Source organism: Lactuca sativa, chromosome 7, assembly GCF_002870075.4.
Source record: "Lactuca sativa cultivar Salinas chromosome 7, Lsat_Salinas_v11, whole genome shotgun sequence".
NCBI classification, from domain to species: Eukaryota; Viridiplantae; Streptophyta; class Magnoliopsida; order Asterales; family Asteraceae; genus Lactuca; species Lactuca sativa.
The window spans coordinates 95,550,890-95,622,978 of record NC_056629.2 but is presented as its reverse complement, the minus strand read 5'-3'; the positions used below and the strand labels follow the sequence as shown (position 1 = coordinate 95,622,978).

Below are 72,089 nucleotides of genomic sequence, written 5' to 3'. Positions count from 1 at the left end.
ACAAATATACGTCGACGACATCATCTTTGGATCAACCAGTCAACAACTTTGCAAGGAGTTTGAAAGTGTAATGAAGAAACGATTCGAAATGAGTTCTTTGGGAGAAATGACCATGTTTTTGGGGCTTCAGGTTAAACAGAATTCAACCGGAATCTTGCTACATCAAGCCAAGTATGTGGAGGATATTCTAGAGAAGTTCGCGCTTCACGATGCTAAATCTGCGTCTACACCGATGGCTGAACGACCTCTTCTGACTCCAGATCCTGAGGGCGAGTCCGTAGATCAAACTCTTTATCGATCGATGATCGGATCGCTGATGTATCTTACTGCAAGTCGACCTGACATTATGTTTGCAGTTTGTCAATGCGCACGCTATCAGGCTAATCCTAAACTTTCTCATCTTATTGCTGTCAAAAGAATTTTTCGGTATATCAAAGGAAGCCCTAAATTGGGTCTTTGGTATCCGAAGAATTCTGAATTTGATCTTTATGCTTTTACTGATAGTAATTATGGAGGCTGTGAGCTTGACAGGAAATCAGCTTTAGGAGGATGTCAATACCTAGGTGACAGATTAGTTTCATGGCAATGCAAGAAGCAGCACACTGTCTCGACTTCAACAGCATAGGCGGAATATGTTGCTGCATCAGCTTGCTGCTCTCAAGTTATCTGGATCCAACATCAATTGTTGGACTACGGTTTGAATTACTTTGAAACCCCTATCTATTGTGACAATGAAGCGGCAATTCAAATTGCTAAAAACCCAGTCCAACACTCTAAAACCAAGCACATCGACATTAAAATTCACTTTATCAGAGACTGTTATGAACGATCTTTAATCCGGCTAGAACAGGTCCACACTGATAATAATGTGGCAGATTTGTTCACAAAGCCATTTAACAAAGCTCGCTTCGATGTGCTTGTGGGATTTCTGAAAATGATACGTTTTGAGGATTAAGTTTTTTTATGTTTCTTTTCTTAATTTGTTTTATTCTTAATTTTTATTTATTTTCATTTTGATTTCTTGTTTTAGGATGGTTTAAATTTGCGCATTTTTTATTTTTTTTATTTCGTATTCTCACCCATGCACAAATTTAGGGGGATAAATATAATAATCCAAAAACAACAAAAAAAATCCAAAAATTAAAAATCCAAAAATAGTGTCATTTCTGTTCAGAAAATTGAAAAATTATTGTTGACAGCTTCGGTTGTAGGTATTGTGATAGGAAATGAAATCAGCAAGTGATAACGGGCAATCTGAATCGGCATAACGTAGCTAAGTTGAATCGTCTACGCTCTGTACTCGATGTGCTGGTAGGCACGAAAGATTTTAAATGGACTTGACTAGGAAAAGTTGAACCTAATGAATTTAAGGACTTAACAAACTTTGACCTAGTTAGATTCGTTTAACCTGACGTCACGACGCTCGGATAGGTTGAGCAGGGAGATATACATGGGAATCTACCGGTCACATTAAATAACCCGTATCTGGAACCGTGGAGTCACTTTTTCTCGATGTGCGGATTCTGTCCTTAATTCTGGTTGGATGGGGCGACTGTTAAATTCCGATAAATTAGGTCTGTAGAATATCATTTTCTTTCTCTCCTACTTTTAGTCATATGCTGCACCCATTGCGTGATTGGAAGAGATCCGACCTGGATTACAACATATGCAACTCTATCTCTCTGCATGTGATATCTATGAAATTCCTCCTATCTGTTAGCCATATGCTGTCTCCTTTGCGTGACTTCAAATCCGACCTGGTACACAGCATATGCAACTTTCTACTTCTCAACCCCTCTAAAGTGATAAGTTATTGAATTCTGAATCTATCTTCTCTATGAATGGTTGTCTGCTCACCTGGTGTAAGGAGTACTCTGGAAGTTCTTGATGGCTGGGGCATATCAGGAAATGGAAAACACGTTCTGGTACACTTAAAAATTGAACACATACAGGTTGTCTGTAGATCTCGCTGCTCGATTTAGGTGGACAACAATATCCCTGGTTGTAGTCAGTTAAATGGTCATAAGGTAAATTTAGTTAAGATTTAGGATTTATCATAATAACAGAAATTTACAATTAGATATATGCCTGAATCTTGTCATTGGTAAAATGTCCAAAACTGTCAAAAATTTTTGTGTTTAAGTGGACCACAATACTGGCAATCGATCAGACGAAGATGTGAAGATAAGGGTACCGACAAGTGGAATAAGTTTGTCCAACAACTTTGATCCAAGCATCACAAAAGTTATAGTGGTTAATTTTTGTTTTGTCAAATTATTTTATTTGAATTTTATTTTTACTTTTAAAATCTTAATTTTAATTTTTAATTTTTTTAATTTTTAATTTTTATTTTTAAATTTTATTTTATTTTTGTTTTACTTTTATTTTTATTATTTTTACTGTTTTAGTTTTATTTTTAATTTCGTTTTATTTTTTTCTAGCAATCAAATTTTGTTTCGTTAGTTTTAATTTTTATTTTTATTTTGTTTTATTTATTTTCTAAATTATTTTCAAATTAATTCTCAAAGTTTTTTTTTTTTTTTTTTTTTTGTGTTGGAAGTTGAAAATACTGGGTAGTTATCAGGTAAGAGGGTAAGTGAGGGTGAAATGGGTAAAAGGGAGTTCACTGCCGGAATCTCCTCGTTCACGAGACTCCGGCCGCAAATTCCGTCTAAACCCTCTCAAAAGCTCAAAAAAAATTTCTTTGATTTTCGAAAAACCGCTTATACCATCTCAAAGGTAATCACTTCTAGATCACAAATATGTGTTTTGTTTTGATTTTCACCGAGCCATTTAATCGGAAAATGCAAAAAAAGTCTTCGACGGAGCTTACGGCCGTAAACTCCGTTTGACCTCTGTTTGGACTTGTTTTGAATTTATTTTGATGCGACTAATCCCTACATTTGCATATATCTAAGTGTTATACATCAATTCGTCGTGTAGGTATGTGTTTCGTGGTTTTTTTCGATTAAATGTTCATCGGCCGTAAACTCGGTGTTTACGACCTAGGAACAATCTGTTTACTGCCTCGAAAATGAATTAAAAAAATAAGGAATTTCGATGTGATGAGTTTGCTAAAAGGTCCTTAGGCCGTAAACTTCGAGTTTACGGCCCAAGAACTAAGAGTTTGCTGTCGTTCGTTTTAAAAAACAAAATTCTAGATTTATTGTTATTTCGGCCGTAAACCTGTTTTTTCAACTCATTTTTTTTAATAAAATTTTTTTGATCATATTTTTAATTAAAATAATTTTTGGGTCAAAATAAAATTTTGTTTAAGTTTTCTTACGGTTCGTGTTTGAGTGCAGAAAATGACGAATTTGAAATTTGCAGACATGCACAACCTTGCAATCGTGCTTGCAGACCCTCCAACAATTCACTCTGATATGCGCTCGATGATCCATCGGTTGCGGGAATGTTGTTTAGCATCTGCGATCACGGTCAATCCAGTCGTGTATCAAAATCTGATTCGCGAGTTTTGGGCGACTGCTAAAACGAACATGGATGATGATGGCAACTTTACTGTGAAGGCCAAAGTTCAGGGACAAGAGATTGTGATTGATGAAGGCTTCATTCGCGAGGCATTGCTCATTGACGATCAACCCAATTTCCCAACGGAAATTGAAATCGAAGACGCTCAACGAATTCTACGCAGAATGAGCTATGAGGGAACTTTTCCGCCGACACTGAAGAAGTTACTGCATCCATACTGGAGGTTCTTAGCACACGTTTTTGTTAGCTGCATTTCGGACAAAAGTATGGAGCCGATGAAATTTCTCAGCGCACAACTGGTGCACTGGTATCTGTTGTTGCTGGCGTAAGATTCAACTTCTCAAAGTTCATCTTGGATGAATTTGTTATTAACATCAGAGCCTCTACCCGGGATACTTTTCTGCTGTATCCTCGCTTTATTCAAATGTTCATCAACATTCAGTTTCCTAATGTAAGGAAGGAGGGAGAGACACTTGATATGAAGTCCTTGGGTCCCCACACGGTGGGACTCATCAAACAAAATCGTAAAGGCAAGGTTATCTTTCAAGGACTGTATCCTTTAGAGAAGTTTGGCAAGTTTACAGAATTGGATGAACCGACGGAGTCATACGATTCGTCTGAACAAACCTCGTCAGAGCAAGCATCTGTTGAAAAATCGACTCCGAATAACATTGTTATTGACATATGAGAGGATGAAGGAACCGAAAAGGATGACACACCAACTCCTAACGCTCAAATCGCCTCAAAACATGAAAAGGAGTTGAGCCATGATCAAGATGGTGCGGAGATGCATGTCGGTGAAGAAAGAAATGATTCGTTCAGTGATCTTGATTTAACAGGTTTTGATCGTGATGACATTGCGGCTTCCTTGGCCAGCAGTGTAAACATTGTGTCGCATGAAAACCTTGACACGATTTTCAACAATGTCGATGACGTTGTTCTGTAAACAACCGAGACTAGGAAGTCAAGCAAAATGTTTGAAACTCAAACTCCAACATCAAAGCAAATGGTGTCTGCTTCAATTCCCATGGAGATGGTTATAGGGTGTTCCCCTCCTGTATCCACTTCTCCTACATCTGAACCATTTATGAGTGTATTTACCCCAGATTCTGACCAACCTCAATCTAAAAGACAAAGACTAGATGTGAGGCAATTTGAGCTAATTGCAAGCTTGATTAGTGGTCTTCCTACCCCTCCTATCACTACTGCTACCACTAGACTCACAACCACCAAGATGTTTCCTACAGGTCCAAGGTCAACATTTAATGTTGCTGCTCCCTCTGCACCGCCTGGTTTCTCAGTTCCAAGGTATAATCGAGATGCTGCTTCTGAAAGGTTGGCGCTGCACATGGCTAAAGAACAACTTCTATCGCCAGACCCTCGAGGAAAAGGTGTTTCAATTGAAGAAGGTGGTGCTAGGGGTGAAAATCTCACTCTCTTTGGTTTGCAAAAGGAGATTTCAGTTCTAAGCCAGAAGAATATTGAGTTAGATATTCAGGTAGCGGAACTTCGTGCTGAGAATATTAACCTTAGTATTCAAGTCTCTAAGTTACAATCAGATAAATCTAATCTTGGAGTACAAGTGGCCAAGCTCAAAAATGATAAACACCTGAAGACTAAGCAGATTTCCGACTTGCAAGATCATTTTAATCTGCTAACTTTAAGCTACTTTGAACTGAAGAAGAAACTTGAAGTCGACCTTGGAGACAAATATCAAACGTCAGTTGAAGAACAAAGGATCAATCTTCACGTACAAGCTTTCCCAGTTGACCTACCAGTCGGTCAGTCTTCTGGTACTGCTGATCGTGGTGTTGATGAACCTCCTTTGGCTCCACATATTACAGATATCATTCGTCGTGGTCAAGAAGAAGAAGTGAAGAAAGGACAATTGTTGTTTAAGAGGAACTCTAATCTGAATGCTTCTCGAGGCAAACTGTTAATCACTGTTACTGATCTTGAATTGGTTAGGTTCCGAGATACGTTTGGAGACAAATCGGGAGTTGCCTCTTGGGGATTCGATGACCCCCTTAGGATGTGGATTGTCATTCGCAAGAGCGGTAATTCTGAGTTGTACAAAGACATTCATGCTTTTGGGTCATTTACAAGGATCGATCTGATAGAGTTATCTCAAGCTCCGTTCATTAATTTGATGAACAATTCACAGGTCACTAAGTTTAAACATTTCCTTGATGATCAAGTGAAGAAGGGATTTCCATCTATGCCAATAGCAGAATCTGTCATATTTGAACATTCAGATGTTTTGGAACCGTCCACTGACAAGCCGTTGCAGGTAGTGATGTGGCCCGCAACAAAACAAGTCAAGCAGTTTTCGGTGCTACAAGGCTATCCAGACGGGGCTCTTAGCTCATTGGAGTGCTGGGTTTTTGATGAAAATACTTCTGGTGCTGTCATAAAGCTTAAGAATGGGTGCATCAGGTTGTATGATCGCAGAGACTTGTTGTAGTTCAAGAAATGGGATATTCACTATCACAACAACTTTCAGATTAAAGTTGTTGAAGACATCTATGAAGAAGGTGCTAAAGTGTACATGACAATGGTGGCTGAAATTTTGAGCAAGCGTATGTGGAACGGAGCCATGGGACAAATGGACGTTATGATTGTCAACAAGGGGTGACCTTAGGCTAGTCCAAACCAAGGGGGAGATTGAAAGGCCATGTATAATGGTTTGGTCTAGGTATAATAGTTAGTGATAGGGGTTGTGTATGAAAAACATTTTTGTTTAAAGTTTGCGGTTGTACTAGAGTTTACGGCCGTAAACTCCTTACGGCCATAAACTCCTCACGGTCATAAGGCTATAAATAGGTAATTGTGTCAGATGTTTTAGGTTGTTGATGCCTTTCGTATTTTCGAGTTCTACCAAGTTGTATCAGACGTTTTAAGACTATGAAGCGTATGCAAGCTTGGTTTGTTCTTTCTTTGCTTATTATTTCGTATTGTGTGGTTGCTATTTGTCTTTGATCATTGGTAGATCCGATTTTTGGACTTTACAATATGTGATGAACACCTTAAAGATAACCTTCCTCATAGGGAAGTTCCTCATCCAAGCCAAGAGTTTAAGCTTGAGATCTTCACTCCATAACTCCAAACATCTCCTCAACCAACTCAAGGTGAGCTTCATACCCCACCTTTTTCAATATTTTAATGTTTTTGGAGGAGAGTACAAGTCAAATCTTGCCTAAATACTTGAATAATTACATGTATACGTATGTTTGTATGTGTGTGTGAAATGTTAATAAATTATATTTTTAATAATATCCTCATGAACGTAAGATTTCATGACTTCATAAGAAATAGAAGATACTTTGTGAACAAAAGAGCCTCCCAACTATTGGTTGTGTCAAACTTAACCCATTTATCTATGCTCTCATGTCTAGAGATAAAACTTATAAATAAGGATCTTGATAAGTTGACACTATTTCTAGTGACTTTTCGAAACTGGAAACTTTGTGACTATTTTTCAAACTATCAGGGAGTATCTTATAAATATTCAATATAAAAGTTTTGCGCCAAGAAAATACACAAATAGAGCCTTTATGATAGAAATATTTGCATGTCATAAACTGTTGTCGTAAAACCTCCAACAACATAAGTAATGTTTTATATGTCATGAAATAGAAAATGTGTGTCATAACCGGCAGTTATAAATTTATACAAATTATAACTTGACACTTTTTCTCTTTATTTAAAACGACTTGTTTTTCAATACACGAAAAAGAACGAACACGAGCACCTAGTTAACGAGCACAATCAATGATATGGAACGAGAACGATATTTCTATTCAATAAGTACGGATTTCATTATTTATCTAACAAATAATGGATCTCTAACGATTGCTTAAAGGGTTGTTAGTATTCTAGTCAGACAAATCTCAAAAGTACCTAAATATAAAAATATTAGTGTACGTCTAAGTCCTGTAAGGAGTTATAGCTAGAGTCTCCTAGAGGGGGAGTGGAAATTTGTGTATAGATATATATGGGGTTGACACCCCGCACCTTCGCTATTCGCTACAGCTAGACAGGCTAGTCTAGGGTGACAAATGTCTTTTCCGAACTGAGGGCGTCTGAGAAACGCCAAGACAGGAACTCCGTCAGATTAGTATAGTTATAACGACTCACTAGAATATGTTATAATAACTAGAAATTTATGTAAGGAGAACATCATAAATAAATTTTGGCATGTTGTGTCGACTATCCTACACGTGATAGGTGATGGTCCGCATTTTTTGTGTTGACTGTCCTTTTTTATTGCATAGAACGCCCACAATTGCCATGTTGACTCCTTCTCCTAACAAGTATTGGGTCGAAATACTGCTATTTTTACAAATTAAAAAGCATAGGACTCTATGGGAAACGTTTATAAACGATTTTGAAAACGATAAACCAACCTACACACATACATAGTTGGAACTAGAATTTCAAATATTTTATAACAGAAAATATAGGATTTTCTGGAGAAAACAAATTTTCTACGATTTCGATAACGATAAACTAGAACGCACACTCAATTTTACTCGATAGGAGGAACAAGATTCTCAATCATATTTTCCTTTTGAAAATTTGAGATTTTAAATTAAACGATTGACTATTACTATTCAAAAAGGACTATTTTCATACACACCTCACTTTTACAAATCACACTACTTTTCAAAATCACTCCTTACAAGGATTAACAAAAGCGATGACATACACACATATATCCATGATTTTCAAGGCAAGACTTCAAACGATTTCAAAGAAAATATCGGATTTCTGAAAGTGCAATGAGAACGATTCTAAACAAGTTTAAACGATTTTATACAAAAAATGCTTATGAACTCACCAACTTTTTAGTTGACGCTTTTCAAAACGACTTGTATTCTCAGGAATCCAGTAAGCACGTAACCAGGGGCGCAGATGCTGGACTCTTTAGCTGTAGTTTGGAATTTTTCTATTTATATATCTTTTGTGTAACTCGATGAACAAATACAATATGTAAACCATGTAAGTTTGTTATTTCAATGTATGATGTTTGGATTTCCCTGTTTCATTTATATTCAATTGTTATGATATTGGAAAATGAAGTCACCTGCCTTCGGACGTTTCCGCCGTCTAGCCCGGGGGTGTGACAGATTGGTATCAGAGCATTGTTTATAGTGAACTGGTATATCTAGCCATACAAGATATACAACTATAAATACAATGAGACTAAAACAAACTCTGCCTAAAAGTATACTTTAAGAAGATAAGTATTTTATAAAAGTATACATAATTACTAATCCAATATCATAACGAGAAGAAACCAAAAGTAACTAATGGTTGAGCACTACAGTCAAACTTGGCCAGTTATGTAATCATATCTGGGGTAATATGGCCTGATCAACTACATTTATTTGAGGTATGACCAACATGTGCTTGGGAGTGATGATGGTGTTGCGACAAACCTAAAACCTACCGACTATGCGTACAAGAGAATACTAGAATATGAACATCAAGTTTAAAATACTATAGGAGTATTTTAGGATACTATAAACCCCCCTCACGCCTAAACTACCCCCTGTATATCTCGTGCTGCAGATCTTGCACCAACGACGTAGTTGAAATCCCTTGCCAAGAATTCTACTACCATGTCCCGGTGATTGTGGATGGGGCAAGAAGAGACCAAAAGAAGTCCAAGAGGAAAATCCATAAGTGGATCCTAAGGAACTCTGAGAGATGAATTATGAAAGGAGGATTCCGACTAAGAACCTAGCAAGGATAAAAACGCCAAGGAAACCCTTGACGAAGCTCCACCTAATTGATAGTAGATCAGAGACCCTTTCACGATTCTCTTCCCAGATACATAAATACCCCATATAAGTACTCCTAGAGTGAACATACCTAAAAACAAAACGATACCCACGCAAAAACAAGGTGAGAAATTGGCTCCTATCCCATTTAGGGCGTATCTCCCCGAAAGACAATCTGATCCACAATTGATGTGCACCGAACTCCCATAGCCAACACCCTCACAAATCAGACATCACCTCTGTCTAGGCCACAAGTAACCCAAAGTGACTCCCGATTTCCAAGCCTCTGTCATAATGGAGACCATAAGCAAAGCCTGATATATGGGAATGTAAATCAGATCCCCAACGAATAACAAGAACACCATTCCAAATGCCTTACGAAACCCACCAGTAGGACCAGAAAACTATGTAGACCATGTGAACTCTTTAAAAGAGGAAATGGTCATTTGGAGACCAAGCACTTTGTGCGCCAAAAGAGAATCACCCCACTACTCGCCTTAGGTTCGTAATGCCCTTAATCGCAACCAGTAGTAGTAAAGCAAGAGGAGTACACCCTTCAAGAATCCATACAACCAAATCCGTTAACTATACCGCTAACTATGTGCTATTTTGGCGGACTTAACGCCATGCAATATATGTTTTCACTCAACACCATAATTGCATCATGGGGATGTAGGTTGACTCAATTAACACCAGTATGTTAAGATTATACGAGTAAACTTATTTAAAACTAATTGCGAGTACTTACGAGCTTACCTTTTGTGTGCAACAGAGTTATGTCTTCTCGTAAAGACAACCGGTACCCCAACTATGCACCGGTCCTATGAATAGACTCCGCCACTTTCCAAGCCACTGTAATAGCCGTTGTGATAGCCGCCATGGCATACTTCAATGCCAACAACACAAACAAAGTTGGAAGCAGTGTCAGTAATTTCAACCATAACAACAACCACGAAAACCAACGAAGAACAACTCACAAATGCACTCAAAAACCTAAATCTAAGAACAAGAAACAAAAGATCGGAAACGAAAAAGAAGGAAGTTCAACTCAGAGGCTTACTAAAAGGCTACAAGCGGGATCAGTCCCTACCCCAACCAACCCTAACCCTTCCACATCGATACAACCGTACCTTAGGAACCATCCACCCTGCAACAAGTGCAAATACCATCATCGGGGAGCCTGTCGTAAATTTCGTTGCAGAAGATGCAACAAGATGGGACACACCTCCCGCTACTATAGGGCCCCGGCCCCATGCGTCGCCCCACCCCTCAACCTAGAAGTAAGACCAGTTTGTCACAAGTGCGGTGCAACAGGACATTTCAAGAGAAATTGTCCAACATAGATGACTAACGAGGGAGTTGACAACTAGACAGGAAGAGACGACAAGGAACCCTACCGCAACATTTGGTATGTTCCACGATAAACTTAAGCATCGAACTATCACAAAAGTTTTTGTCAATTAAAAATATAATCCAAAAACTATTTTCTCGTTAGAGCCAATCCTGTAAATCACTGGAAGCTATGGATCCTCACTAATGGACCATGATGGTTCCCTATGAACGTTAGTATCGTATATAGTTAGGATTCCATAAACTAAGCGCGTGCGATCCCGCATCACTTTCCTGTCCCTGGTCTGAATGTTGATTGGGATAGAACCCCACAGTCAATTACCTTTTAAAATCCTAAGTATATGCGGTTAGGTCACATCCATCTATAATGAAAGGATCTGGCAGAATTAAGATTACAAATTCCCTTTCCTTATAACAGCACCCTCGTGTCGCCAAGAACACCTAACAAGCAGAAGCGAGATAGACCCAATGGTAACAACGAAAACGAAACTAGCAACGATAAGAACACGAACACTAGAACACCTAACAAGCAGAAACGAGATAAACCCAACAGTAACAACAAAAACAAAACAAGTAACGATAGGAGCATGAAATTAAAACACCCTGTCATTCCTAGCAACCAATACTCCTCAAATCAACGTAACAACAAGGAGTCCAATGTCATCAGTTGACACAGACAGGCTTGATTTTCATTTTACAAACCTCGAGCTCTACAAATAGACTTTCGTCTTGCTCAACCGAATAACAAAACCCTTTCAGTCGATAACGACGAAATCCCTATCAACCAGACGCCTAAGTTCTGGCATAAGAAATACCACGCCCTTCCCTAGCCCCAACAAAGATGGAAAATCAAGGAGCAAAGGTCATAAGAAGGAATCCAGAAGGCTTCCAGCATTCCTCCAGAGATTCCCAAAATCTCTTAGAAAACCCCAACCATGTGCTAAGCGGAGATAGAATCACCCCGACTCTTGGAACCACCTCAATGACCAAACACCCGATGCCACTTAGCACGGTCACAAGAACAAATAGTGTCTGATCATAAGATCGGCATATTATGTAAAGGAAACATCAGACCCAGTCCCTAACCACAGGAAGCACCTGTCTAACTCATAAGGGGAGAAAGACGAAACTGTCATAGGTACCACTGACTACGAATAAGCCAAACAAACCCATCCTCAAGGATTGATACTCCCTACCCCGAATCAGAGACATGATCAACCACCAGCAAGGAACTGGCAAAGACCAACCTACCATTAGCTTGGAAAGACCTTAGGGAGAAAACTCCCAAGATAATCAGAGACTCATAAAGTTAACTACCTCATGCAGGCTCAACCTTGGTGGCCATAGTACCAAGAGCTCGGTTAGGCATTTTACATTCCATGTATTCAACACTCATAAGTGTCGGAAATGAATAACGAATAAACATGTGTTTTCCAATCAAACATATTTCCTTAAACTATGCTAATCATTACCTTAATATACACAAAAACATAGTTTTTTTTATTTTTTTTATTTTTTTATTTTTAATTTTTAGAAAGCCATTTTTATCGAAAAATTGTTTTAAATAAATCAAAATTCATTATTCTCTATAAATAGACATCAATATTGATATAGTTTTAAGATAAAATAATTTTTTTTAGAGTTTTAGCTCTCGTTATTCATAAGTGAATAAAAATTTATCAGATTTTTATTACAGTACATTCGTTATTCACTTATGAATAAAACCTATGCTTAATTTTTTTTTATAGTTATGTATCGTTCATATATGAATATGACACGTAATAAAGTTTTCTTACTTAAAATTTATTTTTTACATAATCTTTCGTCATATATTATATTTATATATGAATAAAACGTGTATTAGTTGTCGTCATATTTTATATTCATATATGAATAAAAAATTTATCAGATTTTTGTTACAGCTAATTTGTTATTCATATATGAATAAGTAGTATAAATGATACTTAAAACTATAAAAAAAATTAATTATATATTTTTATTCATAAGTGGATAACGAATGTACTGTAGCAAAAATCTAATGCATTTTTATTCACTTATTAATAACGATAGCTGAAAATATAAAAAAATAATTTTTTTTATTTTATCTTAAAAGTATATCAATATGGATGTCTATTTGTAGAGAATAAAAAATCATGAATTTTGGTATATTTAAAATCATTTTTCAATAAAAATAGCCTTTTTGAAATTAAAAAAAACGAAAAAAACTATGTTTTTGTATATATTAAGGTAATGATTAGCATATTTTAAGGAAACATGTTTTGTTGGAAACACATGTGTATTGCTTATCCATTTCCGCTGGTACAACGAAGGTTTTTGCGACAAAAATAAATGAGTGACTGAGAATGATTCCCTCATTCTATACCTTTTTTATTTTCTCAATTGAACTTATATATATATATATATATATATATATATATATATATATATATATATATATATATATATATATATATATATATATATATATTACAACACTACCTAAACGTAGGTACTAAACCTTTAAAACGTGTCGTTTTAACTTAATAAATATAGCCTGTTTGGTTTTCACCGGGTAAATATAACATCCCCGATAATATTTCTTTCCAACATTATCGCTTTATCATCCTTCTTTTCTTATCTTTTTTTATCATTTGTTAATTACCCTAGAGGACATTACTTTTTTTTCCATTATCATGAAAGTCAACGGTAATCAATATTTTTGCTTTGCTATTTCAATTATTGTGTTAATCTTTAATCTGCATCTTCAAATGTTAATTGTGAATCCCCTAATCATAATCTTTAAATAATAAAACCATATATTTTCATGAGATTTTATACCTAAACTTAGATGACGCTCTAATATATATATATATATATATATATATATATATATATATATATATATATATATATATATATATAATTCTTTTACTTTTATTAAAAGAAAATTTTAATATTATTAAATATGGTTGTAACAAATTAAAATAAAAGTAAAAATTTTGGTGTACTATAGATAGTGGTTGGAGGAATAATGAGCTGTGGCATGGCGATTTAGATGGTGATCTTAGAGCATCCTATGTGTATTTTTATTTATTTATTTTTGTTTTTTTATCGATTAATGTATGTATGTTTTTATGGCCGACCGGTCGGCTCTTTTTGACCGATAAACATGGTTAGGGCAACACAATTTTCGCAATCAACATCGGCCTCTATTTTCTCTCAGAGTATCATATTCTGTGTAAAAGAATTTAGCTCTTGAAGTCGAGTCCGCTGCTTCAATCTCTGTAAAGTATTTAATTACACCCATCTTTAACTAACATTTATCTCTCTGTTTTTCATTTCTGTTCGTATTAATGTAACTAAAGAATCTGGTGGATGATGCTGTTTTAATTCATCTATCTAATTTCTAATTTCACCATAAAGTTGGCATAACGGTGATTAATTGGTACGAAACACTCCATTTTGGAGTGGAGTTGATCAGATTTGAATCTCACAGCTGTTAAACAAGCATCTTTTTATTATTATTAAAAAAGATGAACGATTCAACACAACCTAACTTTTGATTTTTTTCCTTTTTTGTGCACTTTTTGGTTGACCCTAAATCTAAAATCCTATTCCGCATCTAGTTATTTATCGGTAAATATGTTTGACCCTTTTGGCGATGGAAAGGAATCTCAATCCACCACCTCCTCCTCTGTACAATGGCCACAACCATGCCATCACTTTGAATTTCCTGAGATTTTGTTAGCAACCAATAACTTTGACGAATCATTAGTAATTGGGAGTGGGGGTTTTGGAAAAGTTTACAAAGGTAATGTTATCATTGGATCTAGTCTTGTTGTTGCTGCCTTTAAACGGTTGGATGCCATGTCCACCCAAGGGGAAGAAGAATTCTGGGCTGAAGTTCAGATGCTTTCCAAGTTGCGTCACTGTCATCTGGTGTCTTTATTTGGTTATTGCAGTTATAAAGAAGAAAAGATCCTCGTGTATGAATACATGCCCAATGGAACACTCGAAAAACACATCCACAAACTTCAAACCCCTCTTTCATGGGTTCAACGACTCAAGATATGCATAGGTGCGGCTCGTGGATTAGACTACCTTCACACTGGCACCGGAATTGAGTCTGGTGTTATACATCGCGATGTCAAGAGCTCCAATATCTTATTACATGAAAGCTGGGCAGCCAAAATTTCGGATTTTGGGTTGTCTAGAATAGGCCCAACAAATCAGCCGTGTACTTATGTAAACACACTTGTTAAAGGAACTTTTGGGTATTTTGATCCAAATTATTTCACAACTGGAAAGTTAACTAGGAAGTCCGATGTGTATGCTTTTGGTGTGGTACTGTTGGAAGTACTGTGTCGGAAGCGGGCAGTGGATAGAAGTCTTGATGAGGAGCAATGGGGTTTAGTGACATGGGCTCAAGATTCTATCAAAGAGGGAAATTTAAAGAATATAATTGATTATGATATAAGGGGTCAAATATCAACAAAATGTTTAAAAGAGTTTGTTCAAATTGTAGAGAGAAGTTTGCTCAACAATCCAAAACACCGGCCCACAATGGCTGAGGTTGTGGTCAGTCTTGATTCTATTTTGGCCTTACAAGAGAAAATCAATAGTTCCTTGCAGGGTGCTGGCAAAACAATATTTGGAAGAATGCTTGATAGGTTTGCCTCCCCCTCCAATAGAGAGAACTCAGGTACTTCAAGCTCCTTTTGACTTCTATATATGTATTCGTTATATTTGTGTGCGACCCGGACACTTTAAGTTTGTTTATATTGCATACTTGCAATAGCAGTACAAGTTCTTCTCAATAGTTATTGCTTGTAGGATATGGTCTTTGACTTTTCTGTTTCATACTCATGCATACTAGATTAATGTTGGAGTTACTTTCATCTAGTGTATATGCATGAGTATGAAAAGGAAAGTCATGTCAAAAAGTTTTCCATATGGTAAACTGGAGAATTTTTATTAATTAGTCAAGGGGTACATGGGAAGAAGAAGAACCACTCTATGATGAGTGATGGTGGGAAAGTTAAAGTAATACAGATTAAATAATTATATTTGTGCTCATTCATTTCAGCCCATGGTGATTCAAAGATATCAAGTAATAGCAAGTCGAAGAGTAGAAATGCTAGTGATACTATCGAGGCTAACAATTCCATGATTCATGTTCAAAGTTTGAAACTGTTTACGTTTGCTGATTTAAAAAGGGCAACAAGAAACTTTAATCTAGATTCGCTCTTGGGTAATGGAGGTTTTGGAGATATGTTCTTGTGTTGGGTTGACAAGAACACGTTCGCACCTTCAACAAAGGGGCTTGGGATTGCTGTTGTAGTTAAAAGATACAACAAAGCTCGTCGATCTAGCCATGTAAGTATCAATAAATATACATAATACTTTTTTCTCCTTTCACATGATTTCATAGCGAGTTTACTCGTTCATATTATATGGATGATGAATATTTTATTTTCATTAGACAAAACTGCACGAATGGTCCCTGTGGAAAGCTGAAAATTGTCATTTTGGTCTAAAAAAGTTTGGACTAGTACAAAACGTCCAAACTTTTCATTTTGTTACGAGTTTGGTCTGATTTTGTTTTGAACTTTTTTATAATGACGATTTTTCCCTTTATTATTTAATATTTAAATTTTCTTTTATTACAACAATTAAGAACAATTAAAAATAAAAGAAAAAAGAAAATACTCTCTCTCTCTCTCTCTCTCTCTCTCTCTCGAATTCAACAAACACCCATTCTTTATTCCATCCTCATCTTTTTAGATCAAATATCCAATTTCCACTAAAATTTATTGTTCATCACATGTTTATTTTTCAACAAAAGCACAAATTTGAGTTTTTCTTTTGGATTAAATGCTTTGACCGTTTTGATTTGTTCCGAGAAACCAAAATCCATCAAACCAAAATTCAGTTAGGAGCTCATGTATCACTTCGATAAACACCAAACAATCATCATCACCAATAATTTTCAAATCAAACACCATACGTAAAAAAACTTTCAGGTTCTTGATTGTTCATCAAAGATAATAACACCCACTTCAGGACTCAAAGCTTTTTCAACCAACCAAAAAACTCTCACACACACATAAGCAAAAAAACCCAACAAAACCCACCATCTCCATCTACCTTCGATCTGTATACAAATTCAAGTAATGAACTTCTCAGAAAATCCACTTCATTTGTAGTGGCCATCACTAGTGTCCTCACAGAGGTGGGTTTACATCACAGAGGTGGGTTTACTTGGTTTTCGGATCTACACCACATCATAAAGGTGGTTTACATTGTTTTCGGACGTGACAGAGAGGAAGAGAAAGGTTATCAGATCTTAAAGTGATGGAGGGAAGGGCGGCGATTCGAAAACACCATCCTATTTCATCGGAGCTAGGGTTTTCGGCGGTGGCTTTCTATGTTGGAGGTGGAGATCTATGAAAACCCTAGTAGCGATGGCAACGACTTATGGTTTCTGATAGGCGATATCGCTGAAGGTAGAGGGTGGCGCTCAAAATCCGGTTATGATGAAAATAAGGTGTGAAGAAGATGTTGGTTGTCATGTTCTTGAAGGTTGTCTGACGGTGGTTGTTCTGGAGACGACGATGGTGGCTGACGGTGGTGACGATGGCGGCTGGCGGTGGTGTATCTGCAATTTTCATCTTCCTGCAAGTGGTGGTGCGTTGGTGTACATGAAAATGAAAGAAGATGATGTTTCAGACTTTAATATATATATATATATATATATATATATATATATATATATATATATATATATATATATATATATATATATATATATATATATATATATATATATATATATATATATATATATATATATATGGGAAAAGTGAATATACCCTTAAGGGTATACAAGCTTAGGTACCCAAACTCACCATACTACATCGTTTTGTATCATATATATACATTGTAACTGTCTAATGTTCTTATAATTCAACTTCTAACTTGATTTCATTCAAAGATTTTTATAAATTTCACATTTATTTTCCTCTTACATAATTTTCATTTTCAACTATAATATATATAGCCTAATTGATGTTCGTCAAAAAGATGTGATGTAAGAGGAAGATAATAATGGAATTTTGAAAATCTTGAAAGTAAATCAAGTTAAGGATTGAAGTTGAAGAACATTATAATAAATATATAAAAAAAAACGACGTATTATGGTGAGTTTGGGTACCTAAGCTTATATACCCTTAAGGGTATATTCACTTTTCCCTATATATATATATATATATATATATATATATATATATATATATATATATATATATATATATATATATATATATGGAGGGAGAGTTTTCTTTTATTTATAATTTTTTTAATTGTTGTAGTAAAAGAAAAATGAAAAATTAAATAATAAGAGGCAAAATCGTCTTTATAAAAAAGTGAAAACAATATTGGGGCAAACTTGCAACAAAATGAAAAGTTTGGACCTTTGGTGCTAGTCCAAACTTTTTTGAACCAAAATGCCAATTTTCAGCCAACCATAGTGACCATTCGTGGAGTTTTGTCTTTTCATTATGGTTGATGATGTTTCCGGTGTAGAATTTCTCACGCAAAGTCTAAATGGTCCTCAAACTACAGATCTGGTGTTCTTTTCAACCCAATATCTTTCTCTTTATCCATAAATTTCGATTCTAGAGCATAACCTAATAAACAATAGATGTAAATGAACATGGCATTTCAACTATTTGAAATGACACTTAAGAAGAATGTGGCTGTTAATAAGTGAGAACTGAGCATGTGTGAAAATGTTATGATTAAGCCGGAATTAAAATTAGTGCTATCTTAATATTTATATCTTTTTTGTTTTATAAATCTTTTTGCTTAATGTAACTAAAATTTTTTGTGACATCAGAATGTGATAACCGTTTTAGGATCGTTGGCTCATCCAAATATTATTAGTCTCTTGGGATATTGTGATGATAAGAAAGATGGATGCTTGCTTGTATACGAGTACATGGAGAACCAACATTTGGGTCACTTCTTATACGGAGGTAATTAATATACTCGAATCTCTTTGAACAACTATTATTGGATTATCTTACTCAAAAGTTGAGTTGTTGCAATGAGGTTTCTGAAGTGACAAATAATTTTACAATGCACTAGGTTCATCCAAACCACTTTCATGGGGAACAAGACTAAATATAATGATAGGAGTAGCACGGGCACTTGCTTTTATGCATTCGTCAAAAGATCAAGTCATACACCGTGATGTAAAACCTTCAAATATATTACTGGATCAGGTAGTCATAATCGAATTAAGATTTTTGGTTTTACGCCATTAAAGTTAACAATTCATTTTGATTCTTTCTCATTTCAGGATTTTAATGCAAAACTAGGGGATTTTGAGCTCGCAAGAGTTAGCCATGAAAGTGAGGCAACAGATATTACTACATCTGTTGCTGGCTCCTTTGGTTATGTAGACCCAGAGTATGCAATGACCTGTAGGTTACAACTTACCAACGTGAATAAATCAACTTTTTTGATTGATTTTTTTTTTACAAAACGGATCATTATTGCTAAGCATAAGAATGAGCCTTTTTAGATAAATTCTGGAGGGTAAATATGAAGAAGTAACATCATACATGAACTATTTGTTTTAATGAACGACCTTTCTATGTTGTTTTAGGTCGCTTGAGTGCGGGGAGTGATGTCTATAGTTTTGGAGTTGTGTTGCTGGAAACCTTAACAGGCAAAGATGCATTTAACAATAACATAAAGGGATACGGTGATCAGGTGAGTTTGGTAGAATGGGCAAGACTACTACTAGTAGATAGAAGCGAGTTAAAAAAAATAATGGATCCAAGTCTTCAACAAAATTACCCTCTAGATGGTGCTTTCGAATTGGCCACACTTGCATTAAGATGTGTATTGGATAATCGCAAGGATAGGCCTTCAAGTGAAGAACTTTTGCTGAGCTTGGAACAAATATACGATGATAACGAACAATTGATAAAAGATACCATGTAATACTTGGATTAGTGGTGTATATAATGGGATGTATAATTGTATACTAAACGAAATTAGCTTTTATTTGCCCGTGGGTTCGTATTTATTATGGTAAATTTCATTTTTCTGTTTTTCCTTTTCTTATTTTGCACAGTGTAATAAGTGTTTACATCTCTATTATAAATGCCAAGTTTCAACAACTAATCACCATCCCATGCTGGTCCCAAAATGGTTATAATGAATTTCATAGTATTACTTTGTGAATAGAAATCCTTACGGGTGATTTTTTGTTTGCAACTTATGGATAACTAATAGTTGTATTTTTGGAAGGATAGTGATATGCATACTTGCTCTTTACACCATCCTCTCTAATAAATGAATGTTTTTTTACCACTTATCATATTTTTATTCAATTTGTCAAATGTTATTTTGTGGTTATTTTGTGATGTGTGTAAAATGCACTGGTTTTATTCTTACTTTTAAATTATAAATTTAGCACACAAAGGCAGTGAACCTGTCTTTTAGTGGTATAGTTGGATAAGTAGGGTGTCGAACTCAGGGAACGGAAATTAAACTAATATCTAATTTTAACTAAGCAAGTAATAAACGTAAATGTTTTTCCCTAATTTTACAATACTAGAAACTTAAGCACACCACCTAACAAGTGATTAACTAACAACTAAAACAAGTAAAAATTCACCAAATTTGATAAAGAGTTTCTGTTTAGGTCCAACTAATTCACTCCTATGGTTATTTGTATGATAAATTAATTGTTATTGGTTACCAAGTATAGTGGTTTGGTTCATGTTCATTATTACTAACCCTTAGACAATTAATCAATTCAAGCAGTGACCAATTGTTTAAACTAATTAACTCCCTAGTTCAATTATTTGGATTAAATAAGATTTGTAATTGGTTAAGCAAGTTGGTGTTTCAATTAACCTCTTGTTTGTTGGTTTCTCAAACAAGCCCACACATTAATTTACCCATTCTGTTGAGATTAAAAGATAATCTTGAAGATCGATTAGATCTTAAACATGTAAATAAAGATTTAAACAGCAAGAACGCAAAAATAATAAGTAACTCAAGAATGAGTCAAACGTGTCGAATGATTATAAAACAACCCTCAGAAGAGCTCGATCAAGAACATCAACTATAGAGGGTTAAAAGGTTTACAGGAACGATGAAGAAAATTAAAGCTATCGTAATTCTCTATCTTGTATTCTAGATCGTTAACCTAATATGCATGCAAGCATATTGTTATATAATAAACCTAACAGGCTCACGGTTGGACATGCCCAAACCGGAGTACAAAACAATTGGACTAATAGCCGAGCCCAATGACGCAATACTTAAACAAATCTTCAACCCAACAATCTCCCCCTTTGTGTCAATTGGAGCGAGATCTTCACTTGTTACTTGGGCCAGCAGCAACGGCAGGTACCTTTTTCTTTACAGTCTGAAACAGAAGAGAGATAAGAGCAAGTATAGTTTGTCTGAATCTGATGTACCATTGGATCATATCGTTGAAGTATTTGATATCATCCGCTGCATTCTCTTTACACCGGTGGATGATCGACAACACATGCTCTAGACAAGCAGTGGTATAAAGATGTTTATCCGCTAAGGCAAAGAGACATTTCTGTCCTTCTGCTATAGTGAACATGACCGAATTACGCTTCGGGTCAATCTTGCCCATCTTCATCTGATTGAGATCACTGGCTGAGCCAACAGGGGATATCTTCGGTTTCTTCTTGAAGACTGTGGCTACCTCCTGATCCATCAAGGCTACCTCCATGATATAACATACTAACATCCTTTTGAGATGGTCTATAATCGGACCATATTCAGCTTCATTCGTCAAGAGGATGTTATGCAAAACGATCCAATCATGAGGGTTGAGGTTCGGTAGATCTGCTAAGGATATAAGATGTTCGGTTCTTGCAGACCCTCGAATCACCCTGAACCGAACATTGATGAATCTCCCCTCAGAATAATGCTTCAAAACCCAAACATTAACGATCTTCTGAGCGCTCCATGTTTGGTACTGTGGTTGAGCAGCCTTCAGATAGAAATCGATTAACTCCCGATCAACCTCAGGATTAGGATGAGGGACTTCAAAAATGTTGGAGAAGGCGTGGAAGATAAACGCCTTTCGGGTCAAGGGCATATCGAACTGCGAATCAACAGAATTGTAGCAGTCGAAGGAGATCACCGGTTCGAGCCATAGGATGCTCGGAGTATCTATGGCCTCCTTTATCATTCTCTCCCGAGTCCAAGCAGGGAAAAGAGTCTTCCTGCTCTCGAGGAGATCGTGGGCTTCTTTCTTCTTGCGTTCGGCTTCTTCAGCTTCTCGCGCCACACGAATGTTGTCATTATTAACATTGCGACTATTTTTGCGTTTAAGCAAGTCAGCAATGGTTTCTTGATCATCTTCATCTTCTTCCTCAGCTATCTTCTTTCCTTTATCCTTCACACCCGAACCCGAAGTTTGACCAGTCGGAGGTGGTTCGGTTGTGTGAGCAGCTTTTGAGGAAGGAGGTGATTTCGATCCGGACTTCACTTCTCCCCCTTGTTTCGGATTGGACACGAAACTAGGTAGCCCTTCAATTTTGCTGAGGAGGTCCAGGGCAGGAGCAAGTTTTTCAGCAAGGGTTCGCCTCACCGAATGATTGAGAATCGGATCGTGTGCTTCCAGGATGTTGGATAAAGCAGAGTGTACATCCGAAACACATGTTTTGATAACCTCCCGTTCGGATCGAAGAGCTTCAATCTGTTGCTGAGAGTTTGAAAGCTGAGCGCTCTTGATCTTGAGGGCAGTGGTTTTACTTGCCAGAACATCCATTAACGAGTTTTCGGCAGCGAGATCCTCTTGAAGTTTAGCGAGGCGCTCGTCAATGGAGGCACGAAGGGCCGAGTTATCGTCGCTGATGGATTGGCGAAGGGTAGCGAACGACTTCAACTCCGTTGAGACGAACGTGGCCAATTGTTGAACAATCGGTTCCAGCGTTGTCTTTGTGGCATCAGCGCTCTCCTGTAAGGACTTTAACAGGGAAGAGGCTTCAGAGAATAGTTTATCGACTTTTGCGGTCGCTGCCTCACATGCTTTTGTGGAGGCGTCTATTGCTGCAGTGGCAGAGGCGACGTAATCATGCTGAGCCCTGGAGAAGGCATCAACAATCTTCTGAAGAGCGACTTCAGAGAGAGAGGACTGAGTGTTGGAGGATGAAGCAAGAAGCAAATCAACCTTCTCATGCAGCTCCTTAAGGTGTTTCTTTGTGACTGGAGCTTCCTCATCGTCGTCGCTTTGGACCTGAAACGGACTAAAGTAGACCGAATCGAAGGTCATATTTTCCCCTCCAAGGAAAGGGTTATCTCCGTCAGAGGCATGACCAGGAGATGGGGGTGGTGGGGAAGCTGGAGGTGTGGTGGTATGTGTAGGTTCAGGTTGAGTGTTGGTGGGGGTAGTTTCGGGTGGTGGTTGAGTGTTGGTATGGTCGGTTGTATGCTGGGGTTCGGTTACAGGTGGTGTTTCGGTTTCATTGGTATGAACCCCCGTATCAGATACGTTGGTTGTAACCTTTGCAGTTGTTGTAGTGGTATCTGTGAAAATGGGTGGTGGTATAGGGAAAGAGGTTGGAGGAATGGTGGTAATGGGGTTTATGGTGGGAATGGAAGTAGGGATTGTTTGAGTAGGAGAAGGAATGGGTGAGACATGAATTTCCATGTCTGGGGTAGGTGATCGGGGTGGGGTGTTGCCTCTTGGAGGGGTTTCGCCTCGTTGAGAGCCGTCCGAATCCGAACTCTCGCCTTCTGAGTCACTCGAAGAAGAAGGGATGACAAGCTTTCGCTTCGGTTGAGTCTTCCGTCTCTTCGGCTGCGGGGATTGTGCAGCTTTGGTTGGTTTCCTCTTCCTGGGAGAAGGACCTTTAGCAGCTTTGGTCACTTGCTTCCCTTTAACCGGCTTTTTTCCCCTATTAACAGGTTTGTCAGCATCATGGATGGACTTGAGCATTTCCTGTGTGAGTTCCCTAGGTCCAGACGCCTTGAACTCCTTAATGGTCCGAATGATCCTGCTGTCAGATGGAACATCGCCGTACATGGTCTCCGGAATAGAGCCAATGAATGAGAACTTTGATGCATCGGAGACGATAATATTCGTGGTATGAAAAGTACCGATCGAAGACATCGATGCACCGACAGCAGTGGGGACATCGAACTTATCCATCGCCCACTTTGTGATGAGAGTCCAGAACCGGGCATACGACACCTCAGAATGTCGTGAAGAAGAAGAGAGGCTCTGGATGAGTTGTTGCCAGAGAACAAACCCATAGTCAAGATTGACACCGTTGTAGACGCCATACATTATCGACAAGAAGAGTCGACTAGAACCATCGGATCCTGAGCTCCGTTCAGATAAGTCCTTGAAGAGGACTGTGAACATGCCGTTCCACTGTAGCGGCAAGCAGGATTTTTTAAACTTCGCGACGGAGGGGAGCACCTCCGTGTACCCCATATTGTAAAACATGTTGTAAAGATGCCCAATCGGAATCGTCTCTGGATTAATCCTTGAAGGGTCAGCAGCAAACCCTAGCAGTGTACCAAATCGTTGCCTTGAAATCGAGGTCTTGTGATCAGAAACCTCGAAGAACACTCTATCGACCGCTTTATCGTAATGTGCAGTCGCATACACCTGCGAGAGGAGCTCCATGGGCACAGTCTCAACCCTAGAAAGTGCAGGAGCAATTTGTGAATACTTCAGGCACTCCATGATCGGAAACATGTAGGAATCATACGCCTGAGGGGTTAGGTCAATCACCAAACACTATTGAGGGCGAATGGGAAGGATGTGTGAGGTGGCATGGACTGAGGATGATTCTGCCATTGTTGAAGGTAGGAAGAAGAAGATGAACAGTAAAAGCTTTAGGGAATTTATGCTCTCCTGGAAATTCGGATGCAGTAAAGAGGTAAATGGGAGTAGAGACTGCCTTTTATAGTGGTTGTAAGGAGAGAGAAAAATCTGTTCAAATCTTCTATGGAAATACGAAAAGGTTTTCCGGAATGACAGATGCGTGACAGTTAAGGCATGCGATGATCACGTAGGAGAGAGAGTGTCAGATTCCTAGGAACACACCGCCCAACAAGCGCCGTTTCAGAACAAACCGTTTCAAATCCACACGTGCCTTTAAGTGCCAGAGAGGAACCGCTTGAAATTCGCACACGCGTCCATTATGTCAGTAAAAGAATGGGCGTTTCAAATTCGCATGCGTCCCTTTTTACCGCCGTTTGAAATTCAATCCGTTTAACTCCCGCCTGAGTCAGCAACCCTTCATCTTATCTTTTAAATGACATCTTTTGAATTAATTTCCCACGTGGATGATTTTTGACCACGTCTTAAGAATTAACCACCAATGCAATAAAACAGCCTGTAATTATTAGCACCAGATTTTTGGAAAATCAAAGATTTTCGTGCGAAGAGTGTAAAAGGAAAAGAAATAAAGCAACTCTTGTTAGGAATAAATGTGATGTCAATAATGACACGAAACAAATGATCCCGGGCACGAATCTCTTCCTTCAAAGTCAAGAGAGACCTTAAAGTGTTAGTGTGGTTTCCCGTTGAATGACGATCAAACATTTATTAATAAATGTTGAAAGGCTTCTTTTAATTAGGCTACTTAAGGTGGCTTTATCTTTGATTCAACAGTCCTAATCTTGAAATAAGATAGAAAGTAAACAAAGTACTTGTGAGACCGGTGTAGTCTGTTGAACAAGTAGGTAGGAATTAATTTTAAATTGGCTTGGAAAATATAAAATCTCAACAAAAAAAAAAAAAAAAACTGGATCCCAAGGGAAGAAATGTTATGGTGTTTAACAATTTCATAGGAATCACACAAAATAAAAATTTGAGATTTCATCAAGATACATCCGTCAATTCTTTGGTGAAAACTTGAGCAAATTAATTGTTCACCGTCAATTCAGATTTGGTGTTGAATTTTGGGTTTCACTCAGCTCGTAGTGGCATGAAACTAAGATCATAAACACAGTTGTTGTGTAACCATAAACCTCAGTGGTAGTTTCTGAGAGTCTCAAGGGTTACTTTGATGAAACGAATGTAATGGAGAAATGTAATGGAGATGGTGTAAGAAATTAAAGTACCTTAGCTGCAAAAAGAAGGACCAAGCAGAAAACTCTTATCTCATGTGAGAAGAGAGTGAGGTAGCTCACGATTAGAATAAATGTGGTAGCCTAATTGGGAAGACAAGGTTTGTTTATACCAGGTCATTAAGGCTATTATTCAAAATCTTTTGAGGCTTGGGACACATACAGCAGCATGCTTCTAGAGACACTTAACTAATCCAACAATTTTTATCCCCATAGACGAACGAACACACAAAGAAAAGAAAGAATATTTTTGGAGTTTTTGATATATATATATATATATATATATATATATAAAATAAAAATAAAAAAACAGAAGTAAGAAGAAGAAAAAAAAAAAAAACTTAGAAGGATTAAAAAAAACTTTGGAAAAATTTGGTAACCGAACCCGAACGTTCGGTTGGTTTCGGTTGAGAAAAATTCTGAAAAACCGAACCCGAGCGTTTGGTTGGTTTTGGTTTTGAAAAATTTTGAAAAACCAAACCCGAGCGTTCGGTTGGTTTCGGTTTTGAAAAATTTTGAAAAACCGAACCCAAGCGTTCGGTTGGTTTCGGTTTTGAAAAATTTTGAAAAACCGAACCCGAGCGTTCGGTTGGTTTCGGTTTTGAAAAATTTTGGAAAACCGAACCCGAACCTTCGGTTGGTTTCGGTTTTGGAAAATTTTGAAAAACCGAAGAAATTGAGGCTAGTAATAAGAAAATACTTTTGACAATAAGATAAACGACTTTGTACATGAAGTTTACAAGCAAGAAAACTACCTTTGAAGTGATGAGCGAGTGAGATGATTCAACCGAACCTGAACGTTCGGTCAAGTTCACTTCTTACGATTGAGGTTGAGAGGTAGTTTGAGGTACTGACTCTGATTCCATCATACCTAGCCCTTGTAATATTTTGTTGAATGACGCTTCAGGAAGAGCTTTGGTAAAGATATCAGCCAGTTGATCAGTGGTTCTAACAAAGTGTACTTCGATGTTTCCATCTTCCACATGATCTTTGATAAAGTGATACCTCAGTGCTATATGCTTGGTTTTGGAGTGTTGCAGTGGATTATGACAGATCCTAATTGCACTTTCAGAGTCACAATATAGTGGGATCTTCTTCATATCGAGTCCATAGTCTCGAAGTTGACTCTGGATCCAAATCACTTGAGAGGTGCAGGATGCAGCTGCTATGTATTCAGCTTCGGCAGTAGACAAAGACACACACGTTTGTTTCTTTGATTGCCAGCTAACCAACTTCCCGTCAAGGAATTGGCAGCCACCTGTGGTGCTTTTTCTGTCGAGTCCACATCCTCCAAGGTCTGCATCAGAGTAGGCTTGAACGAAGAAGCCTGAGTTGGAAGGATACCATAGACCTAGAGAGGTGGTTCGCTTGAGATAGCGTAGAATGTTCTTCACTGCAAGCATGTGAGGTTCGCGTGGGTTTGCCTGAAATTGAGCACAGTAACACACAGAAAACATGATGTCAGGCCTGCTAGCAGTGAGATACATCAGTGAGCCTATCATTTGTCGATAGAGCGTGATATCAACAATCGGTTTGTCCAGGGATGGGGTGAGCTTGGTGCCGAATGCCATTGGGACTTTGACTTTGGAGTCTCCCATCATACCAAACTTTGCTAGGAGAGTCTTTGTATAAGCTTCCTGATTAATAAAGATGCCTTCGGGTCCCTGTCTAATATTTAAGCCAAGGGAAAAGTTAATAGGACCCATTGAGCTCATTTCAAATTTAGTCTCCATCAGCTTTCTGAATTCAGCTGTTAGGCTGGGATTCGTTGAGCCAAAGATGATATCATCAACGTAAATTTGAACGATCATAAGGTGGTTACATTCCTTTTTGCGAAAGAAGGTTGGGTCAACCGAACCTTGTTTGAATTTGGACATCTTTAAGAATTTAGTAAGCGTTTCATACCAGGCTCTCGGAGCTTGTTTGAGTCCATACACAGCTTTATCCAGAATATAGCAATGATTGGGATACTTTTCGTTCACGAAACCAGGAGGTTGCTCCACGTACACTGTTTCTTCGAGTTCTCCATTAAGTAATGCACACTTGATGTCCATTTGGAAAACTTCAAAGTTTTTGTGGGCAGCATAAGCAAGAAATATTCTTACAGATTCCAGTCTAGCTACAGGAGAGAAAGTCTCTTCATAATCAATCCCTTCCTCCTGACAATATCCTTTTACAACCAGACGAGCTTTGTTCCTTATAACGTTCCCTTCCTTGTCCATTTTATTCCTAAAGACCCATTTGAGACCAACAACCGAGGCATCTGGAGGAGTTGGAATGAGGCGCCAGACTTTGTTCCTTTCAAATTCGTTCAGTTCGTCTTGCATCGCTTGAACCCAATCGGAGTGATCGAGAGCAGTGTTAACTGTCTTCGGTTCAACTTTTGATACGAATGAGTTATACATGAAAAATTCAACTTTGGAAAATAAGGATGTCTGTTTTGCCTTGAGTTGTGATCGGGTTAGAACCTTTTCAGAAACATCACCAACAACTTGAGAGATAGGATGATCTCTGGTCCATTTGGTGAGAGGAGGGTAGTTTGGATCAAAGGTTGGATCCAGTTCAGCATTGATCATTTCTTCTGGCTCGGATTGAATTTCGTAGTCGAATGACATATCAGCTTGCTCCCCCTCGATAGATGAGCTTTCAGGAATACTTTGAGAATCTTGAGCTTCAGAGGTTTCTTGTGGTGCTGGACTTTCAGGCATTGATGCACCTTCGGATGGTTAAGAACTTTCGGTTTGAGAAGTACTTTCGGTAGCAGTTGGAGAGCTTGGCTCCCCCTCAACATGTGAGGTCGACTGAGTTGATGACGGTTGATCCTCCCCCTCGACTGAAGCATCGATTGATGGAGGTTCGTCGGAATTCGATCCTCCTTCGTTCATTCTCCTGGCAGCTTCTTCGACAATTTGCTTCATATGGTCTACCTTGTTGTCTGTTGCGCCTGCTTCTGAGAGAGTAGCTTTCTCTGGTTCGTCAAATAGCTCCATAAACTTTTCGAATAGATTAGCGATCGAGACTGTGACTTGGCCAGTTTGAGGAAAGATTTCCCCAGCTGTGTCGTCTTTCACCTGTAGCTTTTTGACATAGCTATCGTCGAAAGTCACGTAATAAGTCTCTTCGATTTTTCTCGAACGCTTGTTTAGAACTCTGTATGCTTTGGAAGTGAGAGAGTAGCCCATAAAGATTCCCTCGTCGGCTTTGACATCAAACTTGTTGCGGTGTTCTTTAGAGTTAAAGATGAAACACCGTGAGCCGAATACGTGGAAAAATTTCACATTGGGCTTCCTGTTGTTGAGAATCTCATAAGGTGTGAGCGTGAATCGCTTGTTGAGATATGACCTGTTCTGTGTAAAGCAAGCAACAGAAATAGCATCAGCCCAAAAATAAAGAGGTAAGGAAGCGAAACTTAGCATTGTTCGAGCAGCTTCACAAAGATCGGTTTCGTCTTTCGACAATTCCGTTCTGTTGAGGTGTGTAGGGAGCTGAGAAGTTGTGACTTATTCCCTTTGCTGCCAGAAATTCTTCAAATTCTCTGTTTTTGAATTCCAGACCATTGTCGCTCCTGATGTTACGAACGACCTTCTTGAGCTGTACTTCAATCTGCTTGATGAACACTTTCAGCTTATGAGTCGCTTCAGATTTGAGATTTAGAAAGAACACCCATGTAAACCGCGAAAAGTCATCAACAATAACAAGAATATACTTGCTACCACCGATGCTTTCGATAGATGATGGACCACATAAATCAATATGAAGTAATTCGAGTGGTTCAACAACTTTCGTGTTAATTATAGATGGATGACTTTGACGACTCTGCTTCCCCATTTCGCATGCAGCACACAAATGATCTCTGTCGAACTTGAGCAATGGAAGACCTCGAACATGACCTCCAGTGACAAGTTTGTTGATATCTTTAAAGTTGAGATGAGAGAGTCTTCGGTGCCACAACCAGCTTTCATCAGTTTGTGCTTTTGACAACAGGCATATAGCTGGGTTTCCTTTGATGGGTTTGAGGTTTAGAGGAAACATTTCACCCTTACGCTCTGATTTGAGAATTACTTTCTTCGTCTTCTTCTCAATAATTTCAGAACCTTCATCGTCGAATGAGACTTTGAGACCTGTAGTCCTTCCACGTATGCCACCTTCCTTATAGTGAAATCACCATTGGTAATCATTCCGTATCCCTTTATGGTGCCGAAGGAGTTATTTCCAAACTTGACGTTGCCACCATTTGCAAGAGACCAGTATTCCCTGAGCTCTTCTTTCCTCCCTGTCATGTGACGCGAGCAGCCACTATCAATGTACCATTCTTCGTCAAACTGCTCGTCACTTATAACCTGCAAAAATCAAGCAGATTTAGGAACCCAAAGTTTCTTGGGTCCACGTGAGCCTTTCACAGGTACAGGAATAGGAAGAGAGATGTCAACAAGATATGTTCGTTTTATTAGTGTTGTTTCATCTTTCTTTTTGATGGTAAAAACTTTGATTTTATTAGGATTAGGTACGTTCGGTTTAGATTCCGGTTTGGATGCTGAAACATTCTGTTTGCCTTTTTGTTCAGCTGACGAATGAGATTTTTGAGAATGAACAGAATGAACTTTTGAGTGAGATGGAGATGAATTGGAAGAATTAGAAGAATTAGATGAATTAGATGAGTGAGAAGAAGAGGGCTTAGATGACTTCTTGTCTGGAGACTCTAGGTGACCCTTTTGCTTTTGATCATTGGTGAGACGGACCTTAGAGATTTGATCTCTTTTGATTTCGGAACCTAACCTTTTCTTTCGGTTGGTATTCTTTTCCGAACCGAACCTTGGCTTTCCGTTGTTGTGGCTCTCGTGCTTTCTAACAGGGTTATTCTCAAACTTTAGATTCTTGTCTTGATGTGAGAAATATGCATTCTGGGATTGCCAGAATTGTTTCCTTTCAGAGAGAGTCTTCCTGTATCTCTGGTTCCTTTGACGTTTCTGATTCCTCATCTGCTTCGGTTGATGATGGATATTGGCTTTCATTTTCAGTTTCTCTTTGGCTGGTTCACTTTGAACTGAGGAACTAGAGGGAACGTCTTCTTTTGCCGAACTTCCATTTTCTTGAGGAATGTCTTTCGTACCACTGGTACTTGGCATATCAAAATTATCTGGCTTGTTTAAGGGTTCTGGTACGTACCTTCCTTTACTTTTCCATGAGGTCCTTTCAGATAACCCTACCGTTTCATCATCATTATCGATTGAAGCGGACCAGAAAAACTCATCGCAGCCATCAGCATTGTCTTCGTTTACAATTGCTGTGAGTTCAGCAGTTTGATGTTCGGTTACTCCTATGACCTTGTACACTTGGTTTGGAGTGGTCCTAACCTTTTGATAAACAACGGCTTTCTCTGCTAAGATTGGGGACGTTTGTTGGGACAATCGAGCGAACTCCACTGAATTTTCTGAAATTAGATTCTTGTGGTTTTCAGGTTCGCTTTTCACAAATTCTGAGCAGTCAACCGTGTCCTCTACAGAAATTTCACTCACATTGTCATCCTCATTAAGCTCAGTTGCATTTTCAACATCAATTTTGTTTTCCGAGCTCAAGTTGGAGTTTAAAGAGTCAAATTTTTGTATGGTTTCGGTTCTCAGTTTAAGTCTATCATTTTCATCCAAAAGGCTTTTAAGCATGTCGTTATGGTCCTTGGATTTAATGAAAGATTCTATTTTGTCCAGTCCATACATATAGGTCGGATTGACGTCATTAGATGATATCACACTCTCGCAATTATAAGCTTCAGCATCAATTTCATCCTCCTTAAACTCAAGGAAGGGCAAAATCATGCGATGAATCTTTTGTCCTATTTCACAGTCCAAGTGAAGCTGAGTAATATTAGTGTAAAGACGTTTTGCAATCAAACAAAAAACATTTCGCTGTTTTAACAGCTTTAAATTGTCTCTTTGTAAATAAATGTTTTCATCTTTTATTTTAACTAATTCTGACTCCTTTAGCTCGATCCACATGCGCCGTTCCTCACTCTTTGAAGACACCCTGCTTAATTGATCAATTAGGTTAGAATTGGTGACTCGAGTTTGAGTTAAACTACAATCTAGATGAGAGATTCGTGAATTAACACTTTTTAGTTCTTTTTCATATGAGCATTGTGGTACTTTAAATGAAACAAAAACCGATTGTACCTTCTTGATCAGTTCATCGAGTTCGTTGAACTGCACGCTGAGCGGTTTGGCTGTAAAGCACATATCCTGCTGCTCCTTCGGTTCATTGCTTCCACCATCAGTGTTGTATCCCCTCATTTGAGATACATCGGACACCATCAAGCACCTTCCTCCACTGCTCTCCTCTTTTGCCACACAATCCTTTCCATGAGAAGGCTTCCTCACTTCATCGTCTTCAGAGTCGGTTGACCAAACTTCCACGCCACCGAACTCGTCATCAGCAACCGAACCCTGCACAATTAGAGCATTTATGGAAGGGTTAGCGGTAGATTTCTTCTTCCTCATCTCATCAAGCTTTTTCTGCAGCAAAGCTTCCTCATCCTTTTCCTCATCCTTTTCAGCCATCTTTTTGAGAACACAATCCTTAGCATAGTGGTTTTTCCCTCCACAGTAGTAACAACTTACTCCAGAATCACCCTCTTCCTTCGGTTCCTTCTTAGACTCATCAACCTTCGGTTCATCTTTAACCTTTTCTGAACTATAACTCCCCTGCCAGTTTCGGTTTTTGTTGCTGGGGAATCTCTTCTTAATGAACCTCTTGGGGTTAGACACCATCATAGCATAATCCTCAGCCGTGAGGTCATACTCTTCCAAGTTGAGGTATTCGTCCTCCATCACAGCTTTACTTTTTGACAAGAGGGCCAGCGAACCTAGGCTTGAGACAACATTCTTTTCCTGCAGCACAATTTTCTCCTGAGACTTGAGAATACCCACCAGTTTCGCCAAAGAATATGATTTAAACTGCTCATGGGCTTTAACTGTAGACACCACTGCTCTCCACTCTGATCTTAAACCATTTAAAAACGTAACCTTCTACTCGATAAGCTTCCTTTCGATGTCATGTTTGATCATCTTGCTGAGAAGATGATTGAAGCGATCGAACGTTTGGGTCACAGTTTCTTCGGCTCCTTGCCTGAATTCTCCAAACTCAGATAAGAGTAAGGTTTGGATAGAGTGTTCAAGATCCTTGTCTGTAGAGTACAGTTCACGAAGTCTATCCCAAACTTCCTTTGCCGTCGTGCATGAACTTACTAACCTGAAAGTGTCGGACTGAAGGGCGAATCTGATTAATCTTAACGCCATGATATTGCACTGGAATTTATCCTTTTCATCTTGCGCAATATCTTTAACATCCTTCAGTAGATCATTATACTCCTTTTGAGTTTTAATAATCCTTGACGTTGCAGAGTGAGAAAACGGTCCATTAATAATTGCTTCCCAGATGAGGTATCCATTACCCTCAGATCCTATAACATAGTCTTCAAAGTGATGCGCCCAGACTTCATAATCATGGGTGTATAGGATGGGAATCTTCATGGTTGATCCAATGCTATTGGAAATATTAATGGGATTCGATTGCGACTCGTCCATAATGATTGAATAACCTGTTTAAAGATCAGACTTGTAATAAATCAGATTAGGGCAAAACAATAAATATCAAGATACGTCAATAATGAGATGACGGCTCAATAAATATCAGTAATTGCGGAAAACCCTAATTGAAAGCTTTTTCACAGAAAAGAAGTGTATCGATTACACAGCCTCCTGCTCTGTTACCAATTGTTGAGATTAAAAGATAATCTTGAAGATCGATTAGATCTTAGACAGGTAAATAAAGATTTAAACAGCAAGAACGCAAAAATAATAAGTAACTCAAGAATGAATCAAACGTGTCGAATGATTATAAAACAACCCTCAGAAGAGCTCGATCAAGAACATCATCTGTAGAGGGTTAAAAAGGTTTACAGGAACGATGAAGAAAATTAAAGCTATCGTAATTCTCTATCTTGTATTCTAGATCGTTAACCTAATATGCATGCAAGCATATTGTTATATAATAAACCTAACAGGCTCACGGTTGGACAGGCCCAAACCGGAGTACAAAACAATTGGACTAATAGCCGAGCCCAATGACACAATACTTAAACAAATCTTCAACCCAACACATTCTCTAATTAATCCTAGTTTCATGTTCATTATTCCTAGGCATATGATAAAGTGTTCACATAAACATATGAGGTTAACAACTAAGAGATGTTCATGCAGCTTAATTGTCTTCCAATTAACAGAAAATAATTGTGGTTAATGCGTAAGGTTCTTTAACAAACTTAATTTAATAAAATCACCAATAAACAATCAATAAAAGTAATAATTAAACCATTGGAGTAACTTGGTTTTTCCTAAACAGAAACAATACGAATTTAGCTCATGGTTACAGTAAAAACAAGCTCAAAAACGAATTCAACTAGGCTAAACATGCTTAAATCCTAAAATTAAGTGGAAAGTATAACCTAAATTGCCTTGATTCCTCAAAAGATCGAAGGTTAGGGTTCTTCAGCTCTCCAAAGGGTTCTTCAATCGCAGGTTTAACTCCTAGAAGCTAGAAAAAGTCCCCAATTCAGATAAAGGTTTGATATTTATAGTTATCACAAAACAGGGGAAACTCGGTGAGTAGGTCACCCAACTCGCCGAGTAGACGCGTAAAATCCATGTACGGCAAGGAGTCTTGACTTATCTGCGGGAATATTCTCGGGAACTCGCCGAGTTGCTTCGCGGACTAGTCGAGTAGGTGTGTGTTTTTCCTTTTTCTTCATTCTTTGGTCTCTAATTGCTTCTCCTTGTTCCTTTTAACTTCCAAGCATGTATTTTGGACCGAAAACACAATTTAAGCATTATTAAGTACCTTTTGTCCACATTATGCACATAATTAGCTAAAAATGAATAAAAATATATGCTAAACATATAGCTAATTATGCAAATATCAAAATACCCCACACTTGACTTTTCCTTGCCCCCAAGCAAAACTGAATTTTAACACATTAGAACCACATAAGATAACTCCAATCCAACCCAGCCATTATGCCAAGACCGTAACGCATGCATTTGTGTCTAAAATTTTCCTAATAACCCCCGTACTCTAAATATTCATAATCCTCATAAACATTCACCCACTTATCCCGAACAATGCTCATTTTATGCATCCCTCCGAATCCATCCACAGAAAACCTCCTATCCTCAAGGTATTTTTGGTTGAGCAACCCAAGCATACATAATCTAGACAATTACAATTTATGATACCACATTGGAGCTCTTTGGAATTCTTCACTTATTTAACATCTGATCTTTAATTTCTTTGAATTCACTACCTTGTTGTTTGATTTTTAGTATCCTCAACTTTTTGAATTTCTTCAGAACTTTTGATCTTCATACTTTATACTTGAATGCTCCAAAAATTCTTCAAACTTTGCTTATAATTCTCTCTCTCTCTTTCTCTCTCTCTCTCTCTCTCTCTCTCTCTCTCTCTCTCTTTTAACATGTAACTCATTTTTTTTTCACTCAAAACCCAACATGCTTAAGCAGGGGCGCTCAACTTCAACCTTTATTGGCTAAAGATAATAATTTTCCTGGATACATTTCAAGTACACGATGCTAAACATATTGCATCCTTCGGGCTAAGCAATGTCGTGTTTTTATCCCATGATTTCACTAGAATAAGGGGGCCACAAATGCATTATAACGTATATAGGCTCAACTAAGCATTTGGGTTTTCATGCAATCATCAACACAATTCTAACATGGAATCCTAATTACTTTTTACCAAAATTTTCTAAGTTAATTCCTAAGTCACATTTTTGGTATGCAAGAGTGCAATTTTTTTTTAAAATAGACCTAAATTAGGGTATTAGGATTCTAAAATTACTAAGATGTAACCAACCCCCTACCCCACACTTATTTTATGTAATGTCCCCATTGCATATCATGCATGAAAAATAAAAACATGAAATATAGAGAGAATTGGAACAAACTCCCCTGGGATAGCAGTCGCGAGGTTGATATCTCTTCTCTTCAGCTCCATCTTCAATTGACTTTAGACATGGGAACAACTCATCCATGTCTTGGGTGTCAAAATCTCATGTGGTAGACATGCAAATGACTCAAATATGTAGGACAAAGCTCCTAGAAACCTCCAGTAATGAATCTTCATGAAAAATGGATAAGTACTGCAATATACGTGCCCAAAACAGCTCTGGAATTCGAAAAATGTTGATAAACTCGATGAGTATTATCGTGTACTCGGCGATTATATCGCCAATTTTCAGTTATGTCGTGTAAATACCCATGTACTCGCCGAGTAGTCTGGATGCACTCGGCGAGTAGGCGTTGAGTTGAGAAAAATTGTCCAGCTTGTTTACTCTTGACTGAGGTGATAAAATTGGACACTTCAGTGACTCTTCTTCAATTACTTTAGTAATAACACACCCTATTACTCCCAACTCTAACAGACTCAACCTTAATGGAAGGACTCCGCACTCTCATATAAAACATTCCTCACTTGAACCTTGACCCTTATGACTTCTAAATGCATCCTAACCTTCCAATCCTGAAAAAAAAATGCAACCACGAGTGAAAGCAACCAAATAAAAGTCCTAAAAACATAATTATCCAAGTTTAACAATAATCCATAACCAAACACCATAAAAACAAATAAAAACATAAAACAAACACTCTTCAATCTTCCTCCTCCATGTTCACTCCTCCAGCACCACTACCTCCTCCTTCATTGTCTCTACGCATCCTTTCCTCCTAATTCATGATATAGGGATAACCGGGCCCGGGTCTCGGGGCGATATTCATTTCTTGGAAAAGATACTCAAATGATTGATTATTGTAATTGACACCTCTCCCAATATCATCCAAGTATCTTCGATATTCAACTTGGTTCCACCCGTCATTTTCATCCTCCACCGGAATAACCGGTGGGTCTTCTCGTACCTGCTCACTCCTTTGCCTCACCCGTCATCCGGGCTCCTCGGGGATAACCGTCTTGTCTGCATGTGGAATAGAATAAGATTCTCCAAACTTTTCTACAATACTTTCCCTCTGATATAGTGTAGTGTTGAATGGAGGAGGAGAAATGACAGTTAGTGCCCTCGCCTCTTGTAAATCCAAGATCCCAAATGATCTTGCGAGCCTCGTTACGAACATCCCTCCATTAATTTTGGAGGTCACCTTTTCTTTGACAACCCCATCCGCAAGATACTTGGCTAAGCAGTAGGGAAGGTTGCTGAAGACATCGAGAGTAATGATGCTCCAAAGATAGAGGATGTCAAGGGTTGGGACCTTGTCATCGTCCTTCCTCATATTGATTGTGCTGGCGATGAAGCGATGAATGAGACGATGAATTGGTGAACGGATGTGTCCTTCCCGTGCGGAAAATGGAATGTATACCTGGTTGGCAATAGTATTCAACCAGGTGGAAGCAACAACTTCTTTAGGGAGATCTTTATGGCATTTGTCCAAGAAGGCTTCAAAATCTTCATTCAACATGGCACTTTGATCATAGATGCCAATCCTCCATGCAAACTCCGCCATGCTACATTGTCGCAGCTCTCCACCAAGTGAAAAGGAAATAACATTAGGGTTATAATAATCACTACCACTCCGGAATGAGATGGTAGAGAAGAATTCCTAACATAACTCCGTGAAGACCGGCTCTTGGATCTTGAATAATTGTAACCATCCATCACAAATGATGGTAGAATCCCCCATATTGCATTCTTTTACCAAATATGGCGTCAATTCTTCCTCCAACCCGATCTTTCCCAACCAATCTCAGTTTATTGCATTAGGGAGGTGGATCTCCTTCTACTTTAAAGCTTCCAATCTGTTTTTAGCACGGGTCGGTGAGGATTTAGAAGTTATTTGGCGAAAAGAAAGCCACGAGATATCTCCTTGGCTTCCCCCTCGTGAAGTATGCCCTATTCTGGACATGGTTCCTGCAAAATAACATTAAGAAAGCACAAACAAACAACACCCAACAATTAAAATTGAACATAACAGATTTGTAAAGGCCCCTACTCGCCGAGTTCATGAACTACTCGGCGAGTAGGATGAACATCGGGACCAGATTTCAATCGGACCTATATGGGTCAATTAAAACATCTAATTTTGTATAGGGGTTTGCTATATTAAGTCCATTAATCCCTAATCCAAAAGAAATTTTGACTAAAACCTCCTAATTCATAGTAAAATCAAAACCCTAGAATTGGAGAAAACCCCCAAATCCAAGTTTTGGGAAAAATAAGGACTAAGAATCGATAAAGCTTCAACCTTTAACAACTATTGGGAGTAAAAATCATACCTTTATGCTTGAAACATGGGGATTTGACACAAATTGAAGAAATCGCTTGAAAGGAGATACGCACGGCGAGTATGAGGGCAATGGATAAAATGAGTGAAAAACCCTTATTTACAGATTAAAAACAACCCGTGTAAAATTTCTAATCACCGAGTAGAAATGCGTATTCGCGATATTTCGGGATTTCAAACATGTACTCGCCGAGTAGTTCGCAGATACTCGGCGAGTAAAACTTACAGTTTGGAAAAAAAACTTAATTTAACCTACCACCCCACACTCTAAGCATTGCTTGCCCTCAAGCTATCATTTTGAACATGATTTCAGAAGAAGAATGAAAATAAAACAGATCCTAAGAAATTAAAAGGAAAACCAAGGGAAAAGAAATGCAAACTCTAAACTCGGGTTGCCTCCCGGAAGCGCTTCTTTTTAAGGAGTCATTAGCTGGACTCCTTTCGTTCTACGTTTCCGCTATTCCCTCCAAAAGCAGCCCTTCTATGTCTCTATTTCTTGGGACTCCTTCTTCATATGTTTTTACTCTATGTCCATTAACCTTGAAAGGGGTACCGTCTTTTGATAATAACTCTATAGCACCATGTGGAAACACCTTCTTTACTACAAAAGGACCATCCCATCTTGACTTGAGTTTTCCCGAAAAAAGTTTTAGTCTTGAATTAAAAAGCAACACCTTTTGCCCTTCATGAAACTCTTTGTTACCCTTGATCCTCTTGTCATGCCAACTCTTGTTTTCTCTTTATAAATTAGAGAGCTAGTGTAGTCATCATTTCTAAGTTCCTCAAGAGAATTCATTTGCATTAACCGGTTGTTCTTGAGCTCCGCCATGTTGAAGTTGCATATTTTCAAAGCCCAAAAAGCTTTATGCTCGATTTCCACCGGTAAATGACATTGCTTTCCATAAACTAACCTATATGGTGTAGTACTAATAGGTGTTTTGAAAGCTGTTCGGAAGGCCCAAAGTGCATCATCTAGCTTATCCGACCACTCTTTCCGATTGCTCCCCACCGATCTCTCCAAGATTCTCTTTAAGGCTCTATTTGTCACTTCGGTTTGTCCACTAGTTTGTGGATGGTAAGATGTAGAGAATTTATGGGTTACCCCATATTTCCTTAACACCTTCTCTATTTGATCATTGGCAAAATGTGTGCCTCGGTCACTTATCAGAGCTTTTGGGACTCCAAATCTCAAAAATAGCTTCTTCAAAAATTGCACCACTACCCGAGCATCATTAGTTAGTAAAGCTTGTGCCTCCGCCCACTTGGATACATAATCCACAACCACCAATATGTATTTGTTGCCTTTTGATATGGGAAATGGTCCCATGAAATCGATCCCCCACACATCAAATACTTCGCACACTTGAATACTATGTTGTGGCATTTGATTTCGGGATGAAATGTTTCCCGATCTTTGGCATGCATCACATTCTTTGACAAATTGGGCTGCATCTTTAAAAATTGTAGGCCAGTAAAATCCAATGTCAAAGATCTTCTTTGCAGTGTAATGTGTTCCATGATGTCCACCTGTGGGCCCACTATGACAATGCTCCAAAATTTGTCGGCTTTCATTCCCGAACACACATCTTCGTATGATTCTATACGCGCAACTTTGGAAAATGTATGGCTCATCCTAAAAGTAATATTTTATTTCGGAAAAGAAATTCTTCTTTTGTTGGCAGGTAAGATCTTTTGGGATGTACTTGCTAGCTAAGTAATTAGCTATGTCCGCGAACCATGGCTCTTCTCCCGCGGTCACCATAATGTACTCGTCCGGGAAGTCATCTCCAACTTTATCTTCTTGCAGTTGCGGGTTTTCTAGCCTTGATAAGTGGTCGACTGCTACATTCTCCATTCCCTTCTTATCGCGTATCTCGATGTCAAACTCTTGAAGAAGTAGAACCCAACGTATCAATCTTGGCTTGGCATCCTGTTTGGCAAACAAATACTTGATAGCAGAGTGGTCAGTAAAGATAGTTGTTTTAGATAAAACTAAATAAGGGCAAAATTTAGCAAAGGCATACACCACATCTAGTAATTCTTTTTCAGTAGTGGTGTAATTCTCTTGGGTCGGATTTAAAGTTTTACTTGCATAATAAATGGGTCGAAAGTGCTTATCAACCCTTTGACCAAGGACAGCTCCTAAAGCAAAGTCACTAGCATCACACATTATTTCAAATGGTATCCCAATTTGGGGCAACAATGATTGGGGCATTAGTCAATTTTTCTTTCAAGACTTCAAATGCCTCTAAACACTCTTTATTAAAATTAAATGGTGCGTCCTTTAAAAGCAATTGTGTTAGAGGTCTAGTTATTTTAGAAAAAATCTTTTATAAAACCCCGGTAAAAACCCGCATGTCCTAGAAAACTTCTAACGCCCTTCACATTAGTTGGTGGGGGTAATTTGGCAATGGTGTCAATCTTTGCTCGATCCACTTCAATTCCAAATTTGGAAACCTTGTGGCCTAAAACTATACCCTCCTTGACCATAAAGTGACATTTTTCCAAATTAAGGACTAAGTCGGTTTTCTCACACCTAGCAAGCATTAAATCAAGATTAGTGAGACAATTATGGAAGGAAGATCTAAAAACAGAAAAATTATCCATAAAGACTTCCATGAATTTTTCCACCATGTCGTGGAATATAGCTGTCATGCACCTTTGAAATGTCGCGGGTGCATTGCATAACCCAAAGGGCATGCGTCGATAAGCAAAAGTCCCACTTGGGCAAGTAAAAATGGTATTTTATTGGTCCATTGGGTCTATGGGTATTTGGAAATATCCCGAAAATCTGTCTAAAAAGCAATAATAACTATGGCATGATAATCTTTCTAACATTTGATCAATAAAAGGTAAGGGGAAATGGTCTTTACGAGTGACATCGTTTAGCTTTCGATAATCGATGCACACTCTCCAACCGGTTACCGTTCGTGTTGGAATAAGCTCGTTCTTCTCGTTGGTAATGACCGTCATCCCTCCTTTCTTGGGCACCACTTGGAGCGGACTCACCCATAGACTGTCGGAAATAGAATAAATGATCCCCGCATCTAAAAGCTTGACTACTTCCTTCTTGACCACTTCTTGCATGTTTGGGTTTAATCTTCTTTGGTTCTACACAACCGGCTTTGCTCCTTCCTCCAAGTTAATCTTGTGAGAACAATAAGAGGGGCTTATTCCCTTGATGTCGGTAATGCTCCATGTTATGGCCCGCTTCCGCTTCTTCAAAACTTGAACTAGTTCTTCTTTTTCAGATTCGGAGAGGTCAGAGGCTATGATTACTGGCTTTTGATGACCATCTTCAAGGAAAGCATATTCCAAGTGATCTGGTAATGTTTTGAGCTCTGTTTTTCCGTTCTGCATGGTGTACTCGCCGAGTGCATGTGAGGGACTCGGTGAGTCGGCTGCTGAATTTACGAATTCAAGCGTTTCTTCGCATGGACTCGGCGAGTAGATCGGCCCTACTCGGCAAGTTTCTCTGTCAGAGTGTTTCATTAATTCTTCATACTCAACTTCTTCCAGTAGCCTCTCGATCTCCAGTAAGTCTTTTTCAACATCAAATTCTTCATCAAAGATAGTGGACTTGTTTGGATCTTCATTATCGCATTCCTCCATCAATTCATCAAACATGTCAATCGAGAACGCCATGTCATCACTATTACTTGCATGCTTCATAGCTTGATCAACCCCTAAAGTGACTGAATCATCTCCTACCCGTAAAGTAAGCTTCGAGTCTCTCATGTCCACTATAACACTTTCCGTGTTGAGAAAGGTCTTCCAAGGATGATCGGGACTTGAGGATCGGCCTCCATGTCTAGAATTATAAAATCTGCGGGAAATACAAACTTGTCCACCTTGACCAATAAGTCTTCACATATTCCTCTTGGAAAAGTGACTGTCTTGTTTGCTAAATGAATTACCATACGAATTGGCCTTGGTTCCGGGAGATCCAGCTTCTTGAAGAATGAGTAAGGCATGAGGTTCATACTTGCTCCCAAGTCAGCCAAAGCATGAATGGTAGCCAAGTTACCAAATTGGCAAGGCAAAGTCAAGCTTCCTTGGTCACCCTTCTTTTTTGGTAATTTGTTTAGCATGGCAGCTGAGCAGTTCTCATTAAGAACTACCTTTTTCACTTCCTCCATCTTCCTTCTATTGGTGAGAAGCTCCTTAAGGAATTTTGCATATTTTGGCATTTATGCGACCACTTCGATGAAGGGTATGTTGATTTGAAGAGCTTTAATATGGTCAAGAAACTTCTGGTACTCCTCTTCCTGCGTTTCTCTCTTAGCTCGGGCTGGATATGGCATTAGAGGCTGAAAGGGCTTTTCAGGAACCTGATTTTTCGAGTTTGGCAGTGGACTCGTCGAGTCCATATTCTGGACTCGGCGAGTAGGGTCTGTTCCATGCAAATTTTGATTTTGGTCTTGAGTTTCTGCATCCTCCTTCTGCAATTCTTTGGGTGCTTCATTCTGAATAGGGGCCAGAGGAGTAATTATCTTCCCACTTCTTGTTGTGACTATGTTTATGTGTGCGCCTCATGGGTTGTTTTCAGTTTTACTAGGAAGTTCGCCCGGTGATCTTTGATTGATTTGTTGAGCAAGTTGCCCAAGCTGCGTTTCAATGTTGTGGATAGATGCTTGCTGGTTTCTAAGCATGGTTTTTGTTTCTTGGATTGCAACATGATGATCACTATGTCTCTTTTCTGAAGCAGCTACAAATTTAGTAAGCATCTCTTCCAAACTTGGTTTTCTTTCTTGTGCCGGCTCCTCCTTTTGGTAAAAACCTCTTCCTTTTTGCTTGTACTTCTCCTCCTTAGCCTTCTTGTACTCTTCATAAGGGAGCCACTCTTTCTTTGGTTTACGCCAATTTTCATCATATCGGTCCCCACTTGAGTAACATACTTGCACCTTCTTATTGCCATTTTCATCCAAGTCGCAGTCTCTAGTAAGATGAGGCCCATTGTAGTTCTCACAACCCACCCGTATCGCATGTATCATTTGATCCATTTTGTCCATCCTCCTATCGCTGCATAGGTGGACCCCCTTGTCACATCATTTCTTGGATTATGGTATTCTCTAGAATGCTTAGAGAATTCTTCAATTAGTTGCTTTATCACTGGAGTTGCCTTCTTCGTAAGTGGACCCTGCGAGTCAAGTAATTGCCTTGTTGTAACATTTACTTCGTCATAAAAGATGGAGACTTCTTGTTGACTATTGAGGTCATGATGTGGGCAATTCCTTAGCAAGCTCTTGTACCTCTCCCAAGCTTCATATAGTGACTCTCCAGCTTGTTGTTCAAAGTTGGCTATGGCTTTCTTGAGCTTAGATATCTTGGATGGTGGGCAGAATTGATCAATGAACTCTTCTTTCAGCTGGGCCCATGTAGTGATGGATCCGGGGGGCAGTGACTTGAGCCAATCCTTTGCAGCACCCTTCAATGTAACCGGAAGAATGCGAAGTAGCTGAGTTTCTCGAGGCATCTTGGGAACATTGAAATAATCCACTACATCATTAACTTCATCCAAGTGCTTGTAAGCATCTTCGTGGTCTTTGCCGGTGAAGGGGATCTCCTTAAGTAGAGCAAGGATGTAACCCTTAAGCTCAAAAGTAGCAGTTGCGGAAATTACGGGCTGCACAAGTACCGGGCTAGTATCATCACACATCCTCTTCTTCCATTCCCCCATGGGGACTTCATTGATGTTAGCCATGGTAATAGCTAAATCGTCCTCGGAATCGGAGTCGTGCCCGTATGTAGGTTCTTCTTCTTCGGTATCGTACTCGGTATCTTCTTTAATCAGGTCTTCACTTGCTAAAGAGATGCTGGAGCTCCTAATTTGCTACCCTTCTTCTTCTTCCCAAAAACAGTCTTCAAGCTAGACAAAGGCGACTTCTTAGGTGTATTCGAGCTTTCAACGTCCTTGCCTTTTTTCTTTCTCAATGCGGATTCTGGGTCTTCAAAAGGGGGTACCGGTGGAGTGTTAGATCCTTTGGTCATGAAAATCCTGCAATAAAACAAGAAAAGCATGTAAAAAGAACAAAAAATGAAACTAAACTAAAACAAAAAATAATTTTTCAAACAGCAGGGTACTCGCCGAGTAGGTGCGAGTGGACTCAGCGAGTAGCGTGTTAAAACTAAAAAAAAATTAAAAACTAATTAAAACTTCTAAAAAAAACTAATAAATTCTAAAACCTAACCTACTTACTGAATTACTAAAAAAATAACTTTGTGCAAGAAAAACTCACACAAAGTATCGATAAAATTAGGAATTAGACTTAATTTTTGAACCGTTCCCCGGAAATGGCGCCAAAAACTGATGTGTGTAAAATGCAATGGTTTTATTCCTACTTTCAAATTATAAATTTAGCACACAAAGGCAGTGAACCTGTCTTTTAGTGGTATAGTTCGATAAGTAGGGTATCGAACTCAGGGAACGGAAATTAAACTAATATCTAATTTTAACTAAGCAAGTAATAAACGTAAATGTTTTTCTCTAGTTTTACAAGACTAGAAACTTAAGCACACCACCTAACAAGTGATTAACTAACAACTAAAACAAGTAAAAATTCACCAAATTTGATAAAGAGTTTTTGTTTAGGTCCAACCAATTCACTCCTATGGTTATTTCTATGATAAATTAATTGTTATTGGTTACCAACTATAGTGGTTAGGTTCATGTTCATTATTACTAACCCTTAGACAATTAATCAATTCAAGCAGTGGCCAGTTGTTTAAACTAATTAACTCCATAGTTCAATTATTTGGATTAAATAAGATTTGTAATTGGTTAATCAAGTTGGTGTTTCAATTAACCTCTTGTTTGTTGGTTTCTCAAACAAGCTCACACATTAATTTACCCAATCTCTAATTAATCCTAGTTTCATGTTTATTATTCCTAGGCATATGATAAAGTGTTCACATAAACATATGAGGTTAACAACTAAGAGATGTTCATGTAGCTTAATTGTCTTCCAATTAACAGAAAATAATTGTGGTTAGTGCATAAGGTTCTTTAACAAACTTAATTTAATAAAATCACCAATAAACAGTCAATAAAAGTAATAATTAAACCATAGGAGTAACTTGGTTTTTCCTAAACAGAAACAATACGAATTTAGCTCATGGTTACAGTAAGAACAAGCTCAAAAACGAATTCAACTAGGCTAAACATGCTTAAATCCTAAGATTAAGTGGAAAGTATAACCTAAATTGCCTTGATTCCTCAAAAGATCGAAGGTTAGGGTTCTTCAGCTCTCCAAAGGGTTCTTCAATCGCAGAAGCTAGAAAAAGTCCCCAATTCGGATAAAGGTTAACTCCCAGAAGCTAGAAAAAGTCCCCAATTCGGATAAAGGTTCGATATTTATAGTTATCACAAAACATGGGAAACTCGGCGAGTAGGTCACCCAACTCGGCGGGTAGACACGTAAAATCCATGTATGGCAAGGAGTCTTGACTTATCTTCGGGAATATTCTCGGGAACTCGCCAAGTTGCTTCGCGGACTCACCGAGTAGGTGTGTGTTTTTCCTTTTTCTTCATTCTTTGGTCTCTAATTGCTTCTCCTTGTTCCTTTTTACTTTCAAGCATGTCTTTTGGACTGAAAACACAATTTAAGCATTATTAAGTACCTTTTGTCCACATTATGTACATAATTAGATAAAAATGAATAAAAATATATGCTAAACATATAGCTAATTATGCAATTATCATTTTAAATTAATTTTTTTTTCACATATCATTTTATGAGTTTTTTTTATTAAATTCTACATAATATTTTAATGTAATAATTGCAATAAATATAACAATAAATGAATATTAATTTAATTAATAAACTTACCTTTTAATTTCAAAATTCCTAAATTAAAGCTCATTAGTTTTTTTCTTTATTTAAATTTAAAAGAAAAAAAATATTTTTATTGTCATAATTCATTATTTTTTCTTATTTTCTTATAAACTCAAAGTTCTCAAATATTTTAACTTTTATATTTAACTTAAAAATAAAAAAATAAATAACCCATACAATACATGGATCTCACAAGTAGTTCTAAATAAATGAAGACAATTGGCACATTAGAGAAATCTACATTGAATTATAATTATGGAAATACATGAAAAGCTTGGATGCTTGATGTCAGTGGTTCACTGTTTAGCATGTTGAAAAATAAATAACAATGCATCAAACACTTTGCAAAAAGCTAATTTGGTCTTTTGGCTTTCACAAAAAATTATGGATGTTGTCTAAAGTCTTATTATATATTATAGTAATTTTAAACCCCTTTTATGGATAGTAGTTGCTTCCTATTCTTATTGGACTTCCTATTCTTATTGGACTGGAACTTTTTTTTTATTTTTATTTATTTATTTATTTTTTTTTTGGGTCGGTGGGTTTTCTTCCCGATGCTCATGTCTTCCTTTTATAATCCTTTTTCATAGATCCCCCACCGCCCCACCGCCCACCGCCTATCTCTTCTCTAGCATCCCTTTTTCTCCAAATCGGTGCAATAATACAAATCAGATTGGAAAATAAAGGAATGTCCAAGGTAATCGGCGTTCGGTCGTATCGAATGCTTCTCTTCCATCAAAGACTCACACCGCCCCAAATATAACGGTCCTGATGTGCTCCGATGGTTATGGTATTCCAAAGGATACCCAAAAAGGTTTTATTTTCAACTTTTAAAGTTTGAATTTTAACTTTACTTAGAATATTTGGAATTATGATTTTTGTGATTTCGGTTTTTAGGTCATAACAGTTAGAAACTGATTTAGATTATAAATTACATTGAGTAGGGGTAAATAAATTGTTCTTTCATATCCGTTTTGGCCATGGAAGGTGAGTTCTCCCCTTTCTAGCTTTCAGTGTTGTCTTTTCTTTTGGTGGGTTGGTATATTTACATTTCAAACAAAATATCAACCACATCTTGTATGGATGCTTTAACAAGTTTGTTGGATTAAATTTGGTTGCATTTTTTTATGTAATTCATTTCAGTTAATTTTTGGGGCCCATTTTATGATGTATTTGTTGTTGTTGATTGTTTCATGGTTAAAAGGAACACAAAAGACCAAACACATCAACATGTAGATGTTCGGTCAAAGGTCGGATGTAAAAAAATTGTCAAATTTAATGATTTTAAATTATATATTATGAACTTTAATGGTGTTTTTATGAATTTTGATTTGGTTTCAAGTTTGATGGTGTTGCAGCTGAGCCTAGATAGGGAATAAGAAGTATCCATGTGCCTGGGAGCGAGTGCAATCCTTTTGCTCATTCTCATGTAATCATAAATTGTCTGTAAATGAGAGTATATACCTGATGTATGTAATGTTTTCTTTTTTATTTTGTAAAATTAGATCATACTTATTTTGTATTAATAATGATGTTCTATTAACCATAATCTAATTATGTTTGTAGCAAAACAATAAAACAAAGTTGCCATGAAACCAACCCTGTGTTGAAAATTTTGGCCCATGAATCGTTAATAAAATCTATCCGGCTATTAATAACTTTAAAGTGACCATTTTGTCCAAGTTATACACTATTTCTTTGGGTTTTGTCCCAAGGACAAAATTTCTTTGGGTTTTGTCCCAAAGGGCCCATGAATCGTTAATAAAATTTATCCAAATTTATCCGGCTATTAATAACTTTAAAGTGACCATTTTGTCCAAGTTATACACTATTTATTTGGGTTTTGTCCCAAGGGCAGAATTTCTCTGGGTTTGTCTCAAAGGGCATAATTTCTTTGGGTTTTGTCCCAAAGGCAGAATGGTCTTTTAAGGATTAAGGGACCAAAATCCTTATGAAACATTAACCAAAATTGCTAACTGATCCCTTTAGAAACTACAAACGAAAAAACGACTAAATTCAGAAACAAAAAATGCAATATATTTATAAAGTGTAGACTATGTTACAACTTTCGTCCATGTGTGCTTTCAAGAGCTACAAAGTACATTGCCATTTGGTATTCCACATTCAGGTGGTAAATGCAGTAAATAGCAATGTACCTCCAATTTACATGTTTTTTTTGTATTTTTTTTTGAATTTGCATAATGAAACTAACTACATTGTCATTACGTTCATCATCTATTTTTAGGAGTTAAACGCCCTAATCGAAATATAACTTGAATTACACCAATTTTTTAGGTTCATCATCTATTTTTACAAGTTAAACGCCTTAAATAGCAATGTACTTTCAATTTACACTTATTTATTTGTTTATTTGCAATTACTTTTACGTTCTTTACCAAAAAACAAAGTGGAATGCCATTTGGTGCATTTTCCATATTTAGTTGGAAAATGTATTTAATAGCAATGTACTTCCATTTTTTTTTGTTTCTTTCTTTTGATTTTTTTTCCAAAAAAAAACTAAACCGATTCTCACCACATAACACAGGGTTCTTCTCTAGTTAATTTGTAATAGTCTAATTTAAAAGTTCGTCCCTAAAAATTGTGTGGCCTTCTAATTTTATTTTTGTATTTTTATATTTATTTTAATATGTCTTAAATTAAAAATAATTAATAATAAATAGATTTAAGCATCTCTCTCCCACTCTCTCTCTCTCTCTCTCTATATATATATATATATATATATATATATATATATATATATATATATATATATATATCTCCGAATCATCTTCTTCATCACATATTCCCACTTCTACAATAAACCCACACACACACTTCAACATAGATACATACTAAAATTAAGAAAAAACACACACGCAATTGACCTCCAACTCCAACACATACACATACCTCACACACACATTCTTTGAAAATTTTAAACACTCAAACACATGCACAAAATTAGAAACACACAGGCTTTAATGAGGGTGCGAACTGATAGCTATAATGCTAATAGATAATCAGAGCCCCAACTTATTTTGTTATCCATTAAGTACTCCGTTTCCATTACTATCACACCCCCAAACCAGAACGGTGAAAACGTTCGGGGGCGAAGGACGTCATATTCAGTATCATAACAGTTCATAGTAAGGAAAGTACACACCACCATATATATAAAGGTTTCAAAATGTTTACATAATTGTTTTGTTACATGTTCAAAAGATAAATACATAAACATCTTTCAAAAGAAGTAATTAATGCCAGAGCGTAAATCCCCAAAAGTTGGTTTCCAAACCTGTTTAACGGCTCCCTGAGAATACAAGTTATTTCAAGGAAAAGTGTCGACAATTAAGTTGGTGAGTTCATAAGCGGTTTTGAGAAAAAATGTATGCCATTCCAAAGTTCGTGCATTTTCCAAGAAAATCCCTTATTTTCTTATAAAAGTATGAAATGCATATGAATGTTCGTGTTGTGAATTGTAAATAGTTGTACCAGGAAAATCCCTTATTTTCCTATTACTTGATTGTTTTGGATACAGGAAAATCCATTATTTTCCTAAAGTAACAGGCAGTCTCTAATGTCCAAGACCGAAAATCGCAAGCAACTGACATGCTTAAAAGGTTGAGGCATAGTTTTATATAATAAAGCTATAAGAAGATCGCACTTGTTAGATGAAAAATAGTTTTAATAGCTACTAATTCATAAAATCAAAATACCATAATAATTGTCTATCCGGTGAGTTTTATAACCATACTAAACATAATATGCCTGTGCCGACGGTCTTTAGGCGTCGAAACGTTATGACAAACTGTCACCCAAAGGATTGTAGCTAACAGTCAGGGCGCGAGATCAAGACTTCTCGTATAGATCTATACACATTTGACACGCTCTCCAAACGAGAGACTCTGATTATAATATACAGGACTTTAGGTAGTACCTTTTAATAAAAAGGTAGCATTGAAGATGTAATCGTCTCAAGGATTCTCAACTAAGTCTGTATTAAAACAATAGTTTTGTATGCAATGTTTATCCTCTTTCACAATGTTTGACAAAGCATAAATCATAAGTTCTTTGAATGCATAAAAATGGTTTAACAAGGATGGCTACCTTGGATACTATGCATTTTGTATAAATCTAATGCATGCAAAGTATAACAAGAGTTTTCACATTTTCACTCGGGATCAACCATGTGTTTACTTGTATTCTCCCCCAAAATGTATTAAAAGTATATTATAAAGTATTTGAAAGTGTATAAAAGGGGGTATGAACTCACTTGATGAAGTGGTTGTTTTGAAGTAGTCGAGAGAAGAATCGAGCAAAAATTCGACTAGTGAGAGTTGAATTCTCGGGAATCTCGGGACTGTAGAACTTCCTTCTGATCTTGAGTATGAAAACCGGGGTGTCGGGATGGATTCGAGTGGAAAAACGCAGAGCAAAAGCGCGGGAAAAAAGAAGAATTGAACAAGAAACTCGGAACCCTAGCCTCCCTTTTATAGGAGGCTGAACCGCCTCCGTACGCTGGGTGTACGCTCTTACACGGGGCGTAGCGTACGTAAGCACTTATGTCAGCCTCCTGACGGACGATGGGATGTCTGCTGCCGAAGGGACTACGCCCTTATCACCTGGTACTCTGGGCGTACCCCTTTACACGGGGCGTAAATTGATTTCCAGAACTTCTAAATTCTATAACTCTTGCGTACGAGCTCCGTTTCTTGCATTCTTTATATCCACGCGTAGGTGAGACTATACTTTACAATTCTCATTTAGACTCCATCGGCTAGTTTTGACTTTATATTTAATAGTACCCTTTTAACAGACCGAGATTTGAAAAGTCTGTTAAAAATCCATAACTTCTTCATCCGACGTTTGATTTTATCTGTCTTTTTACCGTTGTATTCCTATGGTTAGGGTCTTCAACTTTCGTTTAGGTTGTGTTAGCTAGAGATCGCTCGATCTCTAATTCGAGTTTTTAGCTGTCTATTGCTAGGTTAGAAACTTCGTAAAATCATAACTTACTCATACGAAGTCAGATTTGGGCGGTCTTTTTATGCATGTTCGCATTTTAATGATATCTACGACTTTCATTTAGATACCTAAGGCTAAAAAGAATTTTATTGAAATTTCTCGTTTTGTGCTTAACAACGCTTTACCGGTAGTGTTACGAATCTTTGATTGGTCATAACTCCTTCGTTTTAACTTGGATTTTAGTGTTCTTTATATTTTTGGAAACTTTATCACGATATCTACCACATAGTGTACTCAAACAGAGCTTTTTGAACATTTCATTTTCGATGATATTCTTGTTACTTCACAAAGAGGTTACAAGACTCAACTTTTAGACATTACATTGACCTGAAATAACGGGTTGTTACATCATCCCCCCATTTGAGGGAATTTTGTCCAGAAATTAATTACAAAATAAGAGCCAATGGACTAAGGAAGAGATGCGGGTACTTTTGTTGCATCTGATCTTCTCGCTCCCAAGTGAATTCAGGTCCTCACTTAGCGTTCCAACGAACCTTCACTATTGGTATGCGACCCTTTTTAGTTCGTATTATTTCCCTATCCATGATCTCGACGGGTTCTTCCTCAATGTTAAGATTTTCGTTAAGTTCGATTTCGTCTAGTGGAATCACAAGAGTTTCGTCGGAAAAACACTTTTTTAGGTTCGATACGTGGAACACTGGATGTACTTTGTTAAGTTCGATTGGAAGTTGGAGTCTATAAGCCACTGGACCAATCCTTGAAGTAATTTCGAAGGGTCCAATGTACCTTGGATTTAGTTATCCATGCTTCCCAAAGCGTGTAATGCCCTTACAGGGTGAGACCTTCAGTAGAACGCGGTCACCAACCTGAAATTCCAAGGGTTTTCGTCTTTTGTCGGCATAGCTCTTTTGCCTATCCCTAGAGGTTTTCAGATGCTCTCGAATTTGAACGATCTTTTCAGTTGTTTCCCTAATGATCACCGGACCAGTGAGAGTGCTATCAGTGACTAGACCTTTTTCCAATTGCGTGTCACCCACTTCCGCTCAGCACAGAGGTGATCTGCACTTACGACTGTAAAGGGCTTTAGATGGAGCAGTCTTGATACTAGTATGATAACTGTTGTTGTAAGAGAACGCAACTAATGGTAAGTGAACATCCCATGCTTTAACAAAGTCGATCACACATGCTCGCAACATGTCTTCTAGAGTTTGGATCGTTCTCTCACTCTGTTCGTCAGTTTATGGGTGATAGGCTGTACTCGTATCCAACCTTATTCCCATGGATTTTTGGAACGATTGCCAGAATCTGGAAGTTAATCTATTGTCTCTGTTCGAGATGATAGACATCGGCACTCCATGAAGTCGCACGATCTCTCAGATGTAGGTTCTTGTTAGCTTTTCCATCTTATCAGTTTCCTTGATCAGTAAGAAATGAGCAGACTTGGTTAGTCTGTCGACGATCACCCAAATGGTATGATGACCACCCTGAGTCTTGGGTAGTTTTGTTATGAAGTCCATGGAAATATGTTCCCATTTCCACTCATGTATTTCGGGTTGATGGAGTAGACCTAAGGGCTTCTGGTGTTCTACTTTTATCTTGGTGCAAGTCTAGCACTTGCTCACATAGGTAGCAATTTCTGCTTTCATGTTTGGCCACCAGTAGAGTTGTTCGAGATCCAAATACATCTTATCTGAACCTGGGTGTACGGAGTATGGAGTCTTGTGTGCTTCGTTCATAACTATCTCTCTGAACCCACCAAACTTTGGTGTCCATATTCGGTTCATGAGGTAGCGTACTCCGTGACTTTTGATCTCTAGATTCTTGTCCATCCCTCTAAGGGTTTCACCTGTCACGTTTTCGGGTTTCAAGGCTTCTATTTGAGCTTCCTTGATTTGTGTTGACAGCTGCGAATGGATCAACATGGTTAATGACTTCACTCTTCGACCAGAATACTCCTTACGACTAAGGGCATCAGCCACCACATTCGCCTTTCCTGGATGGTAACGAATCTCACATTCGTAGTCGTTGAGCAATTCGACCCAACGCCGTTGTCTCATGTTTAACTCCTTTTGGTCGAATATGTGTTGAAGGCTCTTGTAGTCTGTGAAGATGGTGCACTTGGTACCGTATAGGTAGTGCCTCCAGATTTTCAGAGCGAAGACCAAAGTTCCAAGTTCTAAGTCATGAGTGGTGTAGTTGGCTTTATGTGTTTTCAGTTGTCGTGAGGCATACGCAATAACCTTTCCTCGCTGCATTAGCACACAACCCAACCCTTGATTCGAAGCATCGCAATACACCACAAAATCTTCGATCCCATCTAGAAGAGAAAGAATGGGTGCACTGCATAGGGCCTGTTTTAGAGTCTGAAATGCAGCATCTTGCTTTTCTCCCCAGTTGTAGCTCACACCTTTCTGAGTTAGGGAGGTAAGAGGCTTTGCGATGCTAGAAAAGTTCTGAATGAACCTTCGATATTAACCAGCAAGGCCTAGAAATTGGCAAATCTCCGTTGGTGTAGTTGGTGCAGACGAATTTTCGATAGCCTTGATTTTAGATGGGTCCACGTGGATTCATTCTTCGCTGACCACGTGACCTAGGAAGTCCACCTTCCTAATCCAAAAATCGCATTTTGAGAACTTCGCATAAAGTTTCTCAGCTCGTAATGTCTCTTAGACTTGTCTCAGATGTAGACCATGCTCTTCTTTACTCTTTGAATAAATGAGTATGTCATCTATGAATACTATCACAAATTTATCCAAGAATGGACGACATACCCGATTCATTAAGTCCATGAACACGACAGGGGCATTGGTTAGTCCGAACGGCATCACTACAAAATCGTAATGCCCGTATCTTGTTCGGAAGGCCGTCTTGGGAATATCACTCTCCAGGACTTGCAACTAGTAATATCTCGATCTCAAATCGATCTTGGAGAAGTAGTTGTCTCCTTGGAGTTGGTCGAATCAGTTGTCGATTCGTGGTAGGGGATATTGGTTCTTGATGGTAAGTTTGTTGAGCTCTCGGTAGTCGATTCACATCGTAAATGATCCATCCTTCTTTTTCACAAACAACACGGGTGCTCCCCAAGGCGAGAAGCTCGGCCTGATGAATCCTTTGCTAAGTAGCTCATTCAGTTGGCTGGATAGCTCCTGCATCTTTGCTGGGGCTAATCGATAGGGCGCTTTGGCTACCGGGGTAGCTCTGAGAATCAGATCGATTCTGAATTCGACTTGTCTCGCGGGTGGTATTCCTGGAAGATCCTCGGGAAAAACATTGGGAAAATCGCATACGTCAGGCACGCTCTTGATGTCCTGGACTTCGCGTTTCACATCCACGACATGTGCTAAAAACGCGTGGCATTCCTTGTGTAGGCACTTCTGAGCTTGGATACACGAGATGATACGAAGAGTGGTACTGGGTTTGTCACCATATATATTGAGGGTTTCGCCGGTTGGCAGGTTAAGGTGAACATCCTTATCGTAACATAAAATGTCCGAATGATGAGAACTCAGCGAATCCATGCCTATGATGACATCGAAACTCTTAATCGAGACTGGCATGAGGTTGATTGGAAAAGGATTATCGTTTAGAGTTAGGGTACATTTTAAGTATATCTCCTCAGTGCCTTCTGTTTTACCGTTAGCCATTTCAACTATAAATGGTTCACTTAATGATTAGGGTGTTTGTTTCAGCAGGCCTTTAAAACTATGACTCAGAAAACTTCTCTCCGCTCCACTATCAAATAAAATGCATGCATACGAGTTATCTAGAACAAACATACCCATAACAACATTGGGGTCTGCAATGGCTTCATCCTGTCCCATTGTGAACACTCGGCCCCTTCCGCCTGTATTCCCGTTGTTTGCCTTTGGGCAGTCCCTTCGGTAGTGCCCCATGGCTCCGCACTCAAAGCAGGCGCGACTTACTCCGACATTAGCAGTGGGGGAGACTTGTTGGGATGGATCCTTGCAGAAGCGGACCGTATGCCCCTTCTTATTGCACCTGTTGCATTGGAGGTCACTGAAAGGACTGTGGTGATGGAAGTTGCATTGGTTGCACTTCAGAAATCTCCCACTGTATGAACTTGTGGGTGCAGTGGTGGTAGGAACAGTAACAGCATGAGCCGCTACCACTTGTAGTTTCTTGGGGTTCCCCTGTAGGCTTTGTCCCCTTCTCTTGTTCTAAGGCCTTCCCTGGCCCTGTACCTCCTTTGATGGATCGGCAGTAGTTGCAACAGTACGCTGTTTGACCCTGTGGTCGATGAGTCGCTGAGCCAGGAACTTAGCGCCGTTGAAAGTGATAGGGTTAGAGGCCAAGACATGACCTTGAATCTGGGGTGACAACCCCCAAATGTACCTCTCAACCTTTTTTGGTTATGGGTTGACCATGGCAGGGCACAAGGAAGCAAGGTCGCTGAACCAGGCCATGTAGGCGACTAGGTCAGACCCAGTCATCTTCAGATTCCAGAGCTCCTGCTCTAGCTTTTGTATCTCGCCCCTTGGGCAATATTCCTCCAGTAGTAGGACCTTCAAGTCCTCCTAACTTATGGCGTTGGCGACGGTGAGAGTCACGGACTTCACATGGCTTTTCCACCAGGTGAGGGCTCGATCAGTGAGGGTGCAAGTAGCGAACTTGACTTTGCTCGCTTCTTGGCAAGAGTAGATCTCAAAGACCTTTTCGGTCTTTTCGAACCGTTGCATCAGTGCAATGACTCCCCCAGTTCCATTAAAAGTTTTTGGCTTTGCGTTAGAGAACTCCTTGTAAGTACATTCCCTTACGTGACCATGACCAGTGCCATGGTTGGAATGATTCGTGCTGCTTCCTGCCACTTTATTTCCGTTGGAGTTTATTTGTGAGAGGGCGGTGGTTACTGCTGCTGTGATAGCAGCCTGGACCATGGCCGGATCATAAGCTGGTGGTGGAGGTGGTGTTGGTATCGTGCCTGGTCTAGGTCTTAGGTTTGGACGAGGAGGCATCATGTTGCCAAGAAATAAAAATGAAAGATTATAAGTTTTGGTGGTTGAGGGTTGAATGATAATGAGTTAACTATCTTTAATAGTTCAAGAATTTGGTTTGACCTACATAGGGCTTTGAGTTTGATTCACAAATGGAGTTTGAATAGCAATAGATAAACTCATGAACTTGAATGAAATGTACAGAATTAACACACGAAAGAGATATGTCCTATATATATTAAACATATGGTTGCATTACATCCGAAGTTAGAAAAAAATTGACCTTTCTAAAGGTCTTCGATTACAGAAAGTTAAAGAAAGTAAGACTTTTAGCCGATGGTCTTATTCTATATCAAAATTTGGGAGTTAGGCGAGCACTACTTGCAGTGCAGATTGCGCTTGGAGCTTGACTTTGCATCCGATTGCTTGGCTCCCATGAGACGCCTGTCAAAGGTAGCTTGTTGCTCCCTCAAATCCCTTATTTTGGAGAGAGCTCTAGTCATTTGCTCCTTGAGGGAGTTGGTGTGGAGTTGAGCATTCCATTGTAGCATGTCTAGGCGATGGATATCAACTGCGTTACCTTCCATCCTTATGTCAACCTCGCGAATCCGGTTTGCTTGGACTTCAGATTGATAAGCCTGATTGGCAAGTTTGCCTACCACAACTAGGAGTGCTCGATCAGATGAACTTCCTCCGCTGACATCGTAGAGGTCCCGACACATACCGTAAGGAGGACGCAGTCCTTGCTGCGGGCTCCAATGGTGGATGTGGCTTCCCCAGACGGGAGTTAGTCCTTGAAATACCATCCTGAAAGGAGGTCAGACGGATGGAGGTCTGATGACTGGTGGATTGATTACCTCAGGCTCTGAGATTGAGCTATCTGAACCTTCCTCCTCCTTGTCTTCCATGGGTTCTTCCTCGAGGTCATCTTCAATCCATCCCCCATTACCTTGGTTGGGGTAGTAGGGGTGGCCGGGGTGATGGAATCCAGCCACTGAGTCTATACGAGAATAGGGTTAAGAATTGACTATAAGCTAAAGCACGTAAAATTTACCCTTAAGTTTGACGGTTGAATATACCCAAATACTTCCATAGTATTCTTAATGATATGCTCTTGGTAAGTTTTAAATTTGTTGTCCACTGCAGACACTCCCTGGTATACGTTAGTCGGCTCTCAGACAAATATAGATGATCAGGCTATATTCATCCCAGTTCCGATTACATGTCCCAAGGCACACCTGCACTGCATAATTTATTTATAATACTTCTATATCGACCTATTTACGACACTGTTATTAATATGAAATGAATGCATGCCTACTTTACAAAAATTAAATAAATTTAATTTTAAAAGTATGACTCTTACTCAGAGTGTTTTTGCCCAGTTTTGTTTATAGTTGTATACCAAAAATGGTTTTGATATACTTAATTCACTATAAACAATGCTGTGATACCAATCTGTCACACCCCCAAACCAGAACGACAAAAATGTTCGGGGGCGGAGGACGTCATATTCAATATCATAACAATTCATAGTAAGGAAAGTACACACCACCATATATATAATGGTTTCAAAATGTTTACATAATTTTATTTGTTACATGTTCAAAAGATAAATACATAAACATCTTTCAAAAGAAGTAATTAACACAAGAGCGTAAATCTCCAAAAGTTGGTTTCCAAACCTGCTTAGCGATTCCCTGAGAATACAAGTTATTTCAAGGAAAAGTGTCATCAATTAAGTCGGTGAGTTCATAAGTGGTTTTGAGAAAATGTATGTCATTCCAAAGTTCGTGCGTTTTCCAAGAAAATCCCTTAATTTCTTATAAAAGTATGAAATGCATATGAATGTTTGTGTTGTGAATTGTAAATAGTTGTACCAGGAAAATCCCTTATTTTCCTATTAGTTGATTGTTTTGGATACAGGAAAATCCCTTATTTCCTAAAGTAACAGGCAATCTCTAATGTCCAAGACCGAAAATCGCAAGCAACTGACATGCTTAAAAGGTTGAGGCATAGTTTTATATAATAAAGCTATAAGAAGATCACACTTGTTAGATGAAGAATAATTTTAATAACTACTCATTCATAAAATCAGAATACCATAGTAATTGTCTATCTGGTGAGCTTTATAACCATACTAAACATAATATGCCTGTGGAAACGGTCTTCAGGCGTCGAAATGTTTTGACAAACTGTCACCAAAAGGATTGTAGCTAACAGTCAGGGCGCGAGATCATGACTTCTCGTATAGATCTATACACATTTGACACGCTCTCCAAACGAGAGACTCTGATTATAATATACAGGACTTTAGGTAGTATCTTTTAACAAAAAGGTAGCATTGAAGATGTAATTGTCTCACAGATTCTCAACTAAGTCTGTATTAAAATAATAGTTTTGTATGCAATGTTTATCCTCTTTCACAATGTTTGACAAAGCATAAATCATAAGTTCTTTGAATGCATAAAAATGGTTTGACAAGGATGGCTACCCTAGATACTAGGGATGAGATTTGGAACCGGAAAACCGTACCGGAACCGGAATCGGACCGGAACCGGAATATATAGAACCGGATCCGGTTCCGGGTTTAAAAATTGGCTTTATTCGGGTTCCGGGTAATTCAGGATTGGGTCCATCGGGTCCGGTTAAACCGGGTCTAAAAACCGGAATCGGTATTTGGAATCGGAACCACTTTTAGGGCTGGAACCAGCTTTTGTGAAATGTTTAAAAGATGTATATCTCATTCGTTTCAACTCCGATTGACATGTGATTTTTTCCAATATGTAGTTAAGATTTTGTACATGATTTTAGACTATAAATTTGCCATTTTTTTATATATTCATTGACTTACACTCCCCCAAATTCGAGATATCAAAGCTAGAAGTTTTTAGTTTTTTTAGTTTTTTTTGTATTCGGTGAAAGTTTTAAAACATGTATATTTAATTCGTTTGAAGTCGGATTGACATGTGTTTTTTTTTCCAACATGTAGTTTAGAGTTTGTACATAATTTTAGACTATAAAATTGCCATTTTTAGTTTTATATTCATTGACTTACACTCCCCAAAAGTCGAGATATCAAAGTTGGAAGTTTTTAGTTTTTTAGTTTTTTTTGTATTCGGTGAAAGTTTTAAAGCATGCATATCTAATTCGTTTGAAGACATGTTGACATGTGGTTTTTTAGAACTTGTAGTTTATAGTTTTTATATGAGTTTAGACTATAATTTTGTCATTTTTGGTTTAATGTTCAATGATTTACAGTCCTCCGAAGTCGGGATATCAAAACTAAAAATTTTGAACTTTTCAACTATTTGTTTTTGTAATTTGTATTCTGTGAAAATGCTAACACATGCATATCTCATTTGTTTAAGTTCGAATTGACATGCGGGTTTTTCCAGAGTGTATTTTAGAGTTTGTACATGATTTTAGACTATAATTATATTTATTTTGGTTTTTATTCAATGAGTTATAGCCCCCCAAAGTCGGGATATCAATATGAAAATTTTCAAAATTCAACCCACTAAGTAGTAATTAATTACCAAAAAATTCTGGTTTTTCCAGGTTTTCCTGTTCTAAACCCACTTTATCCGGTCCCAACCTAACCACTTTGATGTTTCCGGGTTTTCCGGTTCTAGAACCACATTACCCGGTACCGTACCCGGAACCGAACCGGAACCGGTTCCCATATATCGGTCCGGTTTCCGGTTCTACAAAATCCCGTTAACCGGTTCCGGGTCCATCTGGTCCGGGTTTGGACCCACTTTCATCCCTACTGGATACTATGTATTTTGTATAAATCTAATGCATGCAAAGTATAACAAGAGTTTTCACGTTTTCACTCGGGATCAACCGTGTGTTTACTTGTATTCTCTCCCAAAATGTATTAAAAGTACATTATAAAGTATTTGAAAGTGTATAAAAGAGGGTATGAACTCACTTGATTGAAGTGGTTGTTTTGAAGTAGTCGAGAGAAGAATCGACAGAACTTCAACTAGTGAGAGTTGAATTATCGGGAATCTCGGGAGTGTAGAACTTCCTTCTGATCTTGAGTACGAAAACCGGGGTGTCGGGATGGTTTCGAGTGGAAAAATGCAGAGCAAAAGCGCGGGAAAAGAGAAGAATTGAACAAGAAACTCGGAACCCTAGCCTCCCTTTTATAGGAGGCTGAACCGCATCCGTACGCTGGGCGTACGATTTTACGTGGGGCGTAGCGTACCTAAGCGCTTACGTCAGTCTCCTAACGGATGATGGGATGTCTACTGCCGAAGGGACTACGCTCTTATCATCTGGTACGCTGGGCGTACCCCTTTACGCGGGGCGTAAATTGATTTCCAGAACTTCTAAATTACGTAACTCTTGCGTACGAGCTCTGTTTCTGGCATTCTTTATATCCACGAGTAGGTGAGACTGTACTCTACAATTCTCATTTAGACTCCATCGGCTAGTTTTGACTTTTAGCAGACCGAGACTGGAAAAGTTCGTTAAAAATCCATAAATTCTTCATCCGACGTCTATTTTTATCTGTCTTTTTACCATTGTATTCCTATGGTCTGGGTCTTTAACTTTCGTTTAGGTTGTGTTAGCTAAAGATTGCTCGATCTCTAATTCGAGTTTTTAGCTGTCTACTGCTAGGTTAGAAACTTCGTAAAATCATAACTTCCTCATACGAAGTCAGATTTGAGCGTTCTTTTTATGTATGTTCGCGGTTTAATGATATCTACGACTTTCATTTAGATACCTAAGGCTAAAAAGTATTTTACTGAAATTTCTCGTTTTATGCTTAACAACGCTTTACCGGTAGTGTTACGAATCTTTGATTGGTCATAACTCCTTTGTTATAACTCAGATTTTAGTGTTCTTTATATTTTTGGGAACCTTATCACGATATCTACCACATAGTGTACTCAAACAGAGCTTTTTAAACATTTCATTTTCGATGATATTCTTATTACTTCACAAAGAGGTTACAAGACTCAACTTTTAGACATTACATTGACATGAAATAACAGGTTGTTACAATTACTTTCCCTAGACATAAAAGAAAGAAAAAGTTATTTTTTTATCCATTAAGTACTCGACTTCCATTAGTTTCCCTAGACATAAAAGAAAGAAAGCATGTTGTATCCTTTATCATAGGAGTTTTACACTTCCAAATAAAAAAAGCATCTAAACAACATCGTTAATTGATTATATGCTAAGCCTATAACTAGACAAGAAACATAAAGTAAGGCTAAGTCAAACATTCTTAGACTATAAAATCTTAGTTATATATAACCATTGAAACATCCAAAAATATGGTCCCAAAAATTTTAAATTTTAATAATAGATAAGATAGTAATTCTAATATAATCCATTCATTTCAAATTAAAACTAATATATCAATTGTCATGAAATTAGAGTAAAACATCATGTGCGGAACCCTAATGGTGTGTGTGATGCAGTCATCCAGAGCTGTTCCCCTTCGAACAATAAGTACCTGAAACATAAACTGAAAACCGTAAGAACAAAGCTTAGTGAGTTCCCTCATAATACCGCATACCATATATATCAAGCAATAATAAGATACGGGCCCCGTCCACACTCGGATAACGAGCCCCACCTAGTGAGATGTGGGCCCCGCAATCACTCAACTCTACTCAATCCTGAAATAGAAACAATTCTTTAGATACCGATTTCAAAACCCCTAAAAGGTCAAACTTGGTCAATGTCAAAGTCAAAATCAATGTTCCGAGTTGACTCAACTCATCGATTTTCCTCATTAATCAACAGAATCGCGAAAAAATGGTCCAACTCGCTGAGTTCACCCATGAACTCGCTGAGTTTCCCCTGTAGCCAGCAGAATTGAGAAAAGTCAATCCAACTCCCGAGTTCACTTATGAACTCGTCGAGTTCTTCAGGAAACACACCTCCTAATTTATTAAGTCGACATTCTCAAAACTAAGAGGCCCACTACTCAGATCTTGACTATAAAATCGACGTAGAAGGGTAAAGTTTCCAACTTTATGATGGGGTTTGAGCATTCTAAAACTTCTATGGTGTACATACAACCCTTGATACTTTGGATCTATGTTTTCTCTAATTATACATTCATTTTCATTTTTCCAAAGCACTCATCTTAACTAGCATACAATGGAGTATATAGAATACACAAATCTAGTTAGACGACTTACCTTTTTGTTGTAGCTTGAAACCTTGAACCTTTAAGAGCCTAGCACCCCAAATGTGATGCCTCAAATGATTCACACACCACCACCAACAATGGAGGACTTGAGAGAGGATAACTTGCACTCAAAATCGGCTATGCTCTTCCAAGGATCACTTAGGTGCAGATTTTAGGAGCTTAGGGTCTTCATATATAGTGTGGAAAAACTAAGGTAACATTCATGTAAACCCTAATGCACATGACCTTCCATATTCCTTAGGATCCATGGGTTTAAACCTCCATGGACTATCCATGGGTTATTACATTGGTTTAGCCTAACCTAAAGAACTATGGATCATTGGCCTACTTTACAAGAATCATTGATGTACCAAATCAACCCTATATATTTAATTAGTCTCTTTTGATCACTAAATTAATTCCAAATTAATTCTTGATCAATACTAATTAAATAATATGATTTCATATTAATATATTAGAACTTACAATATATCAATAAATCATAACTAAGCTCTTCTCATTTTTCCATCCTTCAGATTGTTCCGGTGACATGCAACCCAAATGGACCATGCTATTCTTGGGTCAAGTACATACCAAATATAGTTATGGACTTAGACACCTTATCCTACAGTCTCACACATGGATAAGTCTAATAACTATAGTTGTAAGTATAACTTTAGGACCTGACTAGAAATCGTAGCTCTTAAAAGCCTTTGTTGAACTTAGACGTACCATTTTAGATAAGTGATCATATAATCCTCTGTTCTCAAGATATCGGCCAGACAAATACATGGAACAACATCATACTTATTATCCAATAGTTTGTTTCCCGATTTATGATTTGTTTGACATAGAACTTAATCGAACACGTCAATTTAGTTCTGACCGGGCCTGACAAATAAGTCAAAACAAAATCATCGAGGGGCCCAATATATCGCTTTTAATCCTCCTAGGACTAAAAGAAACAGATAAAATTTGACTCATATGCTTGTACTAACTACTCATTAAATTGTACACAACAACACATTTTATAGCATCAAGTTACTAATGTGGTTTCATACTATCAATCTACAACCAACTCATAGTCAACAACGCATATATCTTGGTTTGAAGACTTATATGATATTATCGTCTCACGATCACTCGAGTTAAATTCAATGAAGTGATACAAGGGAGCGTGGGTTTAATCCAATACCCAAACCTTATGAGAACTCATGAATGTTGTAGCAATGTTTAACTACTTTTAGACAAGCTACAAGCCATATTCATGACAGTCTTGCCTCAATAACTACTTCTAACGTATGATCGACTGTGGATAGTTTGAATAATATAATTATTCTGGAAGTCAAAACATGAAAAGTGAAACAATAGCAAATGATTGACACAAGACAGTAACTTTACTTGTAAATAAAAGCACATTTTATTTAATCATCAAATGTAAATTACATTTCAACTATTACAAGTTTCAAAACTATCTAGTCATTAAAACTAATATCGTCCTTCAGTCCGATTCCCCTCGCATGCTATAAATGCTTAACCCTACTCAGTCCCTTCGTGAGGGGATCTGATGGGTTCTCCTCTGACGATACCCTCTTTGCTACAATGAGTCTTTCTGTTAGGTATCTTATGAAGTGATATCTTATGTCAATGTGTCGGGATCTGCCATGATCCCTTGGTTCCTTGGCTAAGGCAACCACACTTTCGTTGTCACATAAAATCTCCATAGGCTCCTTTATAGCTGACACAACTCCAAGGTCTCCGATGAAGTTCTGCATCCATATCACCTCCTTTGCTGCCTCTCTTGCTGCTATGTACTCTGATTCACACGTTGAATCAACTACTGTCTCCTGCTTGGAACTTTTCCATGTTATTGCTCCTCCATTAAGGGTAAATACCCAGCCTGCCTGGGAGCGGAAATTATCTCTGTCAGTCTGAAAGTTGGCATCACTATACCCCATCACTCTCAATTCATCACTCCCACTGAGGGTAAGGACCTAGTCCTTAGTCCTCTACAGGTACTTGAGAATGTTCTGTACCGCAGTCCAGTGAGCCTTGCTAGGATTCCCTTGATATCTGCTGACCATGCTCAATTCAAAGGCCACATCAGGGTGAGTACAAGTCATAGCATACATGATCGAGCCAACCACAGAAACATATGGTATTCGACTCATCTCAGCTATCTTAGCGTCTGTAATCGGACTCTGAGTTTTAGTTAATTTAGCATTGCTTTTGATCGGTAAGCCAACTTTCTTGGAATCCATCATGCTGAATCTTTTCAACACCTTTTCCATGTAGGTACTTTGCCTAAGTCCAATTAGTCTCTTACTCCTGTCTCTCAAAATCCTTAGTCCCAGAATATAGGCAGCTTCTCCGAGGTCCTTTATAGGAAAACACATCCCAAGCTAGGACTTAACCTCCTGCAAGGTCGGGATGTCATTTGCTATGAGAAGTATGTGGTCCACATACAATACCAAAAATCTAACTATATTCCCACTAGCCTTGACATATACACATGACTCGTCACCACTTCTCGAAAATCCAAACTCTTTGACTTTCTCATCGAAACAAAAATTCCATCGGCAAGATGCTTGTTTGAATCCATAGATGTACTTCTCAAGATTACTTGAGCTTGGTTGATTGCATACACTACACCTTTGCTTGTCTTAGAAAACCTTTTCGTTGAAAACATATTCTTTTGAAATTTTTTTGAAAACTTTACTGATCCTCAGTTTGAGTTCAGACACACCCGAAGGTATACCCGAATCCCTCTGTAAAAACCCGTTATTTCAAATCAGTGTATTAGTATAGATTAACTTGTAACTACTTCTTTTTAAAGTATTAAAGAAATTTTTTAAATACTTTGTACATTTACATAATCGACCATCAAAAATGAAGTGTTAAATAAACTTGTATGGGATGAATAAAGTGGTAGAAATCGTATCAAGGATTCTAAAAATATAAAGAACTCCCAAATACAAGTTGTAACGAAGGAGTTATGACCAATCAAAGATCCGCGACAAAACCGACAAAACACTGTAAGCATAAAAACTAAGTTTTCAATAAAATATTATCTAGCCTTAACTATCTAAATGAAAGTAGTAGTATACGTTAAACCGTGAATGTCTTTAACAAATGTCCAAATCTGACTTCGTATGAAGAAGTTATGATTTTCTAAGAATCGACATAGTAGTACACAACCAGAAATTCGAAATAAAAATCGAACGAGATTTAGCCGACACAACCTGAACGAGAATCGAAGGTTTTGTCAATAGTAGTACAACGGTAAAAAGATAGACGAAAATGGACTTCGGATGAAGAAGTTATGATTTTTTAACGTATTTTCGTTATAAATACAAAATTAGCTGACAAAGTCTAAATGAGAGTTGTAGATTATATTCTCACCTACGCTTGCTTATAAAGAACGTCAAAAACAGAGCTCGTATGCGAAAGTTATGAATTTCAGAAAATTTAGGCACAAAAACCGAAAAATCCTAGAAAACCGGGAAATTTCGCATGGTGTATAGCCGGCCACGTCACGTCGCATGCGAGATTGCCGCGTGTCGCCTCGTGTCCGCTTGCTGATTCGAACGAAGGCACGGCCCACTCCTGTTCCGACGCGTGGAATCGTGCTGGCTGCTTCCGAGCTCGGCCTCTTGGCCCCCTGCGAACAGAGACATGCGTCCCTTCTCTCCCCCCTCCCTTCGGATCTGAGGCTTCGACCGTGTATATATATATATATATATATATATATATATATATATATATATATATATATATATATATATATATATATATATATATATATATATATATGCAAGATTTCTCGGTTCCCTCTCTACTTTCAGCTCATTTTCACATCTCTTTCAATATTTTCAACTCCGCAAACCTACTTACAACCCCCCAGAATCCCCAGTATCATATCCAACACTCAAATAACACCTCGAGACTCCAGAAGTCAGCGAAAATAGAGTCTTTTGGTTTCTAAATTTGAACCCTTGCAAAGCCCCGTTTTCAGAAATAAAGCTTTTCTAGCAATGAAGTGCTAGTCAATTCTTCACTACTATCAAGTGAGTTTATACGCCTATATTTTCACTGTTTTTATAATGTTTTAAGGGGGAAAATACAGGTAAAATACAAAGATTTCTTGTATAAATAACAAAATTTGATTATCTAGTTTATGATTATTATAAACAAACTATTTTACCGGTTCAGATCTTATTACAACAATAAACATATAAATTATAATAGATATAATTTATGATTCATGCATATTTATCAATACATTTTTATGCTTTCTAGATATTCAGAGTAACTATGAAAATAACTATATAAATTATATTTAATATAATTTATGAGATATTTACAATATATGTATTTCAAAGATATTTATCATTATTCTACACATAACTATCAATATAGCTTTTGTGAGACACGCTTCAAGTACTTATTTAAGTGATAAAACAAAAGTCCTAAAAGTTATAACATGAGTCTCCTGGAGGGAGAGCGTAACACTTGTGTATAGATCTATACGGGACTGTCAATCCTACATTCCGACTGTTAGCTACAGTCTATTCGACATACTTGGGATGAAAATTGTTGTACCAAATTACAACGCCTGAAGAACGTTGTGTTTCAGGCGAGGCTTAGGTCATCAAGCATGGTTACGATAACTCATAATTTGATATTGAATAAAATGTTAGTGTACGAATAAGTAAGCAACTTCTTATAGTTTTAATAAATTAAAACTATAATACAATAATTACAATTTCATACAAGTACAAATATGGAATACTATTCTAGTACAGAGAAAACATACTTTTCATAGTTTTATAGGAATTTAAAACTATGCTATTTTAGAATATAATACATATACAACAAAAATATAGGGTTTTCTGGGTGAACATATTTACATTTCAGAGAACAAATGACAGAATACTTTTATTACATACTTATGAACTCACAAACTTAATTGTTGGTACTCTTTTCAAAAGTACTTGTATTTTCAGGAAATCGTTAAACAGGTATCAACGGGTTTTGAGGAAGACAAAGTTTTATATAATTATGTTTGTAAATTATACTTTTTGGTGTCAAACATACAATAAGTTGAACACAGATGTAAAGTTATATTTCATGAATGTAATGGATGTTGTACTATGATTAATATTGTGCTTTGTTGTGATACTAAACATGACGTCCTCCGCACCCGAATGTTTATGCCGTTCCAGTTTGGGGGTGTGATAAATTGGTATCAGAGCATTGTTTAAAGTGAACTCAGTATATCAATTAATAAAAGATATACAAACTATAAATATGTTGGGGATGAGAGCTCTAACTACAAGTATACTCTTAAAATTTTAAGTATTTTATAAAGAGGTATACTAACATGCATATATACAAGAAACAATGCCACAGTAAGAACGATACAAAAGTATTTGTTTGTTGAACACTACAGTTAAACCTGGATAGTTATGTAATCATATTTGGGATCAATATAGCCTGATCAACTATATTTATTTGAGATATGGCCAACATGTGTTTGGGTGTAATGGTAGTATTGAAGCAAGTCTAAAAACTTACCAAACCTACAAAAACCAAAAATAAAATACTATTGGAGTATTTTACTATTCATATCCTTACTTCTAGTATAGACAATATGGACGAATACAATTTACATGGAGATCCCTACAACCAACACGATGCAGGTTGGAATGGATATTTAGATGAGGAACCATTCGAAGCTAGTCATAGTGAGTCAAGTGGTACAGACACAGAGCCACAAGTCTACAATCTTCCTCAAAATAGACAACCTCCCAGAAGACAAGATTTTGCAGGACCTATACCAGAATGGGGCGAATACATAAACCACTAGAGTCGCCAAGATGGCCAACGCCCTCCTTATGGAATGGAAAGAGGTTTTTATAACGTCTCTAGAGGAGGAACAACCGATAGAGCTCTTCCGGTTATATTAAATTGAATAGCCTGTCAATCCGATCAAGCAAGGATTTCGATCAATCGAATCCTACAAGTAGATGCTGTTGTGTAGGTTAACACTGCGGATATACTTTGTCTTGATGAACTTCAGGATGACATCCAAAACCATACTAAAGACCTTCAAAGGCAAGTTAATGCGGCTCAATCTGAAATAAGAGAATTAAAAGAGCATGAAGCTACACAAGAAAGGCGCTAGAAAGTACAAGATGAAGCAGAATCCAGCAACCGACATAGTACTCGCCGGAAGTAGTGTTTACACTACTTCTACTTTCTATTTTAAATATAGGTTAAGATATCGAATGTATATATTACTTTTTACTATATCCTACGATTAAGTGAATACACTACTTGTAGGTAGTAATGCTGTCTAGATTTTCTTTTTGATAATGTAATATAGACCTATATCTAGGTCGAATTCTCCCAACTTCATGTATAGTGTTCTATAAATGTGTTTTTAAGAGTTATTACAATTTTCATATAAATGTTGCTATAAATGAAGTTAGCAATTGTTTACTTATATTAGTAAACCTTTATTGTTTAATAGAATACTATATCAGTTAGGAAGTAATGCAATTGAAATTTAGATGCCTTATACAATATCACCTGACTTATGATATTGTACTTATCATCATTTTCTTAATACGTTATAGATAAAAGATGCCTCCAAGAAAATCCAACAGAAAGAACAATAATCCACCAAATCCTCCACTGCCGCCACCTACACAATATGATGTTGTTGTCTTTCAAGCAGCAGTAGCCGCTGCTGTAGCAGTAGCAATAGCTCAGATCAATGCTAGTGGCAACAGTGAGACAGGTAATGGTGCCCATCATTCTAATCATGGGGATAATCATGATCATCCAAAGGAATGTTCAGACAAGGATTTCACCAATGCTAAACCTCGATCTTTTGATGGCACGGGAGGTGTCATTGTTTTAACTCGTTGGTTCGAGAAAATCGAATCAATATTCGAAATTTGCGCCTGCCCCGAGGCTAGTAAAGTGAAATTTGCAGCATGCACTTCTACAGATAGAGATCTCACTTGGTGAAATAGCCAAGTCAAATCCCTGACTCTTCCAATAGCCAACAATATGGGTTGGAAGGATTTGAAAGAATTAATGCTAGCTGAATACTGCCCGAGGGGTGAAATGCAAAAACTAGAATAGGAATTCTGGAGTCTAAAGATGAAGGGCTTTGATATCATTGCTTACATTGCTAGGTTCAGTGAACTGGCTCTACTATGTTCCGGGATGGTCACCCAGGAGAGCAAGAAGGTGGATAGGTATATATAGGGATTAACTCCACCGAATCAAGGGAATGTTTTAGCTACCATTCCCCTTAGCTTCGATAGTGCCAAACATTTGGCACAAAAATTAATAAATCATGGAGTTATTCTAGATTCAACACCAACCATTCCTAAAAAGCCCAACGAAGATGGCATTAAAAAGAAATTATGGAATAAAAGAAAGGGGCAGTCATCACAGGAACCATCTAAAAAGCAACAAACTGTGGCAGTGCACACTGCTATTGTTCCAACTACCGTTCCTACTCCTACATCTACCATAATTTCTACTACTCCAACAACCCCGATTCGATATGCTAGAACATTGCCAAAGTGTGATAAATGCAACTTTCATCACACGGGAGTTTGCAAGGAAATGCACAACAAAAACTGCAATAAGAAGGGCCATACTGCCCGCTTCTGTAAAGCACCAACACAACCAATATCTCAAGTCCCCGCCACGGGAGTTAGTCAAGCTTGTTATGAGTGTGGCAAAATCGGGCATTTCAAGAGAAACTGCCCAAAGGTGAAGAATGCTGAGGGTATAGGAAGAGTTTTAGCAATTGGCCACGAAGAAGCGATGGCAGATCCTACCATGGTGACCGATACGTTTCTTCGCAATAATTCTTACGCATGCATTCTTTTTTATAGTGGTGTAGAGAGAAGTTTCGTGAGCCATGAATTTAAACAGCTACTAAAAAAAATCCCCAATCCTTAAAAGACACGTTCATTGTAGGCTAATGGCAAAACTGAGAGCACAAACAATATATACACAGGGTGTACACTTACTTTAAACACCCGTTCCTTCCAAATAGACCTTATCTCGATCTCCATAAAACGCTTTGCCATAATTATTGGCATGGACTGGTTAAGTCCTTATCGTGCCAATATTCTATGTTTCGAAAAGGCCATTCGCCTCAACTTACCAAATGGTGAATCCCTTGTTATTTATGGCGACAAACCTAGTGCAAATCTTCAAATTATTTCTTGCGTCAAGGCCAAGAAGTATCGTTGCAAAAATTACTGTGCCTTCTTAGCTCACATAGTTGATAAAACACAAGAAGTGAAGAACATCAAGGATATTCCTAAAATCCATGATTTCCCTGATGTATTTCCTGAAGATCTCTCAGGAGTTCCTCCTGAACGCCAAGTCGAATTCCGAATCGACTTGATCCCTTGAGCTACCCCCATGGCTAAATCTCCATATCGTCTTGCACCTTCAGAAATGCAGGAACTATCCAGTCAATTGAAAAAATCTCAATAAGGGCTTTATCAGATGTCACACCCCAAAACCAAGAACGGCGGAAACGTTCTGGGGTGGAGGACGTCATGTACATTATCACAACAATGTAAAGTAGTAAACAAGCAACAACATCATCCATTGCATTAATAATATAATTATTATTCAAGTGTGTTCTGTCAAATTTTGATAAACACTAAAGCATAAATCAAAATGAAAGATGAGTCTTCAACGAGCTCCATGTTCCCTAATCCTTGCATCGGTACCTGTCTATGATGACCTGAGGATACAAGTAATTTTGAAAGCGAGTATCAGCTTTGAAGCTGGTGAGATCATAAGTATTTTAGTGTCTTAATGTATATGTAAGAAATTGTATGTATATGAACTGTAAGTATGGAAAATGTATGTGAATTGTAAGTATTGAAAATGTATATGAACTGTAAATGTAAAAATGTTTGTAAAACAACTGTAAACGTTTGAAAAACCCTAGAAATACCTATGATTCCTACTATTATATAAAGTGTGTCTTCTACCAAGACCTAACTGTTCTCAATGTAGTCTTCTAACAAGACTTAACTGTTCTAAATGTTCGTTTCTTGTAAAAGTGTGTAATTTTCCCAAGTGTAACTATCATTTACAAAATATAGTTTTTACATTTAATGTTTAAGTGAAATGATCACTAAAATATGAAAAGGGGAAATTAATGTAGTACTGTAGTGTTGTAGTATAGGAACTAATGCTGTACTAACTACCTTAAACCGGATTTATATTAAGGCATCATGTGATTAATTGCACCATACTATCGACAGGTAACAACGAAATACGAATGGTCGTAAAACGGAATGACGTTTGGCACCCGCACACCTGCAGGTCCGGCTGTAGCTAGCAGCAAGGTGTAGGAAAGTCAATCCAGTATAGATATATACGCAAAATCATGCTCTCCCTCCAAGAGAATTCTGGCTACAACTCGGGCCATGACATTTAAGGCATGCTCCGATACAATGGATCACAATTATTAACGTATTCATGTATATGTAATGTAATGAACTGTTCTAGCTGTAATGTACATGCTCTCTACCTAGAAAGTATAGTAATGTACTCGTTCTAGTATCGTTGTATATGTTCTCTTTCTAGTATAGTTGTATATGTTCTCTTCCTAGTATAGTTGTATATGTTCTCTTTCTAGTATAGTTGTATATGTTCTCTTTCTAGTATAGTTGTATATGTTCTCATAGTAGGTAAGTATTGACTCATGAATGAACTGACTCATAGTATGATATGGTGTTCTAGTAATAGTTCTAGTATCTTCCTAAACCACCCCTATGGTAGTTTACTAGTAATCTAACTGGTAAGTATGAACATGGATGTATACCCTTGCTACCCAAGGGCATTGGATGAACTGGAAGGACCTTTTATGACTATATATGTACACATGATATATAACTAATATTTAAACGACCTTCGGACGAGTACCCGATATCCTATCAGGCCACATCTAAATCGAGGAAAAG

The 72,089-nt window shown here is 37.9% G+C and overlaps 1 protein-coding gene and 1 non-coding gene across 2 annotated transcripts; both read left to right on the top strand.

Annotated features, from left to right (window-relative positions):
• The first annotated feature begins 13,746 nt into the window (after positions 1-13,746).
• Positions 13,747-19,747, top strand: LOC111887580 (probable serine/threonine-protein kinase PBL18). The gene is made up of 6 exons (XM_023883756.2): positions 13,747-15,327; positions 15,712-16,001; positions 18,523-18,661; positions 18,774-18,910; positions 18,988-19,111; positions 19,297-19,747. Exons 1-6 carry the CDS (start codon positions 14,268-14,270, stop codon positions 19,635-19,637), a joined length of 2,091 nt encoding a protein of 696 aa, XP_023739524.1. The 5' UTR covers positions 13,747-14,267; the 3' UTR covers positions 19,638-19,747.
• Positions 19,748-43,347: 23,600 nt separating this feature from the next.
• On the top strand, positions 43,348-43,454 carry LOC111887608 (small nucleolar RNA R71). The gene has a single exon (XR_002848823.1). It is a non-coding gene; the product is annotated as a small nucleolar RNA R71 (small nucleolar RNA).
• The last annotated feature ends 28,635 nt before the right edge of the window (positions 43,455-72,089 follow it).

Bases quoted from the DNA above. Each gene is read 5' to 3' on its own strand.
- LOC111887580 (XM_023883756.2), top strand. From the start codon at position 14,268: ATGTTTGACCCTTTTGGCGATGGAAAGGAATCTCAATCCACCACCTCC. The intron at 15,328-15,711 runs GTACTTCAAGCT...CATTCATTTCAG, and splicing joins CTCCAATAGAGAGAACTCAG to CCCATGGTGATTCAAAGATA. The intron at 16,002-18,522 runs GTAAGTATCAAT...TTGTGACATCAG, and splicing joins AAGCTCGTCGATCTAGCCAT to AATGTGATAACCGTTTTAGG.